Here is a 70,638-nt window from a genome sequence, read left to right as displayed (position 1 = left end):
ATCTACAGCAAAAACAGACATGGAAGATACCATAGCCAGACTGAATCAAGAGACTGCTGCGAGACAATACTTAATAACAAAAGTATGCTCTCTTCTCTTGGAGAATTTGTCGATTCTTGTATCTACTCGTCATCTCCAATCAGGCGAAATGATTGCTGCCTGTTCACCATTTTGTATTTTGAGACGACAGTTTGTGATTTGAGCCCCTCCAGAATTTTAGCTCCTATGCAGCAAATTGTTGGTATTTGATTCCCCAGCTGGTCACTCCGAATTTCTCCCTGTAGTTTGAATATATGCCAGGAGTCATTTTGATAGTATCTGCAGGACTAATCAGATCTACTCAATGCATGAAAGGCGGTATGGATCCATTTAATGATACATCACATGTTTAGTCCTTGAAAGCTTGTGGTGTTCCAATCTGTTGTATTTTCTGTGGTGTTGAGCTTTTATATGGATACTCAATCTATTATGGATCGTTCTGGTTGTGATATCCCCATCTTGAGACCATTACATGGTTAAGAGGCTGTCATTACCTAGTGGCGTGTAGACTTTTCTGACTGCTGCTATATACTTGGGTTCGTTCATGTGTCATTGTTTTGGATGATGCAGCTAAATTCTTGAAGATTGTGTCTTGATGGTCAAAGATCCTGAAGTGGAACTTGAAACCATGAGAAAAATTGATGAAGATGCTGGCGATCATGTTCATTGACAATGCGGTGCGGAGCATGTTCCCAGCAGCACGAACTAAACAATTTGTACTGCCTATGTAACATTTACAAAAACAGCCCATCTTTCCCTCTCCACAACGCCAGCTCTACAATGGCTGACCAATACGGTTCAAGTGAACCAACAGCTGCAAAAAAAAAATCTCAGAAAATAAAGCTCTACGGCAAGCAATGTTGCACCCTCCTATCAACCTTACTCATCATTCACACAATCAAAGCTCCAATCAAGACAAGTATAACTAAAGTATGTCTTCTTCTTCGCTTGCATTCTCATAATTTCATTCTGGAAGTCATTGTTCAATTGACTCTCCACATTTTGCAGCCTTTCCTTCAATGTCTCATTATTATTCATCAATTGGCAAATCACTTATTTCTCTTGCATTGTCAGATCAGGATCGATCCATTCAAAAAACCCACAATCATCAACCTGTCAAAACAAAATAATTCTTTTTAACAGGTTAAGATACAACATTGTTCAAAATTGCTAAGTTATAGATAAGAAGTATTGCTTTACTTCTGATAAGTATGACTGCATCAAAATGTTATAAATTACTTACCCTCAATGTTGAAGAGCGAAAGAATCTCCTAGCAGGATTTCTTGGGGTCCACAAGGTATAGAGGGTTGCTCGTTTGATGCTTGCATGAAACGTTGCAATTGTCACTCATGAATTGACTCAGTGCTCCGCCGCCACGGTTAGAACTTCCATTCTGCATTGATTTACATTCAAAAATAGGAGCAAACCACTAATCTAAGGCCGACTCATCGCACAAATGCTTATGACAGAGTTGAACTTTGCAAAGGCCAGAGAAGGTGTATGAAATACGGCGTCCTCCAATGAACAATTCATACGGGTCTGGAAAATGTAGATCGGGCATCTTTTCCGGTGGACAACGTGGGCACTCCAATCTCTGCAGCTTCTCAAATTGTGATGAATTAGGCAACCATTCTAAGGAACTGCACCCGCGAATATGCAACACCTCTAATGATTTCAATTTCTCCAGACCTTGAGTCTCCTTTAGCCCAGGGCAATTAGTCACACTCAACTCTTGGAGCCCCTCTAATCTCGAAATTACAAGCCTCTCAAGCATTGCGTTTTCCGTCAAATCCAAACGACGGAGTTTCTCCGGTTGCTGTCCAAGCACATCATCCAATTTGACTTCCCTCAGCCGACAATTATGAAGGCACAAACTAGACAGATTTGTCAAGTTTAAAAAGAGTGACTTTTCCATGGGTGACTTCACATCATGTAGAGTCAATCCTTTAAGACCGGATGGAATCCCCACCAGAGATCGCGGGTCAACACAAGTTATCTCAAGAATTTGAAGCAAAGAAAGAGTAGCCAAATTAATCGGAGGAAATGTGACATCTCTAACGACAAGTGTCAACCTCTCAAGACAAGATAATCTTTCGATCCACTCTATATTTGGAGCTTCTTGTTTGAATTCTGACAACCTAGGAGTGCCACCCCGTATATGAAGATCAACTAAGTTAGTTAGGTATGAGAGGTCAAGGGCTGTCCACAATAAATGAGATGAGAAGTTTAACTCCTTCAAATTCACAGGGAGCTCTGGCAACTGTTCGAGTTCATCACACTGACCCAAATGAAGTTGTTGGAGATGAGAAAGCTTATTCATAGTTGTGGGCAATCTCCTAATCTTGCTCCTTGTTAGCTTTAGCTTCAGTAAAAAGGATAGACCCCCTATTTCATGTGGAATTTCTCCCTTTAGATTTTCACAGAAACTCGCATGCAAAACTTTAAGATTCTCTAGCATCCATGTAGCCTTTGGTAGCTCTCTAATCGCACTAAAGTCTAGACATAAAATCTCCAACAGTTTGAGGTTTCCAATAGAAGCAGGTAATTCTGTGATACAAGTTCTGCTCAAATCCAGCTCAAGCAAAGACTCCAGCCCTCCTATTTGGTTCGGTAGCTTCTTTATAGGAGCCTCACAAATACTCATCTTCCTCAACTTTTTAAGATTCCCAATGGTAGCAGGTAATTTTCTGATTTTTGTTCCACTCAAATATAGCTCAAGCAAAGACTCTAATCCTCCTATTGGGTTTGGTAGCTTCTTTATCGGAGTTTCAGAAAGGCTCATCGTCCTCAACATTTTAAGATCTCCGATGGAGTCTGGAAGTGTTCTAAGCAAAGAACAAGTATCTAAAGACAAATATTCTAGACACGTCATCTCTCCAATGGAATGATGAAGTTCTCGAACATGCATCCCCCTTATTTCTAGCATTGACAAGGATTTTAGACTGCCTAATACAGAAGGTACTGAAAAAAGGTCGCAACCATCCCTCTTTGGGGTATCATAAGAGATGATTTGCAAGAGCTTCAGGTTCTCTAGGTTAGAGAGAGAGCCATCAACCACGAGCAAGTTTGTACACTCATTAATAACCAATCTCTTCAAATTCGAGCATTTCGAAAAGTCGGGAGTCCTTTTTAAGCTCTGGCAAAAACGGATCTCTATGACTTTCAAGTTCTTGCTCACCTAAAAAAACATACCAAGAATAAGCCAAGTCAAGAATTGCAAATTGGTAAGTATGTTTAGCGAGACAAATGTGGGGAAAAGTAAACTGCATGGTATAATGTTTGTACCAGGCATGACGCCCATCCGGCCCAATCTTCAGTAATGTCACTATTACAAAGCTTGAGCACGGTTAACTTCTCGAGAAACAAATTCGTCGCATTTAATTCCGAAGGGCAACGATACCAAGAGAGCCATGTTAACTTGGAGAGAAGATTCTTAAAGTTCCCTACCAAGTTCCCGCCCTCCAATTCCAAGTATCTTAGATTGGGCAGCTTTGAAAAGTCTTCACTTGTAAAACTGTACTCTTCGTAGAGTCTTGTTAATCTGAGTGCTACGATTTTGTCTGTCCCCTGGTGATAGGAAAAGCATACGTGAACATTTGAATTGGATGACAAACATGGTGCTATACAAGTTTAAGGAGCTTGATTATGTTCAATAATGAAACACACATTGCTGCTTCGTTTGTACAGATCTAAATTGACCATAACAAAGAGTTAATCAAGTTAATCCGACTGGTTCATACAGCTGAAAAGAGTTTTTTACACTGTATAAAGCATAATAATATTTCTAATTCATCAGTTTAAGCGAATTCCTATCGCTATATTATAACAAAAAACTCTATTATCGCTGAGCAAAACCGCTTGATAGAAAATACTGCCTACATATTTATTTATTTTTGCAACACAAAAAACCTGCAATGGTTTTGCAATTTAGAAGAAGTTGCTGGGCCGAATTCCAAAAAGTCTCTTGAGTGTATAACCCCATTGCGACTCTTAAGGATCGAAACCTGCTTGGTATGGTCCGTATGGAAGCCTGCTTTACTCTAGAGCGTCCCTTTATTAGGTTTCATATGAGTTTTATGACAAGACGAAGATCAATGTACAAAAAATCCTACTTGTTTTGGGACTAGCTGTGGATTCTACAGGATAAAAGATCAATATACAAAAAGGATTTGTTTCAAAATAGTAAACCATATTCAACAAACCTTATAAAAGTATCTCGTATATTGTATGAAAGCTCTACCGGACTATACACAAAAGATTGCATATTACAATTAATCACTAATTCTATTACCAAATTTGAGGTTAAGGGTCTCATTGCAATGCAGAGTAACGTTGCTAATGATTCCCAACTTAGCAAAACGGAATAAAATCGGCCTTGAAAAGCTTTGATAGACTAGGAAGTCACAATATGGATCTGTTTTCATATAATTTGGGCAATAACTTTTGTATTTAAATGTATTCCCGAAGTATTTGCTATTAATTACTTTCATGTTGTAAATGTAACTTATCAACACCTTTTAAATATGATATGTAACATAATTAACATCATGAATTTTTACACAAATCTTTTCCTTATTTTCTTTGCCAAAAGAAAAATTAAACAAAAAAATATACCTGCAAGAAACTAACTCCACAACCATTGATAAATGCATGGTCGATTTTTTCCTAAAGAAAATAGTAAGGTGACAATAGCTTACCTCTTTCATCCGAACCACGTCAAAGGCAATCTTGGACTCCCACAACCTGCTACGCTTCCCTGGAAAATTGACGTCTTCGCGCTGAACAATTTCTCTTCCAAGATCTCTAAGTTGATCATGCATCCATAGTCTATCATCTTCTACTATCTTTATCAAAGACATACGAGTGAGGACAAGTAGTTCACTTTTTGGGAAATAGTTGGAAGCTTTCCACATATAGTATGGGTCGAGTCTTTCTCTTCCAATGAAGAAACATGCGATATCAAGAAAGATCTCTCTTTGACGATGCTCTAACATGTCATAACTAATCTTTAATTTATTGAAGACTTCTTGCTTCGGCACAGAATCTAACTTCTTCAATGTGTCTATCCAAAAGTTTTTGCTTTTGCAGCAAAGTGAGGAACCAATAACCTCGAGAGCTAATGGAAGTCCACCTGTCTTTATAATAATTTTGTGTGAGATATCATCAAAGTCATGTGGTGGCAAATCCTTCCTGAAGGCATGTTTGCTAAAAAACTGAAGAGCATGGAATGAATCCATTTCTGTCATTTCATAGATTTTAAACTCTTCAGAATGTGCTTGGAAACTATTCTCTTCATCCTCCTCTTTGATTGGCAAAAAGTTGATGTCCCTTGTTGTAATGATGATTTTGCTTCCTGGACCAAACCAATCGCTCTTTCCTGCTAGTTTAGAGAGTTGATCCCACTTATCCACGTCATCAAGAACAAGAAGAACTTTCTTATCACGAAACCTTTCTCTTATTATTTTAATCCCTACATCAACATAATTGTGGATCTCTAGAGATCTGACTTGGAGAATTTCTGATAACAACTGTTTTTGTAAGTCAATAATTCTACCATGTTGCGCAGATTCGCGAATGTCCGAAAGGAAGCTACAACCTTGAAATTGATTGGAGATTTGATTAAAGACAGCACTTGCGAGGGTTGTCTTACCGATACCACCCATTCCATGGATGATCAGGTAGCGAACATCACGAGAACCTTCGTTTAACATGTCCATGATAGCTTCAACACGATCATGGATCCCGACTAAATGATCAGGTAGATTTCTGCTTCTTTTCATCAGCTTGGTCAAAATCTCATCAACAATAGTTTTGATGATTTCACCATGGCTGCCATATTGACATAAGAATCTTAGCGTGAAACACATGGCAAATGAACTCTTGAGTTGAGGAATATTGTAGACACAAAACTAGTCGGATTTTTGAATGAGCTAGGTTTTACCGAATGAAAGCTCACTTTCTTTAGTAAATGGAAATCTCGACTAATGAAAGAATTAGATCAATACTATATTTGGACGACTGGTTCAGGAATAGAAGATAATAATTACAAGGAAAAAAGAGAAAGAAAGATGGATTAACCAATATACTGTGATTGGTAGGAGTAATTAAAACACGAAAAAAAAAATGGGAGAAAATTCTATTCCTTCTGATCATCTCACTTTTTATTGCTAGGGAAAAATAAATAAGCGAAAGCAGATTCCAAACTCACGCTCTTACCCTTTGTCCTTCGTGCCCCATCCCCTGATTCTTGCGACCTCGGTCAGAGCCTCTTTCCATTGTAGAACTTCATCACACTTGAACTTCTCCTCATGCTTCTCCAGAGCGTCGAGGTACAATCGAGTTTTGAGTTTCACATCGTGGGGATTCACATCACAAAAAATGGGTAGGATCACTTTGTCATTTGCTTTGCTCGAGCACTCCACCATGTGGGTGAGCTCACGAAGACACCACACACTAGATGCATAGTTCCTAGAGAAGATGGGCACATATATTTTGGAGGATTCGATGGCACGCAGAAGCTCGCCTCCAATCTTTTCGCCCTTTCGGATCTCTTCGTCATCTCTGAAGATGCGAATCCCACCTCCGACCAGGGAGTGGTAGAGACAATCGGTGAAGTTGAGGTGGGTGTCGGGGCCTCTGAAACTCAAGGACACCTCGAATTCGGCCCCCGACAACGAATCGCCGTCATCGACACAAGCGGACGTCGTCGCTGCATCTGGAGAGTCCTTCTTTCTCTTCATCCTCCTTCGGGAGCTCAAGATCTTCACCGGATCAGATCACAGCGAGATGTGGAGTCCTTTCTGAATATGATCTGGGATTCCTCAAGAGGAAGTAGCAGAGCGCCAAGAGGCGGGAGAATTGCGATGCGCTCTCGCTGTCTTTTAAAAATCTGATCTTCATCGGGTTTGCATTTGTCTTGGCGCCGAAAGGGAATAGGCAACCTCTTTTTTTGGACTAGCAAAAAAAGTAAAGCCAATGAAAGTCCTCCAAAGTGGCGGCGGGGTCTACCTTTACCACGATATTTGAAAGCTTGCTGGTGCCATTGTGCTGGCAATAAATGAGGTTGCTTTACACTGTTCCTTCTTGTGCGAAAGTACTTCATATCCAGAAGTAGTAGTTCAAAATGTACGTAGTGTTTATCGTAGTGTATATTATACCTTAGGAAATCAATCGGTTCTAGGGTTGCATGATTTTTGTCTTTCAAAGCTTAATTCCGTAAAAAAATCCCAAACTTTAGATCAAGTCCTAAATCTGCCCCGAACTTTTTTTTATCTCAAAAAAACCCCCCCAAACTTTAAGTCCAGTCCTAAATCTGTCTCGAACTTTTTATCCCAAATTTTAGATCCAATCCCAAATCTGTCCCAAACTTTTTTTTGTCTCTGAAAAAATCTCAAACTTTAGGTCCAGTGCAAAATCTGCCCCGAATTTTGTTTTATGTAAAAAAAATCAGCAAATTTCAATTTATTTTAAAATATATACATCCGTGATCCAATCCCAACTTGACGTGGTACTTCCACGTCAATAACAAATCCACATCAACAAAATAATGGGGCTTTTTCTTAGGCAAAGAAAAGTTCAAAGCAAATTTTTGGACTAAACCTAAAAATTAGGTTTTTTTTAAAGTAATGGGGCTTTCTTTAGGGTAGCTGAAATCAATTGGCAGTGTATTCGATGATTCCATTTCCGACTTTGGCAAAAAAAAAGGAAAAAGAAAACAGATGATTCCAATTTCCTACAAGCCTACAATCTGAATTAGATCTGGGCATTCAGTCAATAACACCCATTGGTGCTGCTGTGAACATGAAATGATTGATCGGAAAGTCTCCCAAGCAAATGGAAAAAAGTTCTGCCTTGCCTCGTCGTAAATCCGGAAAGGGCCGTCGAAGTCATGTAACCTCTGGCAAACGAAAACTTCAAGATGACAAGATGATGACGCGTTAAGTACATCAGGCAAACTTTTTAGCGATGTACAAGAATAAAAACTCAATTCCTTTAGCTTTTGTGAATTTGATAGGTTATGTATACTTTTGCACATAATGATTATCAGATTATCAAATTATGTCTCGAGTTTGATCCGTGTACAAAACCCGACTCGTTTGGAGTATTTTATTTTGTTCAATTAATCTGGAGGAGGGGCACACTTCTTGGATATATACAAAAGAAGGAAAAATACTCTACCCATACACCACAAGACAAAAGAATGCACTACAAGACAAAGGGGGGCCCACGTTCCTTTATGCTTGGGGTTGGTGTTCTTTGTTCAGAGAAAAGGAAAGAAAAACAAAAAGGAAATTATATTTGAACCCTAGTTTTTAGTCCCTCTCGCCTATTGTTGCCGCCAGTGTGTTTAGTTAAAAGAACGGTTAATATTACGAAAAATTTTAAATTAGTATATATAATAAATTTAACTTAAATTAATTTTTTAATCACGAAAAATCTTAAATTGATACATATATGATAAATTTACCTTAAATTAATATTTTGACTACCTTAAATTAATATTTTGACACCCAAAAATCACAAACCGGTACATTTGTGATAAATTTATTATTTGTTAGTTTCAATTAAATTAGATTAATATCACAAAAAATCACAAACTTATACACGTGACAAATGGAGGCTAACTGGTGCACCCGTCAACTACCATGTATGATCCAACTCAACAATTTGATGATAAAATTTAACACAAACTCACGAAGAGTAAATTTATCACGGGTGTACTAGTTTGGGAATTTTGGTGATCAAAAAATTAGTTTTTGGTAAATTTGTCATAAGTATAACAGTTTGAGATTTTCGTGGTATTAACCCTAAAAAGAAATGGGAGCATAGTAGCCGCAAGAGCACAAGGAGCCGTACAAAGAACAAAGGATGATGTGAGTTCTCTCCAAGAAGCTCGGGCCACGCACAATGTTCTTGGTTCTTGGTCGCACGGACATGAACACATGGATTTGTACAGGGAGTTTTACTTCCATTTGAATTGTTTATTTATAAACAGTTGGGTTTTGATTTAATTTAGGTATGGAAAATACTCGAGCGTGTGAGTGAGCGATTGTAAACTTTAACTCTCCGATTATCAGTGAATTATTTACTGTCGGCACTCCCTGTTGATATAGGTACCGATACATCGGACCAAACTACATAAATCTTGGATGTCATTTATCGTTCATCGCTAATTTCTCTAGTGATTTCGCATTGACTTAATTTGTAAGATCCGGTTTAGCTTTCGCGTTCGTTAATATTACCACAATGACAATCCTCAATTGATAACTTTTTCAAAGGATTCCAGTCCTGTAAGCCCTGAATCTCAATTAGCTCCGAGCATTTGATCAAAACTAACCATCGGAGCTGCATCAACCACGATAACTTGGAAAGCCTCACGATCAATTTGCAAAGGGGCACATAGGAGTAATGGAGGTTCTCTAGCTATCCTAGCACATCAAACTCGATCAATGTTAGCAAATACCGTCGGAGCACGAAAGGGGACAATTTTTTCAACTTGGAAAGGAGAGGCCACTCTAATGGTGACTCCACATCTACCAAAGTCAAATCTTCAAGACTGGATGGAAGTCGCATCAAAGATCGCGAGCAGACACAAGTTATTTTGAGTTCTTGGAGTCAAGCACGAGAACCCAAATCAGTCGGAGGCAAGATAGGCTGCGCATGGCAACTTGCCAAATAGTATTTGATTATGTTCTTTTGTTCCCAAAATCAGTTTGTGAATAGAAATCCGTTTGTTTAATTTTTTGATTATGGGCACAAATTCTTGCAAATTTGTGTCCAGAATCAGTTTTGGAGCAGAATCAAGAATAAAAAAAAAGTAGCTTCTTGATTCTGGGAACAAAAATGAGAATCAGTTTTTTTTTCTTCTTCTTTTTCTTGTTTTTTATAATAGAAAATAATGTCCGGCGCGAGGGCCACCCTCACCGTATTTGGCGAGATTAAAATATTTTAATAAAAAAATATTATTAATAAAAAAATTGAACCGGCCATAGCCAGCGACCAAGCCATGGCGAAAAAAATAAAAAAATATTATTAATAAAAAAAATTTACCTGCCATGGCCAATGACCAAGCCATGGTGAAAAAAATATAAAAAAATAATTTCAATAAAAATATTTTTTATTAAAATATTATTAATAAAAAAATTATTTATAAAAAAAATTTTTACCGGCCATGGCCAGCGACCAGGCCATGGCAAAAGAATATAAAAAAATAATTTCAATAAAAATATTTTTTTATTAAAATATTATTAATAAAAAAATATTTATAAAAAAAATATTTTACCGGCCATGGCCAGCGACCAGGCCATGGCGAAAAAAAAATAAAAAAATATTTTCAAAAAAAATATTTTTTAGCAAAATATTTTTTAAAAAAATTATTAATAAAAAAAATTTTATAAGAAAATTTTTACCAACCATGGCCAAAAAAAATAAAAAAATTATTTTTAATAAAAGTATTATTAATTAAAAAATATTTTACCGGCCATGGCCAAGAAGGAGGAGAAGAAAAAAAGAAAAGAAAGAAATATTAAAATATTTAAAATGTTATTAAAATATTATTAATAAAAAGAAATTTTATGCCGTTACCAAACGCATTTATGTTCTTTTACTATTTCAGGAATAGAAATTTTGGGCCGTTACCAAACGCCTTCAAATGCTCAGAATTAGTTCCCGAGCACAGAATAAAAAAGAATCATTTCTGACCAGAATCTGCTCCCGAGCACAGAATAAAAAAGAATCATTTCTGACCAGAATCTGTTCCCGGGCACAAAATGGTTGCCATGCGCAGCCATAATATCTTCAACTAGTGACAATATCCTCAGTTCAAATAACCTCCCTAGCCATCCACCCTCTGGAATTTGAACTCGTCTAATTTTGTAGAACCTGAAAGTGCCATAAATTATCTCTAGATAAACTAAGTTGGTTAGGTTCAAAGCAATAAAAAATTATGAAGACGAAAACACACTAACCTTGTTAAACTCGCAAGAAGCTCTGCCAACTGTTAAAGCTCATCGCAAGTCCTAAAAGAAGTTCTTGCGGGTTATGGAAAGTTGACCATATGGAAAGTTGACCTATGGATGTTGGCACTATTGGGTCGATGCAGCCGAGGCTAAAAACCTTCGTAGGAGAGAGATCACCAAAAGGGAGTCTAAACTCATTGCCCTTCCATATATCCAGTTGCAACTACATTTTCATAAAAAAATTAAGCCAATGAATAGAGGCCAATTAGAATTTTTAATTGCTCTATACCATACCAAATTCTCCTATATGAGAATTTATAACACAACTCTCACGTGTAAAATATTGTAGGAACACTACTAACTGTTCAGAAAGCTTAAACTGTTATATAACAATGTGATATAATATTTGAATATTAAAATACCCTCTATTACGCATAGATTGGACTTTACCATAAGACTAAAGCGTGAAAATATGTAATAAATGAGGAAGGGGCTTCGAAAGATATCAACTCAAGACCTCATCTCATATCACTAACAACTGTTACAAAAGCTCAAACATTTTGCTCTAATACCGTATAAGATAACTTGCTTTTACTGTTGGAACCATTAACAGTCCCACGAGATCTTACATAATATCAAAGCATGAGATATTAAGTTCAAATCTTTTTGGGACACGTGAAATTTTGCAGAACCATTGTCAATAGTTTTAAAAGGAGAAAATTGTCCAAATTTTGTTTTAATATATTGCACTTTTGCCAATTTAGTTCTAAACCTTTCGATTTTGTCAATTTAATCATAAACATTTTCACACTTTACCAATTGAGTCCATAAGGTAAATTTTGGTCAAAAATTGCTAACGTAGATGCTGGGCGTCCTACATGACACGGCCAGCACTGACGTGAACAAATTTTAATATTTTTTCGAATTTTTTATTAATTTTTATTTTCTTCTCTTTTTCTTTTTTTCCTTTTCTCTTCTTTTTTTATTTTCTTTTTTATTTTTTCCCTCCACCGGCCACTGTCAGGCCTCGTCGATGGCTAGCAACCTCTACCGGCCTTAGGCAAGGGCTGCCCTCGCTGGCCTCAAGCAAGGGTCCTCGCCGACCCAAGCCTGGGCATCCCTTGCCAAGGCCGGCGGACCCCATGGTGGCTGGCAGAGGGAAAAAGGGAAGAAGAAAGAAGAAAAAAAGAGAAAAGGAAAAAAAGAAAAATAATTAAAAAATTGAAATTTTTTAAATATTATTAAAAATTGTCCACGTTAACACCGGCCGTCCTACGTGGCATGATCGACGTCCACGTCAGCGATTTCGGCCAAAATTAGCTGGATGGACTCAATTGGCAAAACGTGAAAATATTTATGACTCAATTAGCAAAATTGATCGACAAACAAAAATTAGCAAATTGAAAGGTTTATGACTGAATTGGAAAAAGTGCAATAGGTTTATGACTTTTTGGATAATTTTTAAATTTTAAAAGTTTAAGCTGTTAAATGAATTCATGATTTAATATTTATATATTACGGTGCATCTTAACAATCTCCTCCTTGCATGAGCCTAAACCAATTTTTATTCAAAAGCTTAAGTCAATGAGTTATGAGCCAACTGAATATATCAACTGCTCTATACAACACTACGCCGATTCTCCGATGCGAAACTTTTATAACACAACTTGCACGTACATCTCAATAGGCACTGTTGTTATCTTGCTACGTGATAGGTCTATTAGGAAGAACTGGGAGCGGTGGACCGATTATCCATTTCAAAGGTGGTGCTGTGGTCAACAGTTACCAATGATGAAGACGAAAACACACTAACCTTGTTAAACTCGCAGGAAGCTCTACCAACTGTTAAAGCTATCACAAGCCCTAAAAGAAGTTATTGCAGATTATGGAAAGCTGATCTATGGTTGTTGGCACTGTTGGGTTGATGCAGCCGAGGCCAAATACCATCATAGGAGAGAGATCACCAAGAGAGAGTTTAACTCGTTTTCCTTCAATATATTCGGTTGCAACCAACATTACTTAAGAATTTAAATCAATGAATTATGCACTAATTAAGATCATTAACTATTCCATACCACGCCAATTTTCCTCTAAAGGAATTTATAACACAATTTAAATGTGTGAAATAATGTGGGAACACCGTCACTTATTCAAAAAGTTTAAACTATAGCAGGAATACATGATTTAATATTTGAATATTTTAACACTCCCTCTCACATGTAGGATGGACTTTAGCCTAAGACTAAAGTGTGGAAATATGTAATAGGTGAGGGAAATAGTGGCTTGAAAAGATTTAAACTCAAGACTTCATCTGATACTATTGCCAACTGTTCTAAAAACTTGAACCTTCTCTCTAATACCATACGAGATAATTTGCCTTTGCTTTTGCTTTTGCTTTTGCTTTTGAAACAGTTGGAGGTGGTCTTACGAAATCTTGCAGAATATCAAAGCATGAAGTACTGAATTCAAATCTTTCCACGCCATGTGAAATTTTGTAGGACCACTGTAATTTGTTCTAAAACTTTGTACTGTTAGATGAAATCATGGTTTAAAATTTAAATACTACAGTACATCTCAACAATTTCCCCATCACTCGATCTCGTCGATATATTCAGTTAGATCAATATTCACTAAAGCTTAAGCTATTAATGAATTATAGGCCAACTGAAAATATTAACTACTCCAAGCTACACTATATCAACTTTCCAACGGGAGACTTTTCCAATACAATTCGTACGTACAACTCAATAGGCACTATCGTAACCTTGCTAGATGATGGGTCTATTAGGAAGAACCCGGAAAGGTGGGCTGATCATCCGTTTCAAAGGTGGAGCTGTTGTTAGGATTTTTGGAAATTTTTCAGGGAACTCGAAGAAGGGGAGAACGACAAGGCCAATTGTACAAGGTTAAAAACACCGGCAAGGAATATCCCTTCCGACGCGGTGGACAGCGAGGATGGCGCCGACAACGAACCTAATTTCTTGCTTCTTCTTTTTTGCGGTCGGAGCCTAATTTCTTGTGGAAACGGGACGTTTTCGGGCATCACAGTGCTTCGTCAAAATGACACTAATTGCATTCCATTTCAAGAGCGTTCTGATACATAACTCGTCCTTCTCCAACTACCAATTTTAGCCGTCATCTACCACAAACAACAAGGTCATTCAAGTGGGCGACAGTCCATCTAACCACCACAAAATCAATGATTGATTAATACCCAGGCGTCCTCAAGATGAAATAAAACAACTACACTCCCCAAATTTTACATGCAAGGCAAAAAAAATGAAAGCCAAAAAAAAATAAAAAAAATATAAAGGCAAACAGCGAAAATATCTTACTTTCCCTTTTTTTTTTTTTTGCTTTTGTAATTTCGCCAGGAATTTTAGCATACTTATATAAATCATAAAACCCCCTCTCTTCGATTTACACGACATGCAATAAAAAGCGAGAAAAATTGGAAAAAGCGAAAGAAAGAAAGAAAAAAATAAAAAAGAGAAAGCAAGCAGTGAAAAAAAAAACAGTTACTTTGGAATATTATTTTTCTTGTTGACTTGTTGACTGAGGTTCCGTTCGGGCTCTTTCCCTTTTGAACCGGAAGAGGAAAAGAAAAGCCGATGCCCCCATCAGAACCACCCCGGCGGCCCCACACGCTATGCTCGCCACCACCAGCACGTCCCTCACGCGATCCCTCCCCCCGCCGCCGCCGCCGCCGCTGCTGTGATGCGGCTGCCAGGAGCCGCTCGACTCCATCGGCCCCGTCATCGCGGTGTCCGTGGCCGGAGCGTAGGGTGAGGACGAGGATGGCGGTGGAGGAGGCAATGCTGATGCTGATGTCCCGAAGAATGAGGTCATGTCCGGCGACGGGTTCACTCCTGAGGGCGGCGAGCTCTGGTACTCCAGGCCGTGATCTGCTGGCCGGAGCTCTCTGGCTGTCGACGGCCCGGCGGCGGCCGAGAGCAGGATGAGAATGACGGTGAGCACGGTGGCTAGTAGGGATTTTCTTGAACCCACCATCTCTCTCTCTCTGAACAATGTGCGGAAGATACGCAAGTTCAGCGATGAAGCTAGAGCTACTGGAGTGCACTCTGTGACAAAGCAGTGAAGACCGAGGAGAATAAGAGTGATTATAAATCACTGTCCGAAGCATTGACGTTCTGACTTCACTTAAAACGGTGACGTCTCATGGGTAACTTGGCTTAACCTAGTTTGGTTTCCAAGTCTAATAATAACTTATGCGCATGTGAATAGCGGCTCGGTTAGAGCTAGGAGTGAACCGGTTCAAAACGGTTTTGATTTCAGGACCTTCTCGGTAGAACCGATCGGTTCTTGTTGTAAGATCGAGAATCAAGCCGGTCAAAGCCGATGCCCGGTTTCTGGAACTGGGAATCGGACTAGTCTCCGACCTAAAACTGGCCAGTTCAGGTTATGGAATTGAGAACGAGATCAATCAATGTCGGTTCCAAATTTCTAGAACCAAGAATTGAATCGGTCCTCGTCGAGCTAGCCTAAAACTGGCCAAATAAGTGAACCGGCCCAATTGTTCACCTAGAAACTCTCTTGATTGCCTTTGGATTCATAGATGAAATCACACATGACCCATAACCATCAGTTGTGTTAGCATTAACAACTGACCCAGTTTATATTTCTCCCGAAATGATTTATGATGCGCATGGAATCATTTTCCTTAGTCAAGATCGATAAGACGTACAAACCCACAGATGCTGCGCGATTATACATCAACCCCAGTTCCTATAATTGCATTAAGATTGATTCTACACAAGATTAAACTAATTCCGAGTCTCGAAAGCAAAACCCAAAAACTTTTAATACGTTGTTCACGCCGGGATTGGATGAATCAAGCTATAGCTGTGGCGTGCGCGTGACTCGTTGTCCGGTTGAACAACAATGGAAAAGTCAGTGGTCGCCGATGTTTCCTTTGTCCTTTTTGTGCATGTGAAACCAACCATGTTGTTTGGTTTCACCCGTTTACTCTCAGATGAACCCGTGAGGCCTCGGGCAAACAGTGAAAAGCTTGCTCCCCAATTCGTCAATTTCGAATATTTTTGTAGTCAAATTAATCGTATTCTATGTGGACTTTTCTAGGTTATTTTTCTGATGAAATTTGAAAGTTTAGCCTTGGGACATGGTGCAATCTCCTCGCGCAATTGTTGCGGGAGCTCATTGGCTATGGCTTAGCCAGAAAAAATGAATGGATGTTGCCCGGGATTCGAGGAGAAAGTGTTACACATACATGCATTCCTCGAACCACGTGACGTACGTGGGATTTTTTAAAAATTCACGCACAGCGATTAGGTAATGTAAAACAAGGTGCGACCACGTTGTGGAAAAGTGATTGGCTTGCTTCCTCATGTCAGTGATGCGACAAATGCATAAGATTACACAACCGACGCGATTCAACTGACCTATTTTAGCGGTGACTAAACTTGTTAAATGGGTGGATCGAGTCGGGTTTGGGTTGGGTCATAAATAGTCCGACCCAAATTGATCCATTAACCCGTTTATGATCCATTTATGCACAATGCAATTTTCTTGACTCATATTCAACCCGACCCGACCCATACCCAACCCATATCCGATTAGACCCGTATTGCTAAAACACTTTCATATTTAATTAAATATAGGAAAATTCATACCCAAACTGAAATGAGAGTGTGGAATGAGTAAGTGCAAGATTGAGTGAGGGCGAGAGAAATGCGTTAAATTTAAATCAGTTGTAAACTCATTTATGACCCATTTGCAACTCATTTACGACTCATTTAATACCAATAGAAGACTTCTACCCATTTATGACCCATTTACTAAATATAACTAACCCATTTATGACTCATTTACTAATATATAGGTTAAGAAATGGGTTTATGACCCATTTTGATAGGTCTAGCGGTGACCATATGCTCTTCCATCTTTGGCTTATAATTAGTGGCTAGGCATGTCAAAATGGGTTATAAATCCATTTTTTAACTCACATATGATATGTTAAGTTGCTATATGAGTTAGTTATATTCAATTGATGGGTCATACACACGGGTTTGAACATAATATCGGTGTTAAATGGATCATAAATGAGTTTACAACTTACTTAGATCCAATCCACTTCTTTGACCGTCTCTTCATTTTCTCTTGCCCTTATTCAATTTCGCGCTCACTTGTTCCGCGCTCTCACCTCAATTTGAATATGAGTTTTCATAGATTAGGTTAAATATGGAAGTGCTTTAGCAATATAGATCGGATTAAGTATGACTTGTACATGGGTCGGGATTGGTTATAAGTCATTAGATTTGCATTGCATAGAAATGAATCAAAACAGGTTAAATAGGTCTATTTGAGTCAAATCATTTTCGACCCAACCTGACCCACCCGTTTGGCGGGTCTACTGGCGGCTTACGAACATGATTGCCTTTCTTTAGTTTTACTTAGAGCTCCATATTTGCAAGCGACCGACCAGAAGACCGATACGAGGGAGTTCTCTTCGATCGCATGCAGAGGAAAATGCAACCCCATAAGGGTTTCAGAGTCACCTGGTTATATCTCCGCTAGTCAAGTATTCTAGGTGAGCGATAATTTGTATCGGTGATTGAGCAACACAAGGCACTTCTGAAGATGGTGTGTGGTCCATAATGCACGGGCACAAATGAACCATGATGAAAGGTATGGTGCACAATTTCGATCCCAATGGTCGATGATGCCGTGGCCATGAAGCTGCTTTCTCACGGACATGTCTGTTAGACAACAATATGGCGTGACAAAACCGAATGTAGATATCACCTTAAAATTTAAGACGAGATCGGTTTCAAGAAATTGTCTTTCGAGTGAAGATGAAAGTTTTCCAACTGTTTCCAATGAACTAAGTAGGCAGTAGATGCATGTCAATCGCGTCGGAGCCCACCGAAAGTGGCGCTGGACGCAAAGCAAGAATGACGTCGCCGAGCACCTCTGAGCCATAGGCCCGACTAATCGAATTGAACGAGCGAGTGAGGGAAAGCTATCGAGGACGCCGCACCAACGACGGCGCTAATCATTTAACTGTCGGGTTAACCTAACTTCGATCACCCATCTTACTCGCTCCGTTGGTCGGCTTAAGCATCGGTGTGCCGACCCGAGATTCATAAACCCAAACATCTTGACCCATCTCTCTTTCTCTGGGCATGTCCAATCTGCAAATCGACGGAGAGGATTCCTGTCCTCCAGATCAAGCAAACTAAGTATAAAAAAAAAAACCCAACATCTCCTAAGTAGCTGCACATCAGATTAAGTCTACAAAGACCGCCTTAAAGCACACCTAAATTGATTCCAAAATCACCCAGTAGAGACTCTAAATCCAGTGGAACCCAATTGATTCATGATTATGCACACAACATCTTTGCTTAGGCAGAGAGATCTTAGCTGCTAACACCAGCTCATGCAAAAGCAATGAAGCTTGAAGTCCGTGACAGCAGCTGAACAAGATGAAATCAGTAGTACCTGAAGCATCCACACTTCCGATTCTGACAAAACCAACCTGCCGCTGAGAATAGACCGACATGTCGAAGTAGAGAGTACGCGTTAGCATTCGAGACGCTTCCGACATGGATGGCGGAGCAGCGTATTCCAGCCGGAGCAGGACAACTTGCGGTGCTATCGACCACGACACTATATGAAGGCGTGAACGCCCATTACACCTGAGAAAGTTTGATCACATGAATGCATGATTAGGTCTTATTACATACCAATCTCGTTGAAATATGGATTTGCGAAAAGTGGAACCAAATGAGTTGACAAAAGAAAGAAGGTCGCAATGATGAAAACTCGAAATAATTGGAGAGAAACCAAACAAGTTGGCAAAAGAAACAAAAAAGATTGAAATGATGAAAATTCATGTAGCATCTCCGGATCTGTGGGTATAGACATGGAGACAAAAAAATGTAGAAAGGTTTCGATAATTGTATTCATAAATGAAGAAATCACAAAGCTAGAACAAAGATTAAATTCATCAATGTCGCACCAAATAATACTTTAAATTCGATTCATGGAATTCGATTACAAAATCGAAACTAGTTGATACATAAAACTGAACTAATCGACGCGATTGAATCTCAAAACCACAAATTAAGAATTGAAATTTGCAAACTCGAACATGAATTGAAAGACTTACAAATTTGGGATCGAGGGACCCTTGAGACTCGATGCATCAAATCCCCACAAAAGCTAGACCGATTCGAATGAACAAAAGCTATTCGCAATGGAGCTGCTATGCATTTTACGTAGATAAGCGCCTAAACGAAGCTCTCAAAGGGATAAGACATCCGATCCCAAATGTACTAGGTATTACTATAAAGATTGTATAATGCTAACATACTTTTCCAAGTTTTTGCGAATGCCGCTGAAGCTACTCGAGCCTATAACATCTAGATTCCCGAAGACACGAGAGTTTGGTTCTTGAGTCCGACCGTTCCCGGTTGATAAATGAGTCGAAGTGCGCAGATCGGAGTTCGTGGGGAAGTAGATCCGCTTATCACTAAAGGGCGTGAGTCGTTGACCCGGATTTGCAATATCAAGATAGCTCGTCGTGGTAGAGAAGCAAATACAATAGCGGACTGAATTGCTAAAGCCCAAAAAAAAAATTGGAAAAAAAAGCTCTCCCTCAAAATTGATTGACCCAACCATGAGCAAGCCCTTTGGGACCTTTTTTTTTTTTTTTGGTCAAAAGCTTTGGGACTTACTTTGTTCTGAAGCCTCTTCATTACTTTTTTTCAAAATCCCTTGGATCCTTGCATAGATTTAAGCATACAAATTGAACCAGGAATCAGATTCCCCAATCATTTCAGCTATAGCAATATGCTAGATTTGAATTGTTGTACAATTTACCATATATTAAGAAAATTGTAATCAATAAATTAGCATTCATAACTGTTATAAACGATATAGACTACTTCATTAAAACGTATCGCTATAATTTTAAAATAGACTTATTTGTAACTAATTTAATAATTACAATTTATAATATGTTTTTTTATTAATAAAAACTTAATTTAGTGTAATATCCATAAAATGACTCATTTAACATACATATGTATCATTCATGATTATTTCAATGAACTTTTATATTTTACATTTAATTTGCAACTCCCTAACTTAATTTGTAATCCTCAGTCAAGTATAAAGTATTTAATAACAGATAATCGTCTATTATAAATTTAGAATACAATAATTAGTAATGTAAAAAATTATCAATTGAATCTTAAACCTATTGTATGGATGCTAATTCAGTCCTAAATATGTTATACATATGTCAATTCTATCTTAATTTTCACTTTTACCAATATAATCCTCATCATTTCTACAAAATTCTAATGAAATCTTTCCAAACAATTTCCGTCGAAAATCGCTAATGTGGCGTGTTCCAAGTAAAGTTAACCACGTCGGTGTGTCACATAAGACGATTGGCGTTGAGTCGTTGACTACATGTCACATTAGCTCTGATACGCGGCAATTGGCCTTCATCGGAATTTCGCGCGAAAATCTAGGATTATATTGGCAAAATTTAAAAGTTTAGGATTAAATTAACAACTGTAGAGTAAGTTTTATGTAGTAATATATATTAACACAGGGAAGGAATGAAACGGGGCATTCCTTCATTCCTTAGGTCCTTCAAATGGGGGGCACCGGAATGGCAAAGGACAAACACGAGATCAGCGACTTAATTTCCAAAAAAAAACATCAACTTTACTTTGAGTGAAAATTCTGACTCGAACTTTTTTTTTATCTCACAAAAAATTACAAACTTTCGCTTAAATCCTAAATCTGACCTGAACAATTTGAAAATTTCATATCACAAGGGCCAGATTTGGGGCAAGAATAAAGTTTGGATCAAAATTGTCACTCAAAATAAAGTTAATTTTATTTTTTCTTGGGAATTAGCCCCGATATCACCTCAATCGAATCTCATCGGATCCCCCCCCTCCTCCCTCCCAGCGCCCCCTAAAACAAAAAAGTCAACGGAATGGCAACCCCCGTAAATTACGCATTGACCGGGGGTTCAATTCGCTTACCCCCCATCTCTTTCTCCCGCTCACGCCTCACCGAAAACAGCTCCCCCCCTATTTTCATTCCTCGCTGTAAGAAACCTAAAAAGAGAATCGAAGCACTGTCCACTCGAAATCACTGAAGTGGACGACGGAGACCTTCGAAGCTCTTCGCCCATGGCGGCCCCCCTCGTGAAGCTCGCCGCCGCCGCCGCCGTCCTCCCCAACCCCCCCACCCCGGCTCCCCGCGGCGGTCCTCTGTAGCCCCGCCGCCGCCGGGGCCGTTTCGGGGCGGTCAATTTGGAGCTCCGGGTTCGTACATTCTGACTCTTGCCTCTGCGTTAATTTCAGCTGAAAGAAATGATGTGTAATCTCGAGTTTCGGTTTCTGGGTGTGGTAGGACTTGTGGGCATTTGTGGGTTGTGCTTGGTGGCTGAAGCCGTTGATGTGAAATGACTGCTTTCGTTCTTTGGCCTTTTCTTGTTTTTGGGGGGGATGAGGGAACGGCACCGGATTTGGTTTTCGATGGGCGAGGACTATGGGTTAGCTTTGCGTTTGCTGGGGCTTGGTTAAGTGACCTGAAGGGTTTTAGCTAGCGTAATTGCTAAGCAGCTAGAAGCTAGGATTGAGGACCGTCGGACGATGAGCCTGTCGTTTCTTTGCTGTGGTCTCTATTCCTGTCTCTCGTCCTTGTCGGGTTCTTTACTTTTCTTTTCGTTTCTTTTCTTTTTTGACTGATGGGTGTTTGGTTATCTCTTTTTATCTTTGTTTTCCTTTTTTACTGCAGTGTTAGCTGGGGATAGAGATTTCGCTACCTATCTTGAACTATGGAGGACCATGGTAGTTTGGAGAGCTTTAGAGTTACGGAAAATGGTGCCGCCTCATGCAGCGATAGGCCAATGAACCATGTGAGCAATGGCAGAGAGAGCGAAAATCTAGACGTTGAACTTTTGGCGGATTTGGAATCTTATTTGCAAGATATTAATGATAGGCTTACGATTTCGAGAATGGTGAGCGATTCTGTCATCAAGGGCATGGTGAGTGCGGTCGAGCAGGAGGCTGAGGAGAAGATCGGTGAAAAACAGTTGGAGATAGCTGGACTGAGGGCAACATTGCGTGCATGTCATGCCGTGGAGGACAGGAATAAGCTTTTGCATATTCCGTTGTCACTGTTGAATGAGGTGACTACCCAACAGGACTCAGTTTTGGTCATCTCAAACCCTCATAAAGACCATGACGGGAATTCGGATTTTCTGAGGAGCTGTATAAGTGAAGTGAAAGAGCAGCTAGCAAAACTCAAGAAAGAGGTAAACAACGTTAAAGGTGGAAATCGTTGTAGGAGGATTAATTCAGGTGATGAATTGGTAGGGTTGGGTGGTATCTTGCTGGAGGAGGTGTCTGAAAGATTGATTGGTGTGGATAGTACGTTCGATGGTCTCCAGAATACACTAGATTCTTTCTTCAGCCAGCTGAAGGATATGGTTCACATATCTAAGACGTCACTTCGCGTGATGCAGCAGGAATGGGAACTAAGAGCAGAAATTGAGGCCATTGTGATAACCGACTACATCAGGAGCCTCCACAGTGAGTTTGAGAGGAAGCTTTGGGATCATAACAGTTATTCTCGAGGGTGTGAAAACCTCAGTTCCCTGAAGAAGATGAAAGAAATAACTGCTCTACGTGAGGAACTAGTTGTGCTTTCTAATCTATTGTCCAGTAATGATAATGGGCAGCTAATTTCTCAAGTGTCCTTGGAGGATGGTGAAGAATGTTTGATTAATAAAAGAACTGATCACTTGAATCGGAAACTGTCAGGTAACCATTTGCCATCAGCTTCTCCCTGGGAGGGTAGTGGCAAGCATGATGAGCTAATAATTACTATGCCAGAGAATTTGGACCCAGCGCAACTAAAACATATGGGAAGAGATGAATTGATAGGTTATTTCAAGACTGAGATGACCAAAATGAAAAGATTCCATGAGTCCAAGATACAGGAGAAGACTGAAGAGGTTTTTAGTCTCAAGCGAGAATTCTTGAAGGAAAGAGGACCTTCATTGACTGTCAGAAAGGACAAAGAATTTGAAGGATTGAAGAGAAAAATCCCTGAAGTAGTCCTGAAGTTAGATGACATTTTGATGGAAAGTAACAATGAACCTCAATCTAATGGTGATGCTGGCAGTTTGGGCACTATGAGGGAGAGATTGGAAGATCTTCTGGCTGAAAATCACCAGCTAAGAGGCATTCTTTCTGATAAGAAAAAAGAGGTGAAGTGTCTTCTCTCACAAATTTCTGATGATGCAAAGCAAATCTCTTCTCATTCTTCCGCTGAGGCAAAACTGTTGGAAACGATTAGAAATCTCACATGTAAACGGGAAGATGCACAAGTTGAAGCTTCCATTTCTGAAGAGGTATACAAATGTATTGTCAAGGAGATGATGGCATACATGCACCATATTTCTGGCAATTTGTATAATTGGAAAAGTATCAGGGAAGATGTTCATGAAATTGCTCATGTTGCTGAATGTTTGTGCCAATCTGAATTTGAGAATTTGAATATCGAGTCCGTTGTTATGCAAGGGTTGGATGGAATGATATATGCAGAAGTTTTGAAGGATGCTAAGAAGAAATTATGTCACTTGAATGATTCGTACATTAACGAAATGAAGCTCCGAGTTTCACTTGAATTGGAAGCAATGGAAAGAGAAAGATCACTGGTATCAAAAATTTCAGAGAATGAAAAGCTAAAGCAGGAGATAACACAGTTGGCGGTGTTGGTGGAAGAAAAGGAGAAGTTAGCTCAGGAAACAACTAGTGAATTGTCTATACAGATGAAACAATGCGAAATAATATCTCAAGAGCTTGATCTATTGAGAGCTGAATCAAGTAGACAGCAAATCCTAATTGCAGAGATGAATAAAGAATCAGAACTCATAAAAGGTAACCTTGCTCAAGGACTTGAGCAAATCAAAACATATGAAACGGAGTTGAACAATCTGAATGAGAAGTTAAATTTAGCAGCCAAAAAGTTGAGTAAAGCTAATGAAGAGAGAGGCTTGTTTCTTGCGGCTACTCAAGAGAAGGAGAATGCTTTACTGTTGCTTAGAGTTAAAGAAAGAGAGAATTTGGAACAGCTTGAGTCAACAACTGGAACTATCCATGAATTGCTGAAGAGAGTAACTGACTTGGAACAGAGTATATCAGAAGATATTCAGAGGAAAAACACAAGGTACGCATTAAAATTCCTCTATTTTATAGTTTACCTTTATGACACATACAATTCTTTAAAAAGCTGCTATAGAGGGCCTCATGTGGTTTATCTTGTTTCTTAGCAAGGATCTTGAAGCATTCAATGCATTTTCTAGATTATATCTAGTACTGTCGAATGGCTATTCTTTAACATCCAACGTTATTATATATGTGCTTGACTTGTAGGATTTACATTATTACAAAATGTCTTCAGGAGAAATTGAATAAGTTTGTCCAACGATAGAAATTCTTTCTGTGGCTTTTGGTAGACAAAGGGGATGGAACAGTCGAGTTGATGATCCTTAAATATTCCAGAAGGGAGTGAGGCTGCTGATTAAATGTCTTTTAGAGCATGGGCACTATTGGCTTCGGTATATTGAACTAGACTCTGATGGTTTGATGGGAAGTTAACCTGGCACATTTATTGTCAGTATTGCCCATCACGTTTCTGAGTTTGGACTGACCAGCAATTGCTTCTCAAGGGTTGATGAGCTATTTCCCACTAGGGCCTAGTTAATACTTATCAGCTGATTTATTATTTGTTGGTAACTTTTTCAAGGTAGTTTGAAATCATCTAGAGATCATTGCTGCTGCTTGCCATCAGAGATAGTTACCATCACTTGTGCTCATGGATTTTAAATACCCACAGTGACATCCACCGCAACCACCATTCCTTTCATCTTCCAATTTTTGGAGTAATCCTTTAGTGAATCCAACAACGGACCGGTTATCTTGAATCAATGTGAGTCATCTTTGACAAAAGCTTTTCCCGAGGAATTCTTTTCTTATAGATGAGTATCACGAAAAAGTTGAACTTTGGCAGAATTGTCTCATCTGGTATAAAAGTGAAAACCCAAGCAACATCACTTCTAAAATATTCTTCTCAGACTCAAAATCTGAACTAGACATTGGGGAAACAATTTCGGTTGGTGAATTAGTTGTCTTATTGTGTTATGCATGATTGCTAATAGCTCCTCACTGCATACCATGTAACGTCTGCAGTTCCCCACTCAGTTATACAATACCTACTACCTATGTGACTTTTAACCAGTGTCCTAATGCCTTTGTGCCTAAATCAATGTAAAAACAAATTTCTTTTTTGGTGAGCTATTTTCCTTGACATGTGGATTCAGCTTTCCATTTAAATACTTGGATTTTAAGAAACTATATCATTTACCATTTTCATTGAGGAAAACATAGAGCTTTCATTGGCGAGCACAACACATGGGGCCGACACCCCATAAGAACACTAATTGACTATTAAAATATCTGAAGATCAAGTAGCATGCTATGGAACATAAGATCCCTCTAGCAATTAGATTCTTTGCCATATCCTCTAGCAATAGTTCAGGTGGCCGCGTTGGTTTGCGCTCAGTTCCTTTCACGAGAGGTCCTGGGTTCAAAACTCGCCCATCGGTGATTTAAGTGGGGGTCGTGACGGTGGGATGCTGCGCTAGCCCCCTCAAGGACTAGTCGAGCATCACCGCTGGTTTGAGCCTTAGCTCGCCGGCCGCGCGGACACCTCGATTATCAAAAAAAAAAAAAAAATAGTTCAGGATGCATTTTATATCTGGAAAAGTGAAAGCTACATATCTTTTTGTCCTGTATTTTATCCTTGCTTTTCTTTTGGCTTTTAGATGAGCTGCATTTGGTTGAGAAAATAGACTGAACAAGCTGCTGTGCTGGATAAGTTATTTGGTGGAACTATTTTAAATAGCTTTTAAGGTTGAATACAGGGCTTTTATAAGAAGAAACCACATTGTCCCCGATTAAAATGAGCCATTTATCTTGAGGTCCCAATGTTTTTGATGTTCACAACGGGAGATACCCTGGGAACTTGTTCCATTGCTATATGCAAGCTGGCGAAATATCTCTGCAGTTTGCCGGAGAAAGATGGAAACTTCCGATGATTATGGAGTGGTTGCAGGCTAATAGTGGTAATGGATACGCGGTTAAGGGGCTTCCTGAAGAAATGCTCATCTCAGTTCTGTGACTCCATTGAAAAAAGTGCAAGGGAAGATGATGTTTATCAAATTTCTTAATGTGAAAATTGCGATCAATGTGTTTGTCCAATTTCATCCTGAACCTTCATAGACTTCATTCTGAAGAAAAAAAAGAGATTACGCAAAGACTAACTCACTCAAGGGTTATTTTGGCCAAAACAAGTACAAGTCTGCCTCCTATTCAAATTTTTGTTGCATCTGCTTTGCCAGTGACTTTGGTTGGGGGAGAAAAAGTTCAAAAGTGTGAAAAACGTTGTTAAGGTGAGTAAGGAGATGCAAAGAAATATTATTTTGTGTGAAGCCTCTGTTGCCATAATCTTTTTGGCAGGAACCTGGAGAATCTAATTACCAGATCAGGAGAGGAAGAAGAGAGTGTTTGAGAAAGTGAACGCAAGGGCAGATTTTAGGGGTATTTTCGTCAATTAGGTTCAAAAGGCTGCCCTGTTAGCCATTTAAGGTGGAAAATCAGAGTTTCCCTTGGTTTTTTCTGTAGTATAGTTTTATGAATTCTCTTGAAGAGTGAAGGTTGCATTTACCTGTGGACCAGCTGTATCAGGGTCAGAGATTGAGAATTTGGATACCTAGTGCTGATGGAAAACATGAGTAAATTCTACAAATCATTGTTCTCATGATTTTAAAATCCTTGAGAAACGCTATGAAGTTATTGGAATGTAATGTTCTCTAGCAAAGCTGCCTTCTGAACACAACCATTAATCTTCTAAGTTGAAATCATGCTGTCACATAGACATGGACTCTTCTGGATTCTAATTGATTGACAGGTGCAGCAACTCAGCCATACCTCTGCATTCCAGACAGTGGTGCTTTTTCACCCTTGAACCCTGACCTCCCTGTCAATGAAATGTCCTTATTCCAACTTCAAGGCTCACCCCTTGTTGCGACTCATTCTGGATGCAGCAATTTTCCATTTGCAGATAACAAATGTCTGTACTCTTCCTTTTTTATCACTTGAGCATGCAATTGCGGTAGCTCTTGCTGACTGTTTAGCGAGGGAAACTATGGGGTTTCTCTTAATTTCCTTGATGATGAACTTATGATGAACTTGTTAAATACTTAGTCAAAGTGGGATTAGTTCACTATTTTCGTAACTGGTATAGCTTGTTTAACGCATAACATTTGTGATAGGCTGGTGTCTTGATCAGCAAGTTTTGTGGTGACTTGGGACTAAAGTTGTTTGTGTGGTGTTTCTCTCTAGGTTGGGTACTGTGGGGTCCCAACTGAGTTCCCTTAAGCAGAAGGCTGTTGCACTTAGAAGAATGGGATCTATTTACGAGCAGAAACTTGAAAGAAGATGTTCAGACCTCCAAAAAGCTGAAGCTGAGGTAAGCGAATTACAAAGCTAGTAGCGTCAGTGAGCAAGACTTACCAATGCATTGTTACTTGATATGCAAATCATTTTATGTTACACTGAAGAACAGTTTTTGTTGCATGTCTTGCTTTTATTATTGAAAACAGGGTAGTTGGTGCATTTAAGTCTAGAGGAGCTCATGAAGTATATGTTTTTCATTGAGAATTTTCGGAGGATTCTTTTTTATTTTCCACTTATATAGGAAATTTTGTCTTACATTTTCTTTGATTGCCAATATTTTGTGTCTTAACATAGCTCTTTAATCATGGCTGAATTTTGAAAATTAAAGTGAGTGTGAAAAAATCATCACAATATCTCTGGTGGTGTTTGGGTGCCTGTCTTGCAACAGGTTTTATGGTTTTTTACGTGATTAATAATTAATTTGGACACTAGTGGGCTTTCTTCTTCATTGTTAAATTTCCGTGGATGAATGTCTTTCTTTCTTGCATGGGCTTTAGCGTTTTGGGGCTTTTGTTTTCTCATTCTCACTTTTGGAGTTGAAGGGTAAAATGATAACTAAGATTCAGCTGGGTGCAAATTTAATGGTGGAAAACATATTGCATTTGATAGACAACACAAGTGGAGAAAGTTAAAAACGTTATTTAAATCTGCAGGTCGATCTCCTAGGAGACCAGGTGGATACACTTCTGAATCTCCTGGAGAAAGTTTATATTGGTTTGGATCACTACTCTCCAATTTTGAAACATTATCCTGGAGTAAGTTGCTTTTGCCTTTTGGTCATGGCTGTGTATGTTTTTTAAATTTTAGATTGAAAAAAATTAAGTGAGATTTTATTACGTTTTATTTATTATCCGACGCGTATGACTGATAAAAAACTTGTGCGGACATTATCACTGAATCTGATGTTACTAAGAGGAATCATCACACATTCAAATCTGCCGTATCTTCCATTTGTAATAAATCGATGTTACATAGGACTGGAATGTCAATGGCTCTACATATGCATCTAGTGCAAGACATCTGCAGAACTGAAGATGCTACCTTCCAAGTCTAAGCTCAATGTCCTTGTCCTGGGTGTTTAGGTTATCCTTGCATTTCCTCTTGTTGCGGCAAAGGTGCTGAGGGGAGTTTAAGCAGTTTCAGGGGCTTGTGGAGGGGGCTTAGTAGGATTAGTGGGTGGATTCTCTTGGCCTGGAGGAACCCAAAGTAGGCTATAGGCAGGACAGGATGCTCTATAGGCATTATTTTTCCTTGTATTGTATGCTCTATAGGCATTATTTTTCCTTGTATTGTAATAAGCTTAGGGTCTGATTAGTCATTGTAGTATAAACTTTCCTAATTTTAGCTTCCGCAGAAGGCTTTTGAGCCAATGTCATGGAAAGATAAAGCCATAAAAAAACAACCTTCCAATATGAGCCCAACCCTCCCATTCGCCATCATCCTTCTCAAAAAGAAAACAAAACGAAAAAGGAAAGTTTATATGATTGTGCTGCTGTCTGCTTTTAGGTTATGGGGTAGCGTCAATTGACATTTGATTTCAGACTTGGAGGCATTTTGTAAGTGAAATTATGGGTGAGCGGACAATTAAAAAAAAATGCTCTCAGAAACATAATTTGTCCATCTTCCAGGCAGTGTAATGATTGTATTGACCTGCCATCTGACATATACTTAAGATGGATTTTCTAATCCTTCACACACTGGCTCTCCCTTGCTTCTTGCAGATTATGGAGGTCCTGAAGCTTGTGAGAAGAGAGTTGACTGGGGAATCTTTAAAGTTTATTTGACAAATTGTCTGATATGTCAATGCTTCAAACAGAAGCTCAGACTGATAAAATAGTACAGGTATGCATTTATAGCTAGATTAGTTCTTGTTAAATGAAAATCTGGACACCGAACCGTCTATCTTGGAGCTGAAGAATAATTTCCTCCCATGTATTGTTGAGTTTGAGCATTCTGTGGTAAATATACTTCTCCTCCTTGTTGTCTGCAGATCCCATGCTTTGGTCTCTTTCTACAGCATCCGCGTCTTTTGTCATTGTTGCAGTTCTGCAGCGCCTCCAGTCAACAACTTGTCGTGCTGCTGCAGACATGGATCTTTTCTGTGGATAGTATGCCTTCTTTAAACGATTATAGGGAAGATTATGATGTCATAGGACAAATGGCTTCTGAAGAACAAGGCAAAATGTAGATGTCTCATACAGACCCATGTAAATTTGAGGAAGAAACTAGGAAGATGCCTGCCGATTTTTGCTGTACAAAGGTGATGCATTGTTTTTGGACGTCGAGGAGCGTTCTTTTGTCCACTGGAGCCAAATCTTCAGGTCCATCTTATTTTTACTTTTTTGTTTTGTTTTACCTCTTGCTTATGCAGAGTTTTCACCTTTTCTGTTCTTGATGCAGTGGAAGAAAGTGTAGATTAGATAGCTCCTAAGATGTGATGGATTGTGCTTCTGGTAAATTACTTGGGCAAAGTTGCAAGTTTGGCACCTATATCAATTTGCATATCAACTTCAAAGTAGACAATTTCCATCCTGAGTTTTCACAGTACATTTCAAATTGCATCTGCAGCTAATCCATACTGTAATAATGAATTTCCATATCGCCGTTTCTTTCCAAAACTACCCCAATCTCCCACCTATCCACACAAAAAAAAAATGGTAATAAACCCTGGAAACGAAGTATATCCTTTTTATTTCTGGTAAATGTGTTTCCTTCTTTTCAACCCAAATAAAGGAAGAGCGATATGCTCAGCGTTCCCATGTCACTTGGGCAGGATTGAATCTGAATGTAACGTGAGATTCCGAAGAGCAACGTACCAAGATTTCATTAGATAACACTGATGACTCCAACCTGCTCGCCTCATCTTTTCCAAAGCTATCCTATTCCTCAGTTCACACTCAAAAATGTTAGATCAACGTAAGAACGCTCGCGGCATGTCCGGTGTTCAGGAAATCTAAACCATTCACGATCCTGTTTCTGTGTACTCCGCTGATTCTGCCCTTGTAAGAATGGTGTTTTACTATAAAAGTGGTCCCTCACAAATTCTATCCTATTCCAAACAAGGGAAGTTAGACGAAAGTCACTTGTGCGCTTCTTCCTCAAACGTGCCGTATATAGTGGGAGACCAAGTGGGTTTTAGTGAAATTGGTCATCTCACGAGGAAGGGTATAAATTACAAATGGGGCATCAAATTTTAGAGGATGTTATACATGGCGGGTTGAATACAAGATGACAAAGATTGGGAGAATTACCAAAAAGGTCCTAAACCCATTGTATTTGTGCTAATTCAGTCCTAAACCTTTTAATTGTATCAATTGAGTCATGAACCTTTTCACGTTTTGCCAATTGAGTCCATCCATCCAATTTTGGCCGGAAAATCGCTGACGTGGCACGCCGGTCTTCCCTGCTTTGCTTGCTCATGTTTCTTCTCTATGCTTTTTTGCCACATTGCGGCGATTAGCTCAATGAGCGGGTTATAATAAGGAATGCATAAGACAAGAAATGTTGAACCTTGATATTGTATGCCTGCACTTGCTGAAGCTTCCTATAATAATCTTATAACGACTCTTTTAAGAAGGTTTGCAATCAATGGAGAGGGTGAAAAAAAAAATGCAACTGACACAAATCACAACTCTTGCTCAATCTCGTCAATGGGGGAAAAAAGATAAAATAATGCAAAGGAGGAAAAAAGTTTGGAAAGTCGTATTTAAGGTTATATAACTCCATCCTAAATAACTCATATTAATCAAAAAGCACTCGATTAACCTTTAGAAAAAAGATTTCAACAAAAAAAAACCTTTTGAAATATTTCTAATCCAAAAAAGAACCCCGGATATAAACTGCAAGCTATCATGAATATCAACCAAATAAGTTCGACAAACAATCAAGTAATAAATAGAAAACAACCCAACCATTTCGTGCAATTATAAGAAATCAATCCAAGCCATCTTGTGCAATAATTAGACATGGTCTTGTTATTACGCCTCGGAACACGACCCCCGTGAGCGATGAAATGAGATGTACGCGACCTGATATACACCAATCTTTACTTCGGCTCATTGTCGTAAAGATGTGAAAATGAGATGCTATATTCTGTCCCGAGTGGAAATCAGATGATGAGTTTGTTTGATATCATTGAACTCATTCCAATTCTCATCGACCTTTTTCATTATGCCGTACAGTGGTTCGAACGTAGGACCGCCTGCATGATGTGACAATGTCTAATCTCACAAATTAATTTTAAACATTAACTTGAGACTTTGAACAGACGTGGATTTAAACAAGACCAATTATATTCTCTCCTTCTATCGTTAATCAAATTACGTACCAGAGGTGAAGATCCAATGTGAAGGGAATCAGCCACAGCAACAAAGGGTAATTCCAAAAAAACAAAAAATCACCAACTTTACCTTGAGTGACAATTCTGGCCGAACTTTTTTATGTCTCAATAAAAAGCACTGACTTTTACTCAAGTTCCAAATATGGTCCCCGTGATGTAAAATTTTCAAATTGTTCGGGCTAGATTTGGGATTTTAGTGAAAATTTGTGATTTTTTACGAGATGAAAAAAAGTTCTGATTATAATTGTCACTCAAAGTAAAGTTAATGTTTCTTTTTTTTTTTTTATAGAATTAGGCCCAGGAACAAGTGCAGCAAAATTCAAGCGACATTTCAATACACAGCAGGAAAGCATCTTAAGCAACTAAAAGTTGGAGCACCATGTCATCTCAAACTTTATGCCACATGCAACATCTAAAAGGTACTGTCTTGAATCATAAACCAAAAAAATAAAAACTCAAAAATCAAAATAAGAGATTAATAATCATAACAAGAAATCAAAATCTGCACGAGTAACCCTCAATATAACCTCTAAGCTCTTGATAAATCCTCACCACTAAATGACCCTCGAAAGAAACTATCAGATAACAAAAATAACATAGACAGATCACAATCCCCATATGTCATCTTAATTGCAAAAAATAAAATAAAATATGAATATAATCCCCAAACCCCTAAAAATGAGAAGCTCCTAAATAAACTCAAAATTAGTCAAAACAACCCTTTAACGCCTATGGAAAAACCTCCTGAATCTTAAATAGCTCATAATTAAACTCAAATGAGCCTCAAACAAAACAAACGAAGTGCTATAACATGCTTAATGCCGAAACAACCCCAACAATCAAAATACCCTCAAAATAACCCGTAAACAAGACTCAACCGTCAAATAAAATCTAAAAGGGATAAGAACAACGCAAGTGCTATAACTTTCATACGGTGTTCACTTGAGTACCATAACTTCTTCTTTTTTTTGTTCACTTGAATATCACAAATTTGAATAATCGATCATTTGAGTACCATCGGCGATTTGTCTCGCCGAAAAATCTGACGTGGACACCAGTCGTCCTCCGTGACTTTACCGGCGCTGACGTGGATAATTTTTGAATTTTTTATTTTTGAATTATTTTTATTGAATTTTTTGTTTTTCTTTTCCTTTTTTTTTTGCCTTTTTTTTTTCAGTGCTGGTGAGGGCCATCGGTGAGCCTTCCTCACTGGCTGTGAAGGCTCGCCTAGATTGGGCGAGGGCTGCCTGGCCCTGAAAAAAAAAAAGAAAATTATAAAAGGAAAAGAAAAATTAATTAATTTAAAAATTTAAAAATCCACATTGGATGGAAATTTAATGAAAAAATCCACGTAAGGTAATTTGTCGGAAATAGCACTCAAATGATTGATTTTACTCCGATGTGGCACTTAAGTGAGAAAAAAAATTATGATATTCAAGTGAGCGCAGTACGAAAGTTATGGCAATTACACTATTCTTATCCCCATCTTAAGTGAAAAAAGCAACCCCTGAATCATACCACAACCCTAGAAAACGAAATAACACATCATAACCCCTAACCTTGAAATTGAAAAGCCTCCGTTAAGCCCGATATGACCTCTAAGCCCTTGCTAAATCCCCAGCACCATACGATCCTAAAAAAATCCATTAAATAATCTAAACATCCTAAATAACTCACAGTACCTAGATAACTTCTAACCTGCAAAAAAGACGAAGAATACAAACAAACCCCCAATCTTGAAATATTCCCTAAATCTGAAATATGTCATAATTAAACTCAAATTACTCTCCAATAGGCCCATTATAACAGGGAAAAGTGCCAAAAAAGTCATAAATCTTTTTCATTGGTGCCAATTTAGTCCTAAACCTTTTTTTTATGCCAATTCAGTCCTAAACCTTTTGCATTGGTGCCAATTTAGTACTAAACATTTTTTTGGTGCCAATTCAGTCGTAAACCTTTTGCATTTGTGCCAATTCAGTCATAAACATTTTGTCTTTATGTCAATTCAGTCCTTCCGATCAATTTTGGCAGGATTTTGTTGACGTGGACGCCGGCCAGCCGTCAGTCGGTCACCGGCGCTAACGTGGACAACTTTAATAATATTTTAATTTTTTTTTGAAATTTTATTACTTTTTTCTTTTTTTCTTTTTTTTTCCCCTTCCCTCCCTCTTTCCTCCAGCCGGTCGCCAGACTGGCGACCAACCAGATGCCGGCACCGACGAGGCTCACCTTATCCGTCGCCGGTGAGGGCGAGCCTCGCCAGCGGCTGGGTGCGAGGCCGCCCTCACCGGACACCTCGCCGGCCTCTGGCCGATCGCTGGTCTGACGACTGGCTGGAGGAAGGAGGGAGGGGAGGGGGAAAAAAAAAGAAAAGAAAAAATTTCAAAAATTCAAAAAAATATTAAAGTTGTCCACGTCAGCGCCGGTGACCGGCCGACATCCGCGTCAGCAAAATCCGGCCAAAATTGGCAGGAAGGATTGAATTGGCACAAAAACAAAAGGTTTAGGACTGAATTGACACCATAAAAAGGTTTAGGACTGAATTAGCACCAATGCAAAATGTTTAGGATTTTTTTGGCACTTTTCGCCACACGTAAATTCTTAATACATTCTCGACACCAAAATAACCCCAATATCAAAATACCGTAAAATAACTCCAACATTTCTACATTGCAAAAAAGGATGAAAAAGAAAAAACCAAGAATGGGCCACAAATAACCCCCAATATAACCTCTAAGCCCTTTATAAATCCTCAACACCAGACGACGTCAAAGAAACTACTGGATGACCGAAAAACCCTAAACAACTCACAATCTCCAAATAACATCTAAATTATAATCCCAAAACCCTAAAAATAGAAAGCCCACAAATAAACTCAAAATTAGTCTGAAATAACACAATTTGAACACCTAAACCGTTAGTAAAAACTCATTCTCAAAATAAGCCAATAAAATCAAAATCCCCTCAAATAACCCATAAACCAAAATTATAGACCCCATATCAACACTCCACAAAACTCAAATAACAAAATTTAAATGGTACAAATCGAAGAAAATGATCCAAAACCCCTAACATCCAAACGACCCTCTACGAACTCTGAAATAAACCCGAAAGGAGCCTCAATAAACCCCCTTCTGACCCCTCGCCGTGAATAAATGCTCATCATAGAAAAAAAAAACCCAAACATTAAAATATGCTGATACAATGAAATCTGTAGTCAGAGAGACAAACTAATTTCACAGAATCAATGTGGAAACTACAATGCCAATACCAGTTCATGAATCCAACTGCTTTGCACAACATAAAAGTTCAATGAAAAGCTTCAGCCCCATTTGATATCCATGTCGACTTTAACACGTCAAAAGCTAAAGGGGAAAGACACATCAAGCAACGGGGTCCGGCAAAACGTGTCATGTTTTATAAGCAGAGACTGTTTGACAGGACAAAAGAAAAAGTAAATCGAACCCAACGGGAGTGTGCAAGAAAAACGTGGAATTAATCAACGAGGATTGAGGAGTCTGTCCCGACACTATCGGGTGATGAAGAACAACAAGAGTCAAGGACATAGCGAGATTATTACCTATATGAGATGAAAGTGCGTGAATGAAGGTCACCATGTAGATCAGGTTCTAAGTTAGGATCTTCAAGATCACCGTGTCAAATATTATAAATTTCACAGAAGGAACTATGAATCCTATTCATGCACTGCTCAATCATTCTGAAATAATGTTGACAGTAATCATGCTTCCAACAGAGAACACAGTGATGTGGGACATACTGTCTAATATCGTTACTAGAAGAATATGCCGACGAGAATTGTGTAATTTTTATATATAAGTGGACATGAACCAGATAACTATCTAATGTAAGATATTAGGATATAAATTATAATCAATTAGAATCAATCAAACGTATGCACAATCAAGTGAAATAATGCATTATCCTGAGAGATATAGAAAATCAAGGAATATATGAAAAATCTCCTAATATCTTTCAATTATCTCTAACACTACTGAAAGACAACGTAGATGATAAAAGAAGAAAGACAGATGAAAAGTACTATGACATATATCATCGAAATCGAGTCTAGAACTTGCTCACAAGTATCGCTATCGATAGAAATAGTCGATACATCATATTCATACCATCAAATTTGAAGAAATATAGACATATGGGAAGTCATGTCCTTTTATTAATATGCTTTATAACAGAATAATCGGTAACTATCTCATAATCTAATTAATCACGCTTTATAATATCCCTTTACTTAATGAAGAATTAATTTAGTGTAATATCCATAAAATAATCCATTTAACATACGTAAGTATCGTGCGTCGTTAATTCAATGAAATTCTAACTTATTTTGCATTCAATTTGTAAATAACTAACTTAATTTGCAATCCTCATTTAAATATATTTAAGATTACAATTATTAGTAATATATACTAACATAGGGAAGGAATGAAATGGGGCATTCCTTACTCCTTAAGGTAATCTACTCTCATTGGATTCTCCAGTTAAAAAGGGAAGGTCAACAAAATGTCAACTCCCTCAAAAGTAAGGATTGACTTGGGGGGTCAACTCACTTTCCCCGTCTCTCTCTCCCGCTCGCGCCACCACGCATCACCAACAAGACTTCCCCTGTTCTTTCGCTGTAAGAAAGGTAACAATCTCACACACTGCAATGCACTCGAAGATCACTGAAGCGGACAGCGACCTTCGAAGCTCTTCGCTCATGGCGGTCCCCTCCGCATAGGCCCCATTCACTGGTGAGTTCGCCTCTGTCCTCGATCCCGGCTCTCTGCGGTTCTCTGTAGCTCTGCTTTTGTCGTCTCGTTTGAAGCTCGTCAGTTGGAGCTCTGGTTCATGAATTTCAATGATGCCTTTCGCGTCCATTGGAAACTTGAGTTTGGGTTTCGGTTGAGTAGGAATTGTGTGCGTGCGGTTGTGTTGTGGCTGAAGAAGTGAAGCAGTCTGCTGCCGTTGACGTGAAATGATGGCTCTGTTCATCGGTTTTTTTCTTTTGGGGGCTACGGATTTGGTTAGATTGTGCGACTTTGGTTAGCTTCCATGTGCTGGGACTTGGTTAAGTAACCTTAAAGGTTTAACTAGCGTAATTGCTGTGCAGCTAAAAGCTAGTATCGAGGAGTGTTGTCTATTCTTTACTGTGGTCTCTCTTTCTGTCTCTCATGCTTGTCGGTTGTTTACTTTTCTTTTCATTACTCTTCTTTTTGCTGATGGATGTCTTGTCCTCTTTTTATCTTTGTTTTCCTTTTCTCTGCAGTGTTCGTTGGAGATAGAGATTTCACTATTCACTTCAATCTATGGAGGAGCACGGGGGTTTGGAGAGCTTTGGAGTTACAGACAATGGTGCCGCCTCATGCAATGATAGGCCATTGAACCATGTGAGTAATGGCAAAGAGAGCGAAAATCTAGGCGTTAAACTTTTGGCGGATTTGGAATCTTATTTGCAGGACATCGATGATAGACTTACGATTTCGAGAATGGTGAGCGATTCTGTTATCAAGGGCATGGCGCGTGCGGTGGAGCAAGAGGCTGAGGAGAAGATTGGCGAAAAACAGTTGGTGATAGCTGGACTGAAGGAAACGTTGCGAGCAAATCATACCACGGAGGACCGGGATACGCTTTTGCATATTCCATCATCACCTTTGAATGAGGGGAATACCCAACAAGACTCATTTTTAGTCATCCCGAACCTTCATAAAGACCGTGACGGAAATTCGGATTTTCTGAGGAGCCGTATAAGTGAAGTGAAAGAGCAGCTAGTAGAACTCAAGAAAGAGGTAAACAACGTTAAAGGTGGAAATCATTGCGGGAGGATTAATTCAGGTGATGAGTTGGTAGGGTTGGGTGGTATCTTGCTGGAGGAGGTGTCTGAAAGATTGATTGGTGTGGACAGTACGTTTGATGGTCTCCAGAGTACACTAGATTCTTTCTTCAGCCAGCTGAAAAATATGGTTCACATATCCAAGACGTCACTTCGTGAGATGCAGCAGGAGTGGGAACTAAGAGCAGAAATTGAGGCCATTGTGATAACCGACTACATCAGGAGCCTCCGCAGTGAGTTTGAGATGAAGCTTTGGGATCTTAACAGTTATTCTCGCGGTTGTGAAAACCTCAGTTCCCTGAAGAAGATAAAAGAAATAGCAGCTCCTCTACGTGAGGAACTGGTTGTGCTTTCTAATCTGTTGTCCGGTAATGATAATGGGCAGCTAATTTCTCAAGTGTCCTTGGAGGAGGGTAGTGGAAAGCATGATGAGCTGATAATCACTATGCCAGCACAACTAAAAGATATGTCAAAAGATGAATTGATAGACTATTTCAAGGCTAAGATGATCGAAATGAAAAGATACCACGAGTCCAAGGTACTGGAAATGACTGAAAAGTGTTTTAGTCTGAAGCGAGAATACCCGAAGGAAAGAGGATCTTCATTGACCGTACGAAAGGACAAGGACTTTGAAGGATTGAAGAAAAAAATCCCCGAGGTAGTCTCGAAGTTAGATGACCTTTTGCTGGAAAGTAACAGCGTACCTCAATCTAATGGGGATGCTGGCAGTTTGGGCACTATGAGGGCGAGATTGGAAGATCTTCTGGCTGAAAATCACCAGCTAAGAGGCATTCTTTCTGGTAAGAAAAAAGAGGTAAAGTGTCTTCTCTCACAAATTTCTGATGACGCAATGCAAATATCTTCTTATTCTTCCGCTGAGGCGAAAGTTGAAGCTTCCATTTCTGAAGAGGTATACAAATGTATTATCAAGGAGATGATGGTGAGCATGCACCATATTTCTGGCAATTTGTATAATCAGAAAAATATTAGGGAAGATGTTAATGGAATTGCTCACGTAGCTGAATGTTCGTGCCAATCTGAATTTGAGAATTTGAATACGGAGTCTGCTATTTTGCAAGGGTTGGATGGGATGATATTTGCAGAAATTTTGAAAGATGCTAAGGAGAAATTATGTCACTTGAATTTCTCGTATATTAATGAAATGAAGCTCCGAGTATCACTTGAATGGGAAGCAATGGAAAGAGAAAGTTCACTGGAATCGAAAATTTCAGAGAATGAAAAGCTAAAGCAGGAGACAACACAGTTGGCAGTGTTGGTGGAAGAAAAGGAGAAATTAGCTCAGGAAACAGCTAGTAAATTGTCTATACAGATGAAACAATGCGAAATAATTTCTCAAGAGCTTGAACAATTGAGAGCCGAATCAAGTTTACAGCAAATCGTAATTGCAGAGATTGATAAAGAGTCAAAACTCGTGAAAGGTAACCTTGCTCAAGGACTTGACCAAATCAAAACATATGAAACGAAGTTGAACGATCTGAATGAGAAGTTAAATTTAGCAGTCAAAGAGTTGAGTAAAGCTAATGAAGAGAATCTTGCGGCTAATCAAGAGAAGGAGAATGCTTTACTGTTGCTTGGAGTTAAAGAAAGAGAGAACTTGGAACAGCTTGAGTCAACAACTGGAACTATCCATGAATTGCTGAAGAAAGTAGCTGACTTTGAACAGAGTATATTAGAAGACATTCAGAGGAAAAACATGAGGTACGTACTAAAATTCATCTACTTTATTGTTTACCATTATGACACGTACAGTTCTTTATGTGGGCTGCTAGAAGCTGCTATAGAGGGCTTCATGTGGTTTATCTTGTTCCTTAGCAAAAATCTTGAAGCTTTCAGCGCATGTTCTAGATTATATCTAGTACTGTAGAATAACCACTCTTTATTATCCAACCTTATGTTACATGTGCTTGACTTGTAGGATTTACATTATTTACAAAATGTCTTGGGGAGAAAATTGAATAAGTTTGTCCAACGATAGAAATTCTTTCTCTGGCTTTTGGTAGACAAAGGGAATGGAACAGTCAAGTTGATGATCCCTTAAATATTGCAGAAGTGGGGGAAGCAAGGCTGCTTTATTGTCTTTGGTACATTGAACTAGGCTCTGATAGTTTGATGGGAAGTTAACCTGGCACATCTATTGTCGGTATCGCCCATCACATCTCTGAGTAATCCTTTAGTGAATCAAACAAAGGACTGGTTTATCTTGAACGAATGGGAGTCATCTTTGCCAAAAGCTAAGGAATTCTTCTCTTGTAAATGAAAATAGTATCCCGAAAAAGTCGAGACGTGGAAGTGCCATCTGGTAAAATATTCTTCTCAGGACTCAAAATCTGAACTAGACATTAGGGGAACAATCTCGGGTGGTGAATTAGCTGTCTTATTGAGTTATGCATGATTGCTAATATTTATATATCTGGAAAAGTGAAAGCCACATCTCTTTGCAGCCCATATTTTGTCTTTGCTTTTCTTTTAGCATTTAGATGAGCTGCATTTGGTTAAAGAGAGTTGACTGACCAAGCTGCTGTGCTGGATCAGTTATTTGGTGGAACTATTCGAAATAGCTTTTAAGGTTGAATATAGGGCTCTCATAAGAAAGAACCAACATTCTCCAGAATTAGGACGAAAAACTTCCAGGAAAATGTTTTCCGAATTTTCCGGCGTTCGGTTCACGGAAAATAAATTAGTCAAGGAAAACATTTTTCGCCAATGGAAAAAACGCATTCAGAAGTGGAGAAAATATTATCCGCTTTTCAGAAAGCGGAAAACATTGTCCATATCTTCTTCACCTCACTTTCTTTCACCAAACACCGTTACCTCTTATTTTTATTTTTTCTTTTCTTTTTTTTAAATGAAGTTTTTAATTTTTTTTCTCTTTTTTTTCCTTTTCTTTCTTTTTCTTTTTGTTCTTCTTCGACCGGCGACCGACCATAGGCCTCGCCCGAGGTCGGCCAAGGTCGCCAGAGTCTCGCCGACCTCCGGCGACGTCGCCGGAATTTGGCAAGCTCGAGCCCGCTGGTCTGTGGCGAGGCTCAAGCTCGCCTATGGTCGGTCGCCGGCTGGAAGCAAAAAGAAAAAGAAAGAAAAGGGAAAAAAGAGAGAAAAATAATTAAAAATTGACTTGTTTTTGGTAATTTTTCCCAAAAAATCAAATTAGACACCAAACTACATAAATTATTTTCTAGTTCATTTTCAGATTTCAGTCGAGCACCGAAAAATATTATCATTTTCCTAATTTATTAAAACCTCGCATTTTCCGTATAACGAACGGAGGCTAGAAATGAGCTAGTTTCCCTGCATCCCGAGTGTTTTGATTTTCACACCAGAAGACACCCTAGGAACTTGTTCCATTGCTTATACCCAAGCTGGCGAAACATCTCCCACATTTGCTGGAGAAAGATGGAAACCTTCCTATAATTTATGGACAGGTTGCAGGCTTAACAGTAGTAATGGATAATGCGGTTGAGGGGCTTCCCGAAGAAACGCTCATCTCAGTTCTGTGACCTCATTAGAAAAAAGAGGGCCTAGGTAAGTTCCATCTTCAATCTGAAATACATTACCTTCGTTCCGAAGGGAAAAAACGGAGATTACTTGAAAGACTATCACGTTCAATAGTCATTTTGGCGGAAAGAAGCTAACCGGGATCTTGCAATTAATTTAATACGAAAAATCTGAAGAAATAAACAAAGGACAATGAAGAACATCAAGGATTTATGTGATTCGATCCGAGTATCGGTATCTATATTCACGGAGAGAGCCTGCAGCAAATAATTCACCATAATCGGAGAATCAAAATTACAATTGCTCACTCACATGCTCGAGTATTCTTCACACCTAAATTATACATAAATTTCAAGTGTTTACAAATAAACAAATCATTTGGTTGTAAAAACCTTGTGACACAAAATTCACCGTATTCATGTCTGGGCGTCCAAAAAAGAAGAACATCTTGTCCTTTCTCTCCTCTTCGAGCGGCTCGTTTTCTTTGAAGAGAGCTCACGCTAGACATGGCCACGGTTCGAACCGCCGGTTCCGGTTCGTGGCCATGTATGAACCGGTGGTTCCGGCTAGTTAGTTGCCAGCCGTTCGGAACCGGCCGGTAGAAATTAAAAAATAAAAAAATAATGAATTATCAAACTATGAAATAATGAATTATTCAATATAAAATATAATCAAAATGTACATTGTAATCAAATTTGAGGAAAAAAGAGTTTCTCCACTTATCTGCAGTTTTTTGGAATCGGGCCCGGAACCGGCGGTTCCGGGCCGGTTCCGGTTCCGGTTCCGATTCCGAACCGTGAGCCCGGTCAACGGGCCGAAACCGGCCCGTGGCCATGCCTAGCTCACGCCACCCTAATCCCTTCCTTGTTCTTCGTGCGGCTCCTTCACCAAGGCTAGAGAACCGAAACACTTTCTTCACTGGGCGGCACTTTCAAGAAAAAGCAAACCTAGTGTTTCTTTTTTTTCTCTCTCGTTACTCCTTGGGTCCACAACCAAAATAGTTATAAATAGAATATGTGAGCCCGTTTTTGTCTTGTAGCGGTTGGTCCTTTTCACGATAAAAAGAAAACCCTTTCTGTCTAGAGAAGACAAGTGAGCAACAAGTTCATGGTTAAACTTGAAGACATGATCTGGATTGAGCCGGTCCAGCATCTAACTCGGTGATTAACCCGTATCATATTGGTCCCTGGTTTTTGGGACCGGGGATCAACCCTGTTGAGCCCGGGACTAAAGACTGAACTAATCCTGTGGGCCTGTTCTAGTTCCAGGGTCAACGTGAGATCAACCGTTTCTTTTTTTTTTGGATTTCTTAAATAGAGAAACATACTCTTTGAAATTACGTATCCATCGATAATATGAGATTGAACGACCAAATTGTGAATACCGGTACAAATCACATAGAAATCTAAGATAAAGCCACAACAGAAACCTCCATTTGCCAAAAGTAACAAACCATAAAAGACAAACACGTGAAATAAAATTAAACGATAAAAATTTCAAAATATATAACACAAATCATGAATTATACAACTTTGAGATGCAAATGTTGACTGCGAATAATGATCAATCTAAATGGCTGAGATCCTGGAGTCTTCATTTATGATGATCGACATTGGCGAAGAATAAACGAGAGTGAGAGAGAGAAAAAGAGATCATACCGGAGATCGAGAAGGATCAAAGATTGAGGAAGAGAGTGAGAATGAGACTTGGAGAGAGGGAGAGGAAAAGGTGAAAGAAAAGGAAGGCAGGGCACTTTAGGTTATATACATAGGGTTTGGAAAAAAAAATTTACAGAGTTCGTCGAGTTGGATCAATCCTAAAACCTCAAGTCTAAGGACCAACCCACACAACACAGGTTTTAGCGACCCTAGGACTAGGAACAAGCCTAGTCCCTAGAACTGGACCACAACCAGCCAGGTTGGGCCGATTCAGGGTTGACCCTGCTCATCCCTAACTTGTCTAACCAAATTGAATTCCGTAAATAACTCAAACTCAAGGTATAATTTAACAGAAACAAGATAAAATCTGCCTCCACTTGAAATTTCTGTTGCATCTGCTTTGTCAATGACTTTGGTCAGGGGAGAAAAAGTTTAAAGGTGTGGCAAAACATTGCTAAGGTGAGTAAGGAGACACGAAGAGAATATTGTTTGTATGAAGCCTCTGTTGCCATAATCTATTTGGCAGGAATCTAGAGAAACAAATTACCAGATCAAGAGAAGAAGAAGAGAGTCTGAGAGAGCGACCATAAGGGCAGATTTTAGGGGTATTTTCGTCAATTAGCTTCAAAAAAGATGCGCCGTTAGCCATTTAAGGTGGAAAATTAGAGTTTCCCTTGGTTTTTTATGATGTATAGCTTTTTGAGGAATTGGTGGTAAGTAATACCCTTGAAGAGTGAAGGTTGCATTTAGCAGCTGTTAGGATCAGAGATTGAATATTTGGATACCTAGTGCTGAGGGAAAACAGGAAAAATGTCAGAGAAGTCTTAAACTTATTGTATTTGTGTCAATTTAGTCCTAAACATTTCGATTGTATCAATTTAGTTTTAAACCTTTTGACCTAGTGCCATTTCAGTCCTTCTGGCTAATTTGGCCGGATATTGCTAACGTGGACACCGGTTGACCTTCATAGCACTGCCAGCACTGATGTAAACAATTTTTGATAATTTTTTTTTATTTTTTATTTTTTTTCTTTTTTCCTTTTTTCTTCCTTTTGCTGGTGACCAACCACCGGCCGTAGGCCATGGCCGCGCGGGTTGCCCTTGCCTGGGGACGGGTCACCGTCACTCTCCAAAAACAAGGCCCAACCAGGCGAGGGCTCCCCTCGCCAAATCTAGCAAGGCCGCCTAGCCTGGGCAAGGGCCAGTCTTGCTAGATTTGGCGAGGCTCGGCAAGAGTCAGCCTCGCCCATGCCAGACCTAGCGAGGGGAGCCCTCGCCGGGTGATGCCCAACGAGACCGCCTTGGCCTGGGCAAGGGCCGACCTCGCTAGATCTGACAAGGGGGGCCCTCGTGGGACCTCACTTATGGCAGGCGACGGCGGTCCTCGTCCAAGCGAGCCTAGCTCGCCCGATCATGGGCGATGGCCAGCCATCACCTGTGGGAAGAAGAAAAAAAATCAGAAAAATAATAAAAAAATATTGAAAAAATATTAATTTATTATTAAGATTGTCCACGTCAGCGTCGGCGGTGCCACATAGACCGGCAGTCGTCCACATCGGCAATGTCCGGCCAAAATCAACTGGAAAGACTGAATTGGCACTAGATCAAAAGATTTAGGACAAATTTGCACAATTAAAAAGTTTATAACTAAATCAGCACAAATGCAATAAGTTTATGACTTTTCTGACACTTTTTCCATAGGAAAACGTGCTTAAATTCTCCAAATCATTGTTCCTGTGATTTTCAAATCCTTGAGAAATGCTAGGAAGTCATTGGAATGTAATGTTCTCTAGCAAAGCTGCCTTTTGAACACAACATTAATCTTCTAAGTTGAAATCATTTCGTCACACATATATAGACTATTCTGCATTCTAATAAATTGGCAGGTGCAGTAACTCAGACATACTTCTGCATTCCAAACAGTGGTGCTTTTTCACCCTTGAACCCTGACCTCCCTGTCAATGAAATGTCCTTATTCTAACTTCAAGGCTCACCCGTTGTTGGGACTCATTCTGGATGCAACAATTTTCCATCTGCAGATCACAAATGTCTGTACTCTTCCTTTTTTATAACTTGAGCATGCAAGTGCGGTAGCTCTTGCTGACTGTTTAGCTAGGGAAACTATAGGGTTTCTCTTAATTTCCTCAACAATAAACCTGTTAAATACTTATTCAAAGTGGTTTAGTTCACTATTTTATTCATTTTTAGCTTGTTTAACGCATAAGATTTGTGGTAGGCTGGTGTCTTGATCTGCAAGTTTTGTGGTGACTTTGGACTAAAGTTGTTTGTGTTTCGATTCTCTCTAGGTTGGGTACTGTGGGGTCCCAACTGAGTTCCCTTAGGCAGAAGGCTGTTGCAATTAGAAGAATGGGATCTATTCAGCAGCAGAGACTTGAAAGAAGATGTTCAGACCTCCAAAAAGCTGAAGCTGAGGTAAGCGAATCACAAAGCTAGTACTTTCAGTAAGCAAGACTTACCATTGCATTTTTACTTGATATGCAAGTCATTGTATGTTACACTGAAGATCGCCTTTAGTTGCACGTCTTGCTTTCATTACTGAAAACAGGTTAGTAATTAACTGACTTCTTTTCCTGGAAAATGCCAGAAATTAAGGGTGCGTTTAAATCTAGAGGAGCTTATCAAGTATTTGTTTTCATTGAGCATTTTCGGAGGATTCATTTTAATTTTCCACTTATAAAGGAAACTTTGTCTGATATTTTCTTTGTTTGCCGATATTTTGCAGTTTCACATAGCTCTTTAATTGTGACTGAAATTTTGAAAATAAATTTAGTGTGAAAAAATATCATCACAAGATCTCTGGTTGTGTTTGAGTGCTGTCTTGCAATAGGTTTTTGGTTATTTACGTGTTTAATAATGAATTTGGACACTATTGGGCTTTCTTGTTCTTCGTTAAATTTCCTTAGATGAATGTCTTTCCTTTTTGTCCGGGCTTGAGCTTTCTGGGGCATTTGTTTTCTCATTCTCACTTTTAGAGTTGAAGGGCAAATTGATATGGGAGATTCAGCTGGGTGCATTATTAAGGGTGGAAATATATTGCATCTGATAGACATCACCAGTGGAGAAAGTTAAGAACGTTAATTAAATCCGCAGGTCGATCTCCTGGGAGACAAGGTGGATACACTTTCAAATCTCCTGGAGAAAATTTATATCGGTTTGGATCACTACTCTCCAATCTTGCAACATTATCCTGGAGTAAGTTGATTTTGCTCTTTGTCATTGCTGTATATGTTTTTAAATTTCGGTGGGATATAAAACATAGGTGGGATTTCATTTAGATAGTATAAAGTTAATAATATCTGAAGTGTACAACCGGTAAAAAAAAACTTGTGGGCACATTTATCACTTAATCTGATGTTACTAAGAGGAATCATCACATATTCAAATCTGTCATATTTTCCATGTGTAATAGATCTGATGTTACATAGGACAGGAATGTCAATGGCTCTACATATGCATCTAGTGCAAGACATCTGCAGCACTGAAGATGCTAAAAGTCCTTGTCCAGGGAATTAAGATCGTCCTTGAATTTGCTCTTGTTGGGACAAAGGTGCTGGGCGAGCTTGAGCAGTTTGAGAATGTGTGGCTTGTGGAGGTGGGTTAGTAGGATTGGCAGGTGGATTCCTGGAGGAACCCAAACTAGGCTACGGGCAGGACGTGTTGCTCTATAGCAATATTTTTCCTTGTCTTGTAACAATCTTAGGGTCTGATTATTCATCATAGTATAAACTAGTCCTAATTTTTGTTACCGCAAAGGGCTTCTGAGCCAATGCCCGTCTGGCAAAATAAAGCCATCAAAAAACAACCTTCCAATATTAGCCCAACCCTCCCATTCGCTAGCCTTACTCTTCGAAAAGAAAAAAAAAGAGAGGAAAGATCATCTGATTGTGCTGCTGTCGTCTTTCCAATGAAAAGATTTCCTTTTTTTTCTCTGCTTTTAGGGGTAGTGTCATTCTATTTTGATTTCGGACTTGGAGGTATTTTGTAAGTGAATTTGTGGGCGAGCGAACTATAAAGAAAAATGCTCTCAGAAAAATGATATGTCCATCTTCCGGGCAGTGTAAAGATTGTATTGACCTACCATCTGACATATACTTCAGATGGAATTTCTAATCCTTCACTCGCTGGCTCTCCCTTGCTTCTTGCAGATTATGGAGGTCCTGAAGCTTGTGAGAAGAGAGTTGACTGGGGAATCTTTAAAGTCAACTTGACGTATTGTCTGATAAGTCGATGCTTCGAACAGAAGCTCATACTGATAAAACAGTACAGGTATGCATTCAAAGCTACATTAGTTCTTGTTAAATGGGAATCTGGATGCTGAACCGTCTACAAGGTACCAAAAAAGTTCCTTAACAGCTGTTCTCTTGGATCTGAAGAGTAGTTCACTCCTCTGTATGGTTAGATTTTGAGCATTCTGTAGTCAATATACTTCGCCTCCTTGTTGTTTGCAGATCCTGTGTTCTGGTCTCCTTCTTCAGCGTCCGCGTCTTTTGTCATTGTGGCAGTTGTGCAGCACCTCCAGTCAACAACTCGTCATGCTGCTGCAGACATGGATCTTTTCTGTGGATAGTATGCCTTCATTAGACGATTATAGGAAGATTATGATGTCATAGGACAAATGGCTTCTGAAGGAACAAGGCAAAATGTAGATGTCTTGCACAGACCCGTGTGATTTAAGGAAGATGCCAGCTGATTTTGATCTACAAAGGTGATGCATTTTTTTCGGATGTCGGGTAGTGTTCTATCCACGGAGCCAAATCTTCAGCTCCCCCTTTTTTCTTTCTTTTTTTGTTTTGTTCTACCACTTGCTTATGCAGAGTTTTCGTCTTTTCTTTTCCTGATGCGGTGCACGAAAACGTAGATTAGATAGCTCCTATTCTGGTGGTGAATGACTTAGGCAAAAGTTCAAGTTTGGCACATATATCAAATTACATCTGCAGCTACTCCATATTGTAATAATGAATTACCATATTGCCAATTCTTTCCAAAACTATCCCCAATCTCTCCACCTATCCACACACAAGAAAATAGTAATAAACCCCCAACACGCTGTGTTTTTATTTTGTTTCTGGTTAATGTGTTTCCTTCCTCTAACCCCAAATAAAGGAAAAGCGATATGCTCGGCGATTCCATTTTACTTGGGCAGGATTGAAACTGAATATAACCTGAGATTCCAACGAGCAATGTACAAAGATTTCATTAAACTATACTAAATGTTAGATCAGCATAAGAACGATTGCAGCATGTTTGGTATTCAAGAAATCAAAACATTCACGATCCTGTTTGTGTACTCAACTGATTCTGCCCTTGCAAGAAAGGCGTTGTAGTATAAAAGTAGTCTCTTGGAAGCAATTCTTTTCATCGGACAGTGACTCAACGTAGAAATTCTTGAGATAGTATCCTTCAAGTAAATCAACAAGGTACATGATAAATGTGCTAGCTTCGGTGTAAATAGTAAATACTGAGATGCAATATTGTCGAATTTTCGCCTATCGCCAACGGTGAGTTTTCATTTGGACAAGGAACCTATCGGAAAGGAGGCGAAGAACATTTCGGAACAAGCTGGACCTATTGTCGCGATCCTGGCAAGTGGCCTCGGTCCAAGAACTGTGCAGCAGCGGGTACTATTACGTTCATTCGAGTAGCACACTAGCCTATTCGAGCAGACAAACGCCCTATGAGTCGCGGGCTCATGCAAAATCAAGTGATTAGGATTCGGGATTATTTGTAGGAAATCTAGAACGCGATAGGCACGTGAAGAAAGTGGTCTACTCATGCATTGACCATGTTCACCAACTAGTGTTCTCCCTAATCGGCCACAGGCAGCACGTCCTACACAAGGTTGGCCCGAGCACGTCAAGCACGGGACACCAGTCTCCTCAACTTTTACAGAGAACATCCCCATTGCACAACATCATTAACCGCAAGAACTGCCAGTCAACGGTTTCGGTAAGAGAAATCAACACGGAAAATAAGCTCTACTTTAAGCACCAAGTCCGCCGACGTAATGGAGTCCCTAGCTCAAACCTTAGTTAGCATAGAACTCGTTATTTGAGCACGAGAGCGAATGAAGACGCTTGTACATTTTGCTCGCTTGGTTGTTTCTATTTCCATCTTCTTTTTCCTTGTTTGGGCGAGAAATAAGCAACTCCATCGAGTCGGACTCGCGACACATTCCACCTAACGACCCTTTCACTGGCGACATAACAGACTAAACCAACGCGCTTCTCATCACTATTCGGGAAAAAGAGAATGAGCAAGAGAATGAAAAGAAACATGCTATATTGTAACGGAGAAAATTGTCTACAAAGTCATAAACTATTATACTTTTGCCAATTCAATTATAAACATTTTAAGTTTGCCAATTGAGTCCTAACATTTACACTTCTTGCCAATTGAGTCCTAAACCTTTACACTTCTTGCCAATTGAGTCCATCCGGCCAATTTTGACGGGAAATCGCTAATGTGGATGCTGGCCGGTCATGTGGCGCTAACGTGGACATTTTTTAATAATATTTTAATAATTTTCTGATTTTTTTAATGATTTTTTTTCTTCTTTTTTTTTCTTTTCTCTGTTTTTTTTTAGGGTTTTGGAGTTGGCTAAGGAGGGTGGCCGGCCGACCCTCGCCGGCCACAGGCAAGGGCTGTGACACCCTCAACGGCCAAAGTGAGGGCGCGCGAGTCCTCGCCCAGATCCGGCAAGGGTCGACGACCCTCGCCGGCCCCAGGCGAGGGCATGGGGCCACCATGTGTCTCACCTGGGGCCGGTGAGGGCTGCCAAGCCCTCGCCTAGCTCGACACCCTCGCCCAAAGCCGGTGAGGGTCGACCGGTCACCCTCGCCAGCCAACTCTAAAACCCAAAAAAGAAAAAACAGAGAAAAGGAAAAAAGAAAAAAAAAACCATAAAAAAATTCAAAATATTGTTAAAATATTATTTAAAAATGTCTTCATCAGCGTCACGTGACCAACCAGCATCCCTTTAAGCGATTTCCGGCCAAAATTGACCGAATGAACTCAATTGGCAAAAAATATAAAAATTTATGACTCAATTGACAAAAATGCAATAGATTTAAGACTTTTTGAACAATTTTCTCTACTGTAATGTGATATGCTCTTTCAGTCATTTTCATGTTCTTTATAAGTTACAATAATGTACTTCGTACAAAACATGGATCTCCGGAGACAAATGGTGAGAAAGAGGCCATAATCATATTGGTTTCTACAACTTCACACGGGGCTCTCCGATCCAGGAGCTGAGTCACTGGAACAGAAGACTTTAGTTATATAAAAGAAAAAATCAGGAGATGGGTGAACAAAAACAAAGCAAAATGCCTAATGGATCGGGCAGTCAAAACACTCCCGCTAGCGATTGGGGGCCATAGCAACAACTGCATCCCCGCCACGTCGCTTCTTCTTCCCCTCCCCGTGCCTCGAGCGCCTTGGAGCCTCATCCTCGCTTTCGCTCTCTTCATTCCTTAAGCTGTTATCTTCATGATGAGCCCGTGGTCCTGGTTGATGTGATCTCTCGTGATCAACACCTTCACTCGGTCCCATTGACTCTTGATCCCTACCCTGGTCTGAACCTGCACCAGGAGATGGCCTTTGATCTCTCTTCACTAACCTATTCAGGTTTTGAGAAAGTGGAGGTGGAAGAGCTCCAGGCATTCCGGCGGGTCGGCCAGCTCTTGCAGGGTTTATACCTGCAGGGCCCATTCCTCCCATAAAGGGACCACGTCCAGGACCCATCATCATCCCAAACCCACCAGTAGGAAAAACTGAGCCAGGTTGCATTGGTCGTCCAGGAAACATCATGCCGGATGCAGGACCTGAAAAGTCCCCCGAAAACCTCGGCCCATAAGGAGGGAAAGCACGGGGACCCACACCAAAGAGATCGGGCATTCCAAAACCATCAGGAGCAACACCTCCGTAAGGAAAACCATCAGCACCCATCATTGCAGGAGGAAAAGGCCGCATCCCGGGGATTGGCCGGGCTCCACGGGCTAGTTGCATTGGCGGCCACATCATTCCCCTGCCCCTTCCTCTAGCAAGAGATGCTGGTCCAAGAAGCGGACCATAGCTCTCCTCCTCCTCCTCACTTTCTTCCTCTTCCTCTTCTTCTTCTTCGTTGTCATCAAATGGAACGATATCGGGATTCTCTGCCCCGTTATCAGGATTTAATCCTTTGGCCTTCTCCTCCTCCCGTTTAGATTCTGCCGCCAGAGAAATCGGCTGTAGCCATGATAAAACAGGGATTTCAGTTAAGAGTTCTTTAAATTTATTTGACGCAGTTGGTAAATATCGAGCAGGGATGCATGATAATCGTGTATGTTCTGCTCCCGATTATTTTCCGTTTAACACCACTGTTGTTTCAAACTCCATTAACTTCTTCTAAGATGATTATGTATGAAAGTCGACCAAAAATATGACAAGGATATGAAGTTATGAACTTACTCGTGGATAGTCACATTTTCTCACATACGAGTTAATTGTAACATTGTTTATATCCTCCTCTTTCACTATCATAATATTTTACTTCCTTCATTACAACCTTTCAGCCAAAGATTCATCAGATTGCTGCCTAAGCTACAGCATACTGTGAACTGCCTAAAGTTAGATCATGACAATGGAAGAGCCCAGTGTCATCATGTCATGACTATAAATTGCCCACTACTCCCACCAGATTTTCTTAAGTCATTTCATCTCTAAAATGTTCAGAAAGCATTACACCTTTACACGTAAAAATAGGTACTTTCATTAAGATTCACAAACCAGCCTTCTCTTTAATAGTTATATCTCTATCAATATTTTAGTTTTTAAAAAGACTCGCTTTTCAAGAGGTCAAGCAGATATGGCTTCATGGGAAATACTTTTGTTCACACGCAATTAAAACACATCTCTTGCAACGGAAGAAATACTTCAACTGAAAGTTTCTTTCAAGAAAGATTTCCTATTTGATCATGACACCCAACAAGTTCAACTTATTGCGTTAGCAAGCTAAAATAAAAGGAAAATGTTTATTTTGAACCTTGCTAAAGCACTACATGCAATATTTCAACAGTAAAGCATACCATGAGTTCACTATCGGGCTCTAGATAAAGCAAGGATGCCAACTGCTCACCAACAGAGGGCTCTAGCTCCTGACAATCTCTGCTGATCTGCATTCACAAGATGCTGGATGAATAAGGAAATAAGCCGAAAGTTTAACTGCAATAGCCAGAATCCAACACTACTGCATCATCTTTTCTTTTCTTTTTTTCTACCAATGATAATAGCAAAGGAAATTATATAATGTTATCTATTCTCCTTGGGTGAAGATGATCAAGGTGTATGGCCAAAGAAAAACAAAAAAGAGATGATCAAGGTGATATGGCTCTCTTTTCAGCAACTACTATACTAAGGAAGTGGCCTCCCTTTTTCATTGGTGTCTGGAAACGCATTTGAGAAGAATGGGATTCTTTGACACAATGGATCAGTTTTGATGGACATAGCTGATTCTGGCACAATCTAGTGGGGTGATGCATCTATTAAATATGATTTTCCTTCTCTCTTCACTTTATCTGTTAATCAGGATGCATTAATGAATGATTTTCGTGCTTTGGATCAGGTTGTGCCTTTTGTATTGCAGTGTTTGTCAGGCACTACTTCTCTTCGAAATGCCAAGTCACAGCACTCTCAGGGAAGACAATCTTATATTCTACACTTAATAAAAAAAAAAAGAGTACTCTGTGAATCTAATTGCTTAGCTATTGGTAATTTCTGCCAATTCTTCCAGTCAATTTCCTGTTAAAGCTATGTGGCTTTCCAGTGTACATTCTAAGATTATTTTTTTCTGCTAGATCGTGACTCGGGATAGAATCATCATCAGTGGTAATCTATAAGAGACAAAATTTCCTTTTAATCTAGTGTTTGCTTGGCTAAAACATCAAGAGAATCCACTGAAGACATAATTCTTCACTTGATTATGCTCAACCATCCTGGAGATTCATTTTCAGCTCTGCTGGTTATTCCAAGAACCTTTCTTCAGGTATTTCAGAATTTTCCTACCAGGTCTCATCATTCCAGGAGATCCTGAATTGCTGCCCACGTATGGCTCATGTGCTGCATTTGAGAGAACAGAATAAGAGACTGCTGTAAAGATCCAGGTCTCCATCTTTTTTTGTTGCTTTCAACTTTTAAGTAGTCAAGGACATACTCGACTAATCCTTCTAATCATTGTGTTACATTGCTACTTTATTTTTGGTCCACTTTCCATTATCAGTTCTTTAATCGCACCAAATGTGTGTTTATCTGTCCTTATGGCTAGTCTGTTTAAGATCTTTTCTGATTATTTACTTCTCACTAGTCAACGTTTTTCTATATCATATACTCCTGAACAAAGGATTAGTATCGAAACTGCAGTTTCTTCCTTGCACAAAAGTCCATTCAGAGAAAACCTTGCATTTGATCATTTCCCCTAATTTCAAGATTCTAAGAAACACTGTCCCCAACATCATTAAAAGGGCACATCCAAATTGCTGCACAACCCATAAGATTCTGGAAGGTACATCAGTCTTGTTCATTATGCTTAGACAAAGACAATCTCTTTAAAATTTTTGCCTAACTACTTTTCTTCAGATTCATATTTTTCTTGAACCCAAAAGGTCAAAACCCTTCCTTTCACTTCCTTACAATGACAGGCCTCCCACTTTCAATCAACCTTCGTTTTGGGCCACTTTCCAACCTTACTTTCTGCAGCACTCACGACAACAGATCTAAAGCTCTTCATGCTCTCTGCAATTGTCTCACTACCAACATAATCATCTTTCCCAGTCTAACCTTCTGTTCCAGTTAACTTCTGTCATCTCTACAACCTTCAATTCCTTCGAAGGTAGATCATGGAAATAGTTTCACCTCTCAAGGCCCTCACAGATGGAAGCAGCGAAAAGCAAGTTCAACTTTGATGTACTCAAATCCTCGCGACAACCTCCACCTTTGTGAACTCTACCGGCCCCTGAATGGCAAGCTCCTCAGCCATGGAAGAAATATGGTAATTCTGGGAAAAAAAGGAAGACACTTCAATGCTCCACACCAAAAGCATGGTCCATGAATAGGCTTAGCTGGCCCGGCCCAAGACCGGATAAATTTGAACACAAAAATCCTCTTCCAAGATACTTTTGGCACCACATGTCCTTAAGCTGAAATCAGAGACCCTAATCTCCAGCTTGTCACTAAAAATCAGGCTGGTTAGATCTTGGGAAAAAAGTCTTCACCAGCCCAATGTTCTTTTTAAAGACATTGCCCTTGATCCTCCTAGTTTCACCACCAAGTGCAACGAAATACTTCAAAATCACTTCACCACAAAAAAAATATATAATAATAATAAGACTCTAAGGGATTTGGCTCGGCAGTTCTCCAAGCCTTCCTAACCAATCTTGCTGAGACTTGAGATCCTACTGCAGCCTCCTTGTCTAACAAACATCATCCAACACCTAGCAGTTTCAGATAATCTGAGAATACTCACTCTTTCCCCTTGAATCATGGACTTACTTTTCAACGTTAGCAATCATGAGATACCTGAAGAGCTTAACTCTAATCAACATTCACTACATCTATTCAAGCCCAACGGGTGAGAGGCTGGGTGCACACGAGAGAGAGAGAGGGTCACTGCACACGAGAGAAAAAGAATTATAGTGCACTCACAAAAATTAACTAAAGTTGGACATATGAACCAATATTAATTCTTGAAAAGCACAAAGGACAACACTACATTAACAACTCACGAAATAACAAGCAGAAAGAAACCCCCTAATGAGCTAGTTCTAATTCCTCGGGTCTAGGATTATGCTTAAACAGTTTAAATTGTACACAGCCCTTGTCATCCAGACTCCAGTAAATACACTTGAAATTTCAGAAGTTAGAGATAAAAACAAGAATTTAAGAGCAAAAGCAAAAACACTAGGAAACACCAGCAAATAACTTTCAATTCCACCTCAGCCATGCAAAGAAGCTTAAGTTAAGGGTACATATTCTACCTTGACTGGTAAGTTCTCATTGTATGGGTTCCTCAAATGGCGAGTCTTTTGAAAGGACAATTCACACAGCTGCAGACAGTTAAATTAGAATCAGCCAGTACACTATATCTTGTCAGACACTAAAAGAATAAAGTAGAACTTTCTATATGTACAGTTTATGCAATTTGTGCAATGTACTTCTGGTAAATACTACAGCTGAGGTCATGATTCACAATGTATGCACATATGAAAAAATGAAAATCCCTCAACAAAAAGAAATGGAAACAAAACGTTTCTCGTTCTTGCAAACTAAAAGCCTCCAACAAAAAGGTTTTGTATCTCTTTTTGAAACTATCCACGTTCTAGAAATTTTTTATGCTGAAACATCTTACAAGCTACACAATATCTCCTCAACCAATAAGGGCAGAGAGAGGTAGAAAGATAAACAAAGAAATTCCTGGCTATAAGATCGCCTAAGATATTGACGTGATGGAGTGAACAATTCCAAGATAAGCAATCAGATAAAGTTCTGACAGTTTGGCTTAATTACCGAATCACGGAAATGGTGCCCATGCTTATTAGCAGAGGAAGACCATGTGCAGCAAGATAAAAAAGGAAGGGGCAAGTTAAGTGCACGAAAAATAAGCATAAACTACGAATGCACCTTTAACCACTTCACTGAGAAATTTCGCCCATAATGTGCAGTTCCATGAGCATATTTCCAGTTCCCCCCACTCACAGCTCCACCAATTCTTGATGTCATCTTTGCACAGCCCTGATAAACCACCCAATTTTGCATGTTAGCTATACAAAAGAACAAAATAACACAATATCAGACAAATCTGACAGCCGAATTGCCTTTGTACAAAATTTAAACATGAATAGCAAAAAAAGTACAGCTTGTCGAGCAGAATAAGTCAAACTACCTGAAAATGACGTGTACGGTTGACAGAAAAGATCAAAATCACATTTTCAGCAGAGTCAAATGCCTCATTCAGTTTAGCCTCATTGCTCCTCTGAGTTGCCCATACTCCTTGTTGTACAGATAACTCCAGATTTTCACGGTTACAACTTTTAACAATGAAATACCTAAGATTCCACATTTCAAAATCCAAATACATTTATAGATTATACATCTCAAAATTAAAATGATATCCTTATAACGACAATGCAGAATGCTAAATCTACAATGTGCAAGCAATAGACCACGGCGGAGAAAGACATCATTCAAGTGATTTTCAAGGAACTGTTCAGCAGTTAAAGATTATGTTACCCTCATGATCTTTTTCAGGTGTCGACCAAGTCATATCTAAACACTGCATTTTTAAGAAACGTAACCAGTACATGTAACTACTGACTTTGGAAGGGCTGAAAAATGTAATTTCTCTGCAGTTTGATCAATGAAATCCACAGAAGGCTTCAAGCCAACCCAGAAGCATTTTAAGTAAGAAGGATATCTTATCCACTAGATAATGTTAAATCTGAGATTTTACCATCTAACAAACATAGATACACTGCACTCTGTACTGCAGTAAAGTTTTCTACCAGATTTCGAAAAGCACAGGACCTCCATCCTCATGGACATATAACAGGCTCATATTCATTTTAAAACAAGGTTCTTTTGGACTGATGAGTTATGGGCTCTAAAAATTTCTACGCAGATTGAAGTTAGCTGCAACATTTAGGTGGGTACTGGGATCACATTAATAGAATGGAGAGACTACACAGATACTTAAGCACTGAAACTAAAGAAGTGCTTCTGTCAAAGCATTATGGAGGATAACGTCTTAGGAAAAATAAGCAGACATTTCAGGAAAATGATACTGCGATTTAGAGTACAGAGATTTTATGCAAGTGACTTAGACAACCCCAGTAGTATCCCTAATCTCTACCACTCATTGAAATATATTCTAAGAGTGCCTAGTTGGAGCAGCTTTTAAGAAAGTCCTACCAAAGTGAAAGGGAAAAATATTACTTAGGTTTAAAAAACAAAAGAACTTCTACATCATCTTAAACACCAACAATTGCCAAAGTCTATATTTTGTTGAAGATTTGAGATGTACAATATCTATAAAAATCAAATTTCAAACAATAAAGGAAAAGGAAACAGTTAAAAGGTAAAAGGAAAATACACTTCAAAACATGGACTAAAATTCCCAAATAATGAAGCTCCTATAGTATCTATAATGGTCAAAAGTATAATGTTTTAGAAAAACACATTTCTGAAAACTTCAAGGTAGAATTTTGATCACAGAATAATGAAATTGTATGAACATAATGATGTGAATCCTTTCAAAAAACTTTTCTCCATTTTTCTTAGGGTAAAAACATGCCTTTCACCAAACCACACCGATGACACATCATCTTTTGCATCATGGACTTCAGGTGTGTCCTGATTTTATTCACCCAAATCTGCGTTTAAGGCAAAAAAGTGTAGTCCTACTCTTTGTTTGCAATTATCACCATATAGATTGATGAATCCACCTAGTGTCATCAATGCAAATTCTCAGTGGATCTCTCAATATGGGCAGGACTAGACCAATTTTTAAACACTGGTCATTGTTTTTCTAATAGATAGTTCATAGACTGCTATCTAATACGGCACACCCAGAGTACAGAATATCTGTTTGGACAACCAAATGGACCCTTAAGCAGCCACTTGTTCTCTAAATCATACTAAAGAAAATTTAGTTCACAGTATAATAGGTAAAGCATAGAGGGAAAAACTAGTTAACACCAATAGTATGTCACGTAAAGTTTTGAAGTCATAGGTTCGTAAGTTTTCAGGGATTAGCAAACGAAAGTCAAGAGAAAATAGTACGTCCTTGTTAATGACATTACTTGTCTCCCTCAATAGCATCATATGAATAAATGCAGTTACCACAATAAAAAGCTACTGATGCTGATAGCAAAAGAAACACATGATGATATCTTCAAAAGAAAGTCAAATAGGGAAGTTCATAGATCAACACAAGTATAGATATCCCAGAAGTGCAGATTGGATTTAATGTGAAAATTATGATTCTATGAAGAGGCTAAATTCAGCCAAACCTCCTAAAGAGGATTATTAGATATTGACAAACCTCCAACCAAAATGTCCTGGAGAAATACAAGAATGATTTACATAGAGACCTAAGACTCTGAAATCTGAACACACCTAGATACTCCTGGAGGCAAAGGAGTAGGACCTCTGCCTGCCTGATTAGGCGTGCTGATAGAAGGATTCTGTTGCTGCGTTTGGCTGAGCTGTTGTTGGGACTGCTGAACAGGCGGCTGCTGCTGCTGCTGCTGCTGTTGCTGCTGCAGCAAATTAGCAGACTCCGTCATAGAAGGTTTTACAATTGCGCTTTGATTTACAGCGTTGGTTCCTACTGAAAACTGAGCTTTTTCATTATGTTGAGCAGCGTTTGCATTACGCTGCTGAAAATATCTGTTTGAATTGCCATAATGGTACGAATTCAATTGTTGAATCTTTTGAAGGACTTCTTCCACAGGAGGTGGAGGTCCAGGTAGCTTCGCATGCCTATATCGGCAGTCAGGACCATTTGGACAAAAACCCAACTTGTACCTGCAGTCACATAACCAAAGAACTCAGACAGAGACAGTTACTATACACTCACCCAACTTTGAACACCCTCCCCATCCTAAACAAACATCTCACAGCACACTCCTGACAAGTAAAGAACAAGAAAACCCAAAAACAACAAACTAATGCTCTTGCATCGCAATATTTTCGAACAAGCTTCGGGCATATTATCGTTGTCTCGAGCTCCAAAACCCTTCCACGAGTTCACTCTGGAGAAAAAACTTCAGCAAAACAGTAATAGTTCGAAACCTCATACGATCCACTGATCCATGTTGCTAGCCAACAAAATGTCAACCATGACCAGTTATCCTCACTTCGCATGCCAAAGCTTAAAAAACCGAAACCTACCATGACACCAGCACCAGCTATACCAAAACCAATTTAAACAAATAACCTCAAACCCACTGAACACATCACGGAGGATGCAAAACCAATCCGAATCCAGACAGGATCGCAAGGCAGAGAGAAACTACCTACATGTTACACTCCTTGATATCCTCGTTGGTATGCTTGTACACGCAGTCCTGCTCGCGGCACTCCCCGTAGAGCCGGAAGAACCGGCAAATCGGCATGCGAGACTTGTCGTACTGGTGGAGGAACCCGCAGGCGTCGCCCTTCATGCACAGGCTGCGGAGCCAGTGCCGGCACACCGTCTGCCGGAAGCTCCGCCTCCCGCCGAGGTTGCCGCCGCCGCCGCCGCCGCCCCCGCCGCCGCCCCGGAGTCCGGGCCGCCGCCAGCTTGGGGGCCGCCGCCGCCTCCTCCTCCTCCTATTATTCCTCCTCCCGGCCCCCCGACGGCGGCGGCGGCGGCGGCGGAGGAGGAGGGATCGGGGTGGTGGGCGGCGGGGACGGAGGCGGAGGGGTTGGGGGGGCCGGCGTCGAGGCCGCCCTCGAAATCGAAGCTGAGAACACCGTCGGCGTCCTCCATTGCTGGGAGAACGCTCTGAGTTCCTTCAGAAAGGCGGGGTTTTTTAGGGCTTTTTGATGGCAGGGTGAGAGAGATTCTTGAGTTTTGACTCTCAGGGAGAGAGAACGTACGGCCTAGCTGAAGGAAGGAAGGAAAGAGAGAAGGAAGGAGGACGGGAGTTTTAAAGGGAATTTATTAGTTGCAAAATGCAAAATGGATTTGGGGAAGGTTTTGTTAGTTCTAATTTCATGACATTTTTTTAAAATATAATATAATTTATGCATCGGATAGATTCATAGGGGTGAGCATCATGCCAGAATCCAAGGTTGACCCTGAACCGACCCGAATCGGCCCAACCTAGTCGATCAAGGTCCAATTCCCAGAGGGATTGGGTCGGTTTTTGGTCTTAGGACCCCTGGACCCTGCATTGTACGGGTTAATCCTTAGTTCTGGGAGTTTAGGGTTCATCAAACCGAACCAACCTTGTATATATTATATATTATATATTTATAGGAATCAGTGCATTGGAAGTTCTAAATTTGTCGCGAAAGTGCAATTGAGCCTTTCGTAACAAGTTTTAGGACTTGATTATACTTTTTGATAGTTTAAGGACTCGATTGCACTTTTGTGATAAATCTTAGGATTGGATTGCACTGCACTTTTTAAAAGTTATAAGACTCAATTGGACCTTCGTGATAAATTTTAGAACTTCTAATACATTTATCCCCATATTATATATTATATAGTTTTGTCTACTCTAAACCCTAGCGCCTCCTCTCTTCTTTCTTATAAAGTTTTGCCGTGTAGATTAGAAAGTAAAAAGAAACTTGGTCCTAATTCAAAAAAAAAATTTATAGAAACCCTTCGCTTGCCTCGCTCACCGTTCGCTAGCCTCGCTCGCCTCGCCAATCGTGTCTCTTCTGCTTGCCTCGCTCGCTTTGCCGCTAGCCTTTATTCACTCGCTTCACATCTGTTATGCGCCTCTGGGCTCTCATCTCTCGCCTCATGAGCGTTGCTCAGCTAGTAAAATTGCTTGCTTCTCTAGGCCTGCCTCACAAGCACAGCTTGCTTACCTCTCTATCCTCACCCCACGAATGCAACTCAACTGGTGAGTTCCCATTTTGTGCTTGATTTGAGAGCTTCAAGCTCATGTGAGTTCTCGATTTATGTTGGATTTTTATTTTTCACTTTCACTTCCCGGTTTGCGCTTGATCTGAGAGCTTCAAGCTATGTGATTTCTCGATTGGTCTTAGGTAGACCTTGAAACCATATCGGACCCTAGGGTTGGTCCAATCCTTGATCTCAGCTCAACAGGATCGGTTCTGGATCCCAAAAATTAGAGACCAACACTGTGCGAGTTGATCTCTGGATTAAGCGCTAGGCCGACTCAACCTATATCATGTTCACTCCTAATATAGAAGAAATATGTTTGAAAACTAATAGGAAATACGCACGCCGATCTTCCAACAATGAATGTGTGTTGAGAAGCTATGCTCTCGAGGTTCTTTAAGGGGTTAGTGAGGGTAAACCCCAACAACGGGCAATTCTAGTGGATCCGGAATGTCATGTGACAGGTGAGGAATGGGGAGTCACTTGTTTTGGTGAATTTCTTAAGACTTTCGCTGCAAAAGTCCAAAATTATTCTAAACGAGTGAATTGTGGGGGTATTCATAGTGAGAGGATCAAAAGATTGTTTTTATGGGATTATGCTATATGGCAATCATGGCATAAGGAATCGACGGTAGATAAGCCCGCCGTGTCTTAAGGGCACATGTGCCGATTACGGGCTGTCGACTGACCGGAGGACATGAGTTGGCACCAAGCCCACTAAAAAGGGTTGGGAAATAAACTTGGCTATGACTAACAAGCCCACCTCCTAGCTCACCAAACCAAAACTCTCTAATACGTCACAACCAAATGAGAATAATCTAGGATCCGGACACATATTCGAGCCATTTTTTCATGTAGAAAATGACACAAAGAATCTCTGAACTTTGGCACAATTTGCAATGTGGTTCTTGAACTGTTAATTTATTTAATATAGTTCATGAACTTTAACTCATTGTGCAATATACTTTATGAACTTTTAATTTATTCAATATTATCCCTGAATTTTTAATAAAGGTTCAATTTAGTCCTGAATTATATGAAGATGTTCAATATAGTCTTTTCATTAATTTAAGTTTGGGATTATATTGAATATTTTCATATAGTTCAGAAACTACATTGAGCATGTACCAAGAGTCTAGGGACCACATTGAACAAATTAAAAATTTAGGGACCATATTAAACATTAAACTAAAGTTCAGAGACTACATTGAATAAATTAGAAGTTCAAGAACCAAATTACACATTGGGCTAAAGTTAATGGACTATTTGTGTCATTATCCCTTCTTCACGAGCACTGTTCATGTGAAGTAAACCCGCAACAAATCCCTGATGATGGTGATTGTTAGTAAATTCGAGAAGCAATATAAAGAATTAAGACATATTACTTCGTGAATATGTACTGACAAAATTATGAATCAACACTGTGTAAGGATATATTTATACCAACGGTATATCTAATAATATTCCTATTACCTATACCATATATAAAGCCAACTTTTTGTTAGCGTCGCTTTTCCATCTCAATATAGGAAACGTGAAGAGAATATTATATGTCATTAATAATTAAGATTCAATATCATTAGGCTCTTACTTAACAAATCATCTATTTTTACAAGCACGTATCCTTACCTTTTGAAATTCATACTAATATTTTCTTCTAAAACTCATCTAAATCCATCTCGAATTGGACACCCCCTATTCGCCTGCCAAGGATCTAGTTGTACACCGTAAAAAAGGACTCAATTTGACAAATTACTTTAACCGATTATTTCCGTAATGAAAGTGAGAATTTTGTCGACCAATTTGGTTTTATTACCCAATATTTGAAACGTTCGAGTACCTGACTTGTCTTATTCAATATTATGGCTAGCGGCGGACCTAAGCGGTCTAGTCCAAGAAACGCTTATTTTTTTAGGTAAAAAAATTTAAAATTTTATATATATATGGCATCTACTTAAAGAAAAATTCGCGTCTCCTAAACTCAATTTCTAGAGAAAATTATAAATAAAAAGGTCATAAACTTATCGCACTTGTGACAATTCGGTCATAAACTTTTCAATTTAGTCAATTTAATTTTAAATCTTTTGACAATTTGCCGATGTAGTCCATCTGGTCAATTTGGGTCGGAAATCACTAACGTGGACATTAGTAGTCCTATGTGACATGATCGGAGTTAACGTGGCTATTTTTTAAAAAAATTATAATTTTTTGTTTTTTTTTCTTTTTTTCCTTTCTTTTCCTATTTTTCCCTTCTTCCTTTGATGGTCGGGTCGGCCACAGGCGAGGGTCGACCTCGCCAACCTCTGGCACAAGTTCAATCTCATGGAAACACTCTGACCTGACCTTTCATGAGATCCGACTGTGGATTTTGTTCACTCACTTAGGATTCGTTTGTTTCACGAAAAATAAATTATTTGAAAAATATTTTCCTAAAATCGTTTATAAAAATAAATAAACGAAAAATATCTTCATCGTTCACAAAATGTTTAAACATAAATCATTGTCGATAATGAAAATATTTTTCATTGTCTAATTATTGCAAGTGATATAAGCAATTATTTTTAAGAAAATGTTTTTCAAATAATTCATTTTTCGAAACAAACGAAGCTTTAAAATTCAGTATATGTTTCCTTCCCTTCTTTGTAGGCTTGGAAATCGTGTGTTTAAATATCCAAATAATGAAGTGCTTAAAGGGTGTATAATTTAAGCCTTTGGGCTTCGAAATGTTGTGAAAACTATAGCAAAGTGCGACCTTTCAAGTGTCAAATAGATTATGAAAGAGCCCCCACCTTCATCATTCACACTTTGTAGAAAACAAAATGTATAAAGTAATTTCCATTTTTTAATAAAAAGTTAATACTCACCTTTTTATAATATAGATGTTTTTCGAACTTTGTAGTAAAAAAAAAGGACAAGTGCATTAAAAGTCTTAAAACTTGTCATGAAAGTGTAATTAAATTTTAAAACTTTCAAAAAGTGCAATTAAATCCTAAAACTTGTCACAAAGTGCAATTGAGAACTAAAATTTTTAAAAAGTATAATTAAGTCCAAAAACTTGTCAACTACCCTAGCAAATCAATAAAAACCTAAAGGCCCGCTAGGTGCATACGAAACGAGACAACCCGAATAAGATAAAAGAAATCGGAATGAACTATGAGGTATTAGAAAAGTAATTAATTTAAAGGTATGGCCTAACTCTTTCATTCTGCTTTTAAGTGACAACCCTTGTACTTTTATGCACATGTTGTGTTCGAACCATTATACTATTGGCACTATATATTTCTCCGATCAGGCATGGTAAACAAATAAATGATTATACTTAGGATCTATTTAGTAACGTTCCCAGAAACAATTTCCATTCAGAAATAGTTTTTTCTATTTCTATTTCGTAGACAAGTTTCTGGGCAAAAAAGCGCATTTAGTAACTGTATAAAATTTCTATTCCCGAAGTAAAAAAAGAACAGAAATGCATTTGGCAGGACACTAAAATTTCTACTCCTAATTTTTTTCATTTAATCATAAAATTGTCAGTGGAGACTTAACAATTCATGTTTGGATAAAATTGAACTAGAAATAGAATAAGAATATGTTATGATATAGAATTGGACGACCTTAATACAATCATAAAGAAAATTACTCCTTATAGATAAAGCAAATACCTAGTGATGGTTGAGGAAATTGCAGCTCATGAGACTTAACAATTCATGTTTGGATAAAATTGGACTAGAAATAAAATAATAATATATTATGTTATAGAATTGGATGGCCTTAATGCAATCATAAAGAAAATTACTTCTTATAGACAAAGTAAATACCTGATGGTGGTCAAGGAAATTGCAGTTTAGGGTGTAGGATTTTAGGATTTTAGGATTTGGGATTAGGGGTTAGGGTTTTAGGATTTTGGTTTTGAGATTTAGGATTTGGGGTTTTAGGTTTTGGATTTTAGGGTTTGGGGTTTAGGTTTTAGAGTTTCGGGTTTAGTATTTGGGGTTTGGGATTTAGTGGTTTAGGGTTTTAGGGATTCGGGTTTTGGCTATTAGGGTTTGGAATTTAGAGTATAAGGTTTACAGTTTAGGGTTTGGGATTTATAGTTTAGGGTTCGGGGTTCGGGATTTTGCAGTTTAGCATTTTAGGATTTAGGATTTGGAATTACGATTTTAGGGATTAGGTTTTAGGATTTCAGGTTTCAAGTTTTTGGGTTTAGGGTAGGGTTTGGGTTTTGGATTTGGGGTTTAGAAGGTTTACGGTTTGACTTTATGGTTTTAGGGATTTGGGTTGTGGGGTTTGGGGTTTTTTATTTCAGTGTTATGAGCTTTAGGGTTTGGATATTAAGGTTTAAGGTTTTGGGGTTTTGGGTTTTAGGGTTAAGGTTTAGGGTTTTAGGGTTTAGGATTTGGGGTTAGAGTAGTATGAGAATATCTTGTGAAAGAAATATAGCTGATCCTATTTTTCTATTGTTTCTTTTTTTTTGTTCTAGAAACAGAAAAGTAGATTTTTTTTTTATTTCTTATTTCTGTTCCAAATCTATTCTTTGACCACTTGTAACGCCTGTTAGTTTATTTATTCCTCGGAACATAAAAGTAATCAGGGAATAGATTTGGAACATAAATAAAAAGTAAAAAAAATCTACTTTTATGTTTCTAGAACAAAAAAAGAAACAATAGAGAAACAAGATCAGCTCTCCCTAAAACCCAAAATCATAAACCTTAACCCTCAAACCCTAAACCCCAAAATTCTAAACCTTAACCCTCAAACCCCAAAACCCTAAACCTCAATATCCAAACCCTAAAACCCATAAAGCTAAAATGAAAAACCCGAAATCCTAAACTCTAAAACCCAAAACCCAAATCCCTAAACCCAAACCTTAAACCTTCTAAACCCAAATCCTAAACCCAAACCCTAAAATCCCAAACCCGAAACACTAAACCCTAAGCCCCAAAATTCCAAACTTGAAACCCTAAAATCGTAATTCCAAACCCTAAATCCTTAAACGTTAAACCGCAAAACCCCGAACCCTAAACCATAAATCCCAAAGCATAAAATGTAAACCCTATACCCTAAATCCCAAACCCCAATACCCAAAACCAAATCCCTAAAACCCTTAACCACTAATCCCCAAACCATAAACCCAAACCCCTAAAATTCCAAACCCGAAACTCGAAACGTTAAACTTAAAGCCCCAAACCCTAAACCATAAAATCCATAATCTAGAACCCAAAACCCCAACCCTAAACCTTAAAGCCGAAATCCTAAAACCCTAACCCTCAATCCCAAATCCAAAAATCCTACACCCTAAACTGCAATTTCCTCGACCACCACCCAATATTTGATTTGTCTATAAGGAGTAATTTTCTTTATGATTATATTGAGGTCATCCAATTCTATATTGTAATATATTATTATTCTATTTCTAGTGCAATTTTATCCAAACATGAATTGTTAAGTCCCCTAAACTGCAATTTCGTCGACCACCACCTGGTATTTACTTTGTCTATAAGTAGTAATTTTCTTTATGATTGTATTAAGGTCATCCAATTTTATATCATAACATATTCTTATTCTATTTCTAGTCCAATTTTATCCAAACATGAATTGTTAAGTCTCCACCGATAATTTTATAATTAAATGAAAAAATTGGGAGTAGAAATTTTTAGTGTCCTACCGAACGCATTTATATTCTTTTTCTACTATGGGAATAGAAATTTTATATAGTTACTAAACGCGTTTTTTTGCTCAGAAACTCGTCTAGGGAATAGAAATAGAAAAAATTATTTCTAAACAGAAATTGTTTCTAGGATCATAAATGTTACTAAACAGACCCTAGCTGACGTTACTAAACGGATTTTTGTTCTTTTTCTGTTCCGGGGAGCAAAAGAACAGAAAACAGAGAAAAAAAAACGTTAATTAACAGGCCCTTAATATCCCATTTTGCCTCCTGTGACCTTCTTAAATTAGCATTGATTTATATTATACTATACAGCACCAATGAAAAGTGACCAGAAAATCTTAGAGACGTTGTGTAGAAACTTCTTCATGATCTTTGATCATCCATATGAGATCCAATCAATTAGAAAATCTAAAAACTATGAAATAGTTGTTTAAGTTTTAATAAATTGACTCCTTATCAAAGGGGTCCATTAGTTATCAAATACAAAATCTATTAAATTATTAATGCTTTGTTGCAGATATAAATAATTTATTCACCCATAGTTTCATACACAAGTATATAAAGGAAATAATTTGTCCGGGAAAGCTAAAGTTTGACAATCTCAAATACTTTCTGCAGCACTCCATCAACATATATTTGCGCATACATTTCATTGTTGTCGCATTGTTCATTCCCTGATTCATAATCACATCATAATGAACAGAATTGACCAATTCAAGTTGTACCGCTCAGAACTCTACTCAAAAGTGTCGTGTCCTAGTTTTAGACATTGCACTAAGATGGACTCTTGGAGTATTATTGGTAATTCATAATAAATAAAATCGACCAATTCAAGTTGTATATGTCGTTCGATCTCAGTTTCTTAGGTATATATATCAGTAAATCAGCGTCCGACTTGCGTGTTAGAGTTTGAGATTTAGCAGAGGATTGATGGTCAATTTGATGTCACACTCCAGATGTTCAAGTCATCCGACTCAGGTCTCATTCACTGAATTAGGGAGTATTTTTGTTTGTGCAAGTGCTCTTACGGTTACTCTTGCATAAGGGTAATTCGGATTGCAACAACATGCATTTTCGAATATTGCAACCAAGTATAATACTATGTTAAGCGAAATGATTGATTTACATGGATAAAGCACGTTTGAATCAACCATCTTAATCTATATAGCTGTTGAGTAAAAATCCCGACCATAAACCAGAAAAATAAAAACAAGCCATTATTTTTCAAATGCAAACTCCTCCCCAAACTACGTCACTGCGCTGTGCAATCCGTGGCCATGAACGACACCTTCTTCTTCCGCACATCGAACCCGACCTTGAACCCCATCTGCGCGAAGTTTCCGAGTATCCCCACTTTGTCCATTGGCTTTATTGTGACGCAAACCAAATCCTCTGCGAACTGCACGAATGTACTAACTGTGTTCAGCGCCATATCAGCGCGGCCTGCGAAATGCAGCGTCACAACTGGCACATCGATCTCACCACCCGGGCTCCTGTAGCAGAGGTCGAGCTCGCCATGGGGGTCTGGGACTCTCGGCAAGCGGATGGCCTTGGTTATGGCACTCTCCAGGTTGTCGAACAATTGAGACGGCATGAACGTCAGGGACGTCCCGGAGTCAATCAACATCTTCACGACTTCGTTGGACTCCTTGGCTTCTGAGCCAGCGGAGTTGTCGCCATATGAGAATCTCGTTTTTCCGACGCTGAAGCCTTCTAGGCTCACAAAGTAGAGGTCGAGGCCTATTGAGACAATAGGTGTCGAGATGGCACCCCGGCCAGAGACCACAGCGTCCTCGCCGAAGCAGATTTTGCTCGTGCCTTTTCCGAACTCTGGGACAAGGCAATAGCCGAATTGGCCACCAATGGCGCCCTCTATTTGGGAGATCAGCGAAATGGGGCGACTGCCGCCGAGACCGATAATGCCCGAACTGGTGTTGTCGAAGACCCCACCGTTGTCGTAGCCGCACCCGAACGCTATCCTCGGGAGGGTGATCGTGCTGCCGGGGGGTGTTCCAATCCTAAAGGTCTCCACGGCCAAGTCACCACTTGTGAAGGACTCGTCACCGTACTTGTAATAGTACTCGCATGTGCGTCCATCATCGCCGCCGCACCTGGCCCCGTCTAGGGACTTGCACAACCCCGTGCGGCACTGGACGGTTTTGTACGTGGAGGAATTCCGCGGGTTGAAGATCGGCGGCTTCTGGCGGTAGCATTTAACGCAAGGCTCGCACTGAGTCCACAAGAGATCGCTCCCCGTGTCAACCATCAGGAACGTCTCGAGGGGAGGCGACCCGATCAACACCTTCATGTAGTATGCACCATCGCTGTAGGTCATCTCGGATTGGATATTCGAACTATGTCCAGCCCAGAGGCGATGGGCGCGCGATATCGAGCGCCGGGCCGCGCCACGCATGCGATCAGAGTGCGTGATGTAGGGGTCATGGAACGGCGAGGATGGGGAATCGCGGTGTATCAGGTCAGCAGTGAAGCCGCCTCTGCCAAAGGCGGATTCTACGAGACAGAAGAGAAGGACTAGGAGGGCAAAGCTGCGAAGAGGATGTGAGGGCGTGGCCATGATGAGTGATGCTTAGAAGTTATTTGGATGTTGTGCGTGTCAAAGAGGGTTTATATAAAAGTAGATTGGTTCACTGGAGAGAGGGAGAGACGCGTGGAAGGACAAACTTCGAAGAAGATGGTGAGAAAATTGTTGTTGGCAAGGGATAAGGGAACCCTTGATTTATCAGGGAAGTCCATGACTTCTCTTCCTGGAAAGAACCTGGTTTCTGCGTGAAATTCAGCCTCTGTGTCTCTCGTCAGCCGGTGAGTGAGCCATATAAAAGTAGACACCATGCACATGCACAACATACCCATAAACTTGCAGATTCCCCTCTTTCTTCAATACAGGTAATAAATCCAAGATGCATAAATAGGCTGGGTTCTTTTAATGCGCACCGCAAGGTCAAAAGCCAATAAATATCTGCAGAGGATGAGAATGCCAATGGAAAATTAACGCGGAAACTGACAGGCAGAACCTTGCAGTTTAAGTCGACGCGGAATCACCGTAGGAATGAACGAGGAATAATAAAGGGGAAGGAGATTTATCTGGTTCGGTTCGAGTACCAAAACCTATATTCACAATATAATATGTAGAGTTATAATCTCTCGTAAGCTCGAATATTTTTTACACTTAAATTACAGTCGAACCCAAAATGTTTTTAGCTGTGCAAAAGGAAAAAAAGAAAATCAAAATACAAAACCCTTTGATTTTATTTTGTTTTTCTATTTCTCACCACTTCCTGACCCCACACGTTTACTTTTGTAAGGCCAAGAAAGGGAGTGCGCCTTCGCAACACTCCACCATCTCGGCCAAACTTGGATAAATATATCTCCAACAATAAAGAAAAAACAAACGCGCAAAGTCCTCCGATCAAAGAAACCGAAGACCCATCCAAATACGTGTGCCCCCTTCATTAATCCACGTAGGAAAGTGGATTTCTTGGGTTCCTCACATGAGCTCAAACCCGATACATAACTTAACAGAATTGATTTGGTCATTAATGTTAAGGTTAATTGATAGGAATTGAAGATATACAATCGATGCACATATGCAATCAATCGAGTCCAAGCAAAACTGTATATTGTAGATTCCCAGTTAAAATGGTGAACCGACTTTCTTTGCCCCATTCAGAGGTCAAAAACTTGTCCTAATTTCTCTTAGCTATTTCGCAACATCCTAGATTAACTCATTTGATGTATTGTTGGCTTCGACCCATTCCACATCGAAGCTCACGATTTTGCCCTCTAACATACAAGTAGGCAATTTCCCAAAAGATTACCCGTTCTAGTAACGCTCTCATATTACGTCCCCTTGTATTTCTTCGTCTCACCTTCAAATGACATCATCTTGTAGTCTCTCCAAAATCACTTGTATCTTGCAAACTTTGTATCACTTCGGATCATTTCATCTTGTAAGTCTCTTTATCAATTCAAAGATTGCCCATCAAATCATGGTTGGTTTAATCATTTTGTGATCCAGTTAACTCTCCCTTGTGGATAGTTAGATCTATTTTATTTATTTAAATATCAAAGGGATCACTATTGAGCGCGGATAGTTAGATCTCTTTCTTTTATTTAAATATCAAGGGGATATCCCTTGAGCAAGGACTACTGGATAGCCACATTTTAATCTTTTTCATTAGTTTAAGTACCAAAGGAATCTCCTTCGAGTGCGGACTATCCTTGTGGAAGGTCACATTGCATTTTTATTAAATTTACTATACCACACTTAAATGCGGACTACCGCCCTTGTGGATGATTTTAATCTTCTAGTTTTATTTTGTTCTTATGAATTATTTTAGTTTCATTTTAGTTAATATCTTGTCAATTTTTATATCGATTGAAAAAAT

At 39.3% G+C, this 70,638-nt stretch overlaps 6 protein-coding genes across 7 annotated transcripts; 2 read left to right on the top strand and 4 right to left on the bottom strand.

The window, feature by feature from the left end:
• Window positions 1-706: 706 nt before the first annotated feature.
• Window positions 707-6,980, bottom strand: LOC115684128 (disease resistance protein RUN1-like). The gene is made up of 5 exons (XM_056305875.1): window positions 6,257-6,980; window positions 4,738-5,869; window positions 3,326-3,607; window positions 1,283-3,218; window positions 707-1,152 (listed from the first exon to the last, which is right to left on the bottom strand). Exons 1-4 carry the CDS (start codon window positions 6,778-6,780, stop codon window positions 1,470-1,472), a joined length of 3,687 nt encoding a protein of 1,228 aa, XP_056161850.1. The 5' UTR covers window positions 6,781-6,980; the 3' UTR covers window positions 707-1,152; window positions 1,283-1,469.
• Window positions 6,981-14,373: 7,393 nt separating this feature from the next.
• On the bottom strand, window positions 14,374-15,124 carry LOC115684131 (formin-like protein 8). Its single transcript, XM_030608827.2, has one exon. The coding sequence runs from the start codon at window positions 15,007-15,009 to the stop codon at window positions 14,530-14,532; it is 480 nt and encodes a 159-aa protein (XP_030464687.2). The 5' UTR covers window positions 15,010-15,124; the 3' UTR covers window positions 14,374-14,529.
• A 5,985-nt stretch (window positions 15,125-21,109) lies between these two features.
• LOC115684129 (WPP domain-associated protein-like) lies at window positions 21,110-29,930 on the top strand. Of its 2 annotated transcripts, none has more exons than XM_030608824.2 (6): window positions 21,110-21,329; window positions 21,805-24,243; window positions 27,480-27,606; window positions 28,247-28,348; window positions 29,315-29,435; window positions 29,584-29,930. In XM_030608824.2, exons 2-5 carry the CDS (start codon window positions 21,845-21,847, stop codon window positions 29,375-29,377), a joined length of 2,691 nt encoding a protein of 896 aa, XP_030464684.2. In that variant the 5' UTR covers window positions 21,110-21,329; window positions 21,805-21,844; the 3' UTR covers window positions 29,378-29,435; window positions 29,584-29,930. The 2 variants fall into 2 exon arrangements, with proteins under 2 accessions (XP_030464684.2, XP_056161875.1); XM_056305900.1 differs by lacking the exon at window positions 21,110-21,329 and adding an exon at window positions 21,536-21,684.
• A 6,553-nt stretch (window positions 29,931-36,483) lies between these two features.
• Window positions 36,484-47,961, top strand: LOC115684130 (WPP domain-associated protein-like). Its single transcript, XM_030608826.2, has 6 exons — window positions 36,484-36,701; window positions 37,217-39,499; window positions 45,260-45,386; window positions 46,065-46,166; window positions 47,120-47,240; window positions 47,423-47,961. Exons 2-5 carry the CDS (start codon window positions 37,257-37,259, stop codon window positions 47,180-47,182), a joined length of 2,535 nt encoding a protein of 844 aa, XP_030464686.2. The 5' UTR covers window positions 36,484-36,701; window positions 37,217-37,256; the 3' UTR covers window positions 47,183-47,240; window positions 47,423-47,961.
• A 2,097-nt stretch (window positions 47,962-50,058) lies between these two features.
• Window positions 50,059-59,557, bottom strand: LOC115684151 (30-kDa cleavage and polyadenylation specificity factor 30). Its single transcript, XM_056305906.1, has 9 exons — window positions 59,353-59,557; window positions 59,251-59,306; window positions 59,025-59,216; window positions 58,119-58,529; window positions 55,888-56,050; window positions 55,626-55,736; window positions 54,983-55,051; window positions 52,040-52,126; window positions 50,059-51,200 (listed from the first exon to the last, which is right to left on the bottom strand). Exons 1-9 carry the CDS (start codon window positions 59,473-59,475, stop codon window positions 50,334-50,336), a joined length of 2,079 nt encoding a protein of 692 aa, XP_056161881.1. The 5' UTR covers window positions 59,476-59,557; the 3' UTR covers window positions 50,059-50,333.
• A 7,870-nt stretch (window positions 59,558-67,427) lies between these two features.
• LOC115684152 (aspartic proteinase CDR1-like) lies at window positions 67,428-68,807 on the bottom strand. The gene has a single exon (XM_030608851.2). The coding sequence runs from the start codon at window positions 68,805-68,807 to the stop codon at window positions 67,485-67,487; it is 1,323 nt and encodes a 440-aa protein (XP_030464711.1). The 3' UTR covers window positions 67,428-67,484.
• Between the last annotated feature and the right edge of the window lie 1,831 nt (window positions 68,808-70,638).

The sequence above is a fragment of the Syzygium oleosum genome, unplaced genomic scaffold, assembly GCF_021117445.2.
Source record: "Syzygium oleosum isolate NSW1041296 unplaced genomic scaffold, Sole_v2.1 Sole_v2.40, whole genome shotgun sequence".
In the NCBI taxonomy this organism is placed as follows: Eukaryota; Viridiplantae; Streptophyta; class Magnoliopsida; order Myrtales; family Myrtaceae; genus Syzygium; species Syzygium oleosum.
The sequence above is the reverse complement of the archived record's forward strand: the minus strand, read 5'-3'. Positions and strand labels throughout refer to the sequence as shown.

What these genes read in the sequence shown, in the direction of transcription:
- LOC115684128 (XM_056305875.1), bottom strand. Translation starts at nt 6,780, where the DNA reads ATGAAGAGAAAGAAGGACTCTCCAGATGCAGCGACGACGTCCGCTTGT. An exon ending in TGGGGCACGAAGGACAAAGG is followed by an intron (nt 5,870 to 6,256) that starts GTAAGAGCGTGA and finishes TCAATATGGCAG; the next exon opens with CCATGGTGAAATCATCAAAA. An exon ending in ACGTGGTTCGGATGAAAGAG is followed by an intron (nt 3,608 to 4,737) that starts GTAAGCTATTGT and finishes TCCTATCACCAG; the next exon opens with GGGACAGACAAAATCGTAGC.
- LOC115684131 (XM_030608827.2), bottom strand. Translation starts at nt 15,009, where the DNA reads ATGGTGGGTTCAAGAAAATCCCTACTAGCCACCGTGCTCACCGTCATT.
- LOC115684129 (XM_030608824.2), top strand. Translation starts at nt 21,845, where the DNA reads ATGGAGGACCATGGTAGTTTGGAGAGCTTTAGAGTTACGGAAAATGGT. An exon ending in ATTCAGAGGAAAAACACAAG is followed by an intron (nt 24,244 to 27,479) that starts GTACGCATTAAA and finishes GTTTCTCTCTAG; the next exon opens with GTTGGGTACTGTGGGGTCCC. An exon ending in TCCAAAAAGCTGAAGCTGAG is followed by an intron (nt 27,607 to 28,246) that starts GTAAGCGAATTA and finishes TTAAATCTGCAG; the next exon opens with GTCGATCTCCTAGGAGACCA.
- LOC115684130 (XM_030608826.2), top strand. Translation starts at nt 37,257, where the DNA reads ATGGAGGAGCACGGGGGTTTGGAGAGCTTTGGAGTTACAGACAATGGT. An exon ending in ATTCAGAGGAAAAACATGAG is followed by an intron (nt 39,500 to 45,259) that starts GTACGTACTAAA and finishes GATTCTCTCTAG; the next exon opens with GTTGGGTACTGTGGGGTCCC. An exon ending in TCCAAAAAGCTGAAGCTGAG is followed by an intron (nt 45,387 to 46,064) that starts GTAAGCGAATCA and finishes TTAAATCCGCAG; the next exon opens with GTCGATCTCCTGGGAGACAA.
- LOC115684151 (XM_056305906.1), bottom strand. Translation starts at nt 59,475, where the DNA reads ATGGAGGACGCCGACGGTGTTCTCAGCTTCGATTTCGAGGGCGGCCTC. An exon ending in CCTCCTCCTCCGCCGCCGCC is followed by an intron (nt 59,307 to 59,352) that starts GCCGCCGCCGTC and finishes TAGGAGGAGGAG; the next exon opens with GAGGCGGCGGCGGCCCCCAA. An exon ending in GATATCAAGGAGTGTAACAT is followed by an intron (nt 58,530 to 59,024) that starts GTAGGTAGTTTC and finishes ATGTGACTGCAG; the next exon opens with GTACAAGTTGGGTTTTTGTC.
- LOC115684152 (XM_030608851.2), bottom strand. Translation starts at nt 68,807, where the DNA reads ATGGCCACGCCCTCACATCCTCTTCGCAGCTTTGCCCTCCTAGTCCTT.